The following is a 72,089-nucleotide window of genomic DNA, read 5'->3' as shown; positions in this document are numbered from 1 at the left end:
ATGATTGAAATCTACAAATTCAAAAAAACATTACTTATCATCAAACACTGTTAAACTATGTGAATGAATAATACCTCACATGATCAAACTTATTCTCCTCAATGGTCCCTCTTGTAATCCACGATGCTAAAGCTGATGGATTTCTCTCCAAAACTAATTGTATGCTTCCAAACAACTCCAAATCTATTTCAAACCATTTTTTGTAAAAAATCTCAATAGTAAGAATGTATCTTTTAAAACAAACAAATCTTTCTTCCTCTTCAAATCATGTATTAAAACAAAACAACACATTTACCAAAACAAACTACAAATTAACTGCTTCTTCAAAGTTGCATCATAAAATTTAGTTATTTTCATTGTCTTGCATTGTTCTAAAGGTTTTCTCACTTGAATCTCCATGCAAGTTGCTCTGATAGACCCTGATTTGAGTTGAAAACTAAAAACATTCTAAAACTACATGAATGAAGAGTATTTAATTCTTGGAGAAAGGTTCTTTGAAAGAAAAATGTGATCAAACTTGTCCCTCCCAATGGTCCCAAACGTGTTCCAGGATTGATAAAGTTGATCATTCTTGCTTCAAAACAAATTATATGCTCCTGAACATCTCAAAATCTATTTCAAGCAATATTTTGTAGAAAATTATTGATAGTAAGAGTGGAAAAGACTCATTTCTCATGAATTTCTTACAAACAAACAAGTTTTTCAATTTTTTCAATCCATGTAATAAAACAAAACAACACAACTACACAAAATGAACTACGAACTAACTGTTTCTTCAAAGTTACATCATTAACAAACAAATCTCGTCATAATCACTGTGTTGCATTGTTCCAAAGATTATCTCACTTGAACCTTCATACAAGCTGTCTAGATGGAACCCAAACCTTCATAAATGGTTTGAAATCATGCACCATTAGAGATTGAAGCAAGGAAAGTGACTAGTATTAAGAGATGGGCAAAAGAAAGATTGATTTTCATGCATCAACAACTGCAATGCCTGAAATTCAATCTTCTTTGATCCTATCTCAAAGAATCTCATCCAGTAGCTCCTTCTAAGCTCCAAACACCCTACATCATTCATGGCTCGCTCTGAACATTGATTGCCTTGTCCTTATGAATAAAATGATTTCAGATCGTGGGAGAATCTCAGATGAGCGAGTAAGTGGTGAGATTTGAAGGAGAAGCACCCAAAATAGAGAAAGGAGACGGTAGGTTGAATCTCATTCAAAAATCTTGAAAGTGTTGAAAGAATGAGAGAAATGGGAGGGAAATGTAGGTAGAGAAGAGAAGTGACGAGATTTTGGCATGAGAGTTCATCCCATGAGAGGAAGAATAGAGAAAGAAGATTCTCGCTCTAGAGCCAGCAGGAAATTTGAAAAGAGGCCTGGAACAAAGAAAAATTCCAAATGGTGCTCAAACATGAGGGGGAAGCAAGAGGAATGAGAGAGAATGAAAGGAGTGTGGTAATTGGATGGGAGGATTTGGTTTTAGGTTAAATGGTACAAGTTTGGTTGAGAAACTAGGTTACTCAGCTTGGTTATAGTTAAAAAACATGATGGGAGAGTTGAGGTAGCAAGCGGGCGCTCCAAATCATTGTTTGCAACATTGAATAAAGAAATAGATAAGTTAGGCCACTTCCAATATTCTATTTTCCTCCACTAGTCAATATTCTATTGGGTTTTACCCACCTTATTCTTCCATGTCACCAGCCAAGGGCTCCCTTACAAGGCCCTTTTTTAGTCCAATTTTTTTGTAATGGAAGTGTGAGTTCTATGTTACACCATTAAAACCAGTACAATCAATGAGGGAGACACAATAAGCCACAAATAAGGGGAGATATGTTGACCTACAAGTTCAATCAATGAGATAGAGAGACAGTCTAGCATGCTGCAACATATTTTAAGTGTGGAAATGGTGGAATCCATTTTTTGCATCCCAATATTTCATCAATGAGGACAAGAATGAGCCTCAAGATATATCAACTTTTAGTCAGCCACAATGCATTGAAGGAATTTTGGTAAATGCATGTATGAATGTTTCTTTAAGTACCCATTTTCTTGCAGTGCCAAAGAAGAACTGCGTTGGGGAGGAAAGAGAAATGTAACCTGGAGTAAGAAATTCCAAAAAAGATAGGGAAAGGGTTCAAGACATGTGGAGTGGTAGCATTGAGGACTATGATGGTCTCTATGTTAGCAACAAGTGACCCCCCCGAGAGTGGGATATGAGCATAGCAACAGAAATGGGGTTGACAGTAAGGCAACAGTCATTGGCATAAGCTCAAGGCCACAGGTCAACGCCTGTCAGACCGATAGGATCACTGATTCTGACATGTATTAGTTAAGGCAGTGGGTTAGACGGTAGTCAAAAGTCAGGTCATGGGAGATAAGGACTAAGCCGAAGGGTTAACACAATTTTAATCAACGAGATAGCACTATGGTGATGGGTCGACAGGTTAACGCTATGGCAATGACCCATGGGGATAGGAAATTTTTGGGAGCACAAATTTTACCAACTTCTATTTGGTGATTTATGAGTTTTTGTGCCAGCTTTGAGTGTTTGTGGGTGCTATGCACTACCTAAACCGCCTATACTAGACAAAAAAGAGCAGAAAACATCAACTTTGGGTGCATGAATGAAAGATGTCTACAAGTTGGGTTGTTCACCCTCAAGAACCATTTCAAAGTTGAGCTTCCATCTCCATTTTTCCGTGTTTTTGTTAGAATTTTCTTCACACACAGCTTAGCAATCTTATAAACTACCTTCCTATCAATTCAAAACACTAACAAACATAAAAAACAAGACTCCCATGCTCAAAAATGCTTTCCAACTAAAAATGACAGTTTTCATCAAAACAATGAGCAATGGGTAAATGATGAGAGAAGGCAAGTGCAATGCAAAAGCATACCTTGAACTCCCTGGTAGTGGTGCCAAAGATGTGTAGTCTCAATGGTGACTCACAGGTCATGGGGATCTTGAAGGAATGTCGATGGAGCCTCCACTCTAAGCTACTCCTTGTGAGAGCAATGCAAGGCACAAGCCGTCTGCATGTGTCACTCAAGTAGCTCCCGGACTGTTGCAATGTGTTTCCATAAGAGAAAGAGGGAAGGGGGAGAAGGGAGAAGGAGGAGGGAAGGAGAGAGTGGGGTATGGAGTGGCAAACACAAAGGCACTACAAGAGAAACAAGAAAACACCCTAAGACACTCTTGAAAGAGGAGAGGGAGCTTGTATTCCAAACTTGTGTATACAACAATGAAGACCAAAGTCAACCATTTGGCCTTTTATACAAGTCACTTTTTGAAGGGAGGGCCAACCCTCCCTTTTGAAGGGAGGGCCAACCATTTTTCTTTTTTTACTCTCCCTTTCTTTACATTCACAAGGCTCTTGGCCTAGTAGGTTGCCAAGTTGTCTTCTCTACCATTTTCTTCTCTCCTCTATTGTTACCACTCTTCGTGTGTCGAAAGTAGCACTTGTGTTAACCATATAAGAGCACTTGGGGATAATCTCGAAATTAGGAGGTGCTCTTGCCAAGACGTTTGGGACAAGCCTAGCATTAGGAGGTGCTCCTAACCGGTCCCAAATAGCTCTTGCATTAACCTCACCCATTCGAGTCCTAAGCCATCTGAGGCTCAAAACCCGTCTGTGAGGCTCAAAATGTAGAGTGGCTAGGCCGATCTTGAGCCATTTGTGGCTCAAACCCTGTAAAGCCTATAACTATACTCCCTGCATGGTTGCGACCATTGGAGTAAATCCCCTTCTTGATTATTTTTCTATAAGGAAAATGCTTTATGGATTCTTTTTGGATTATAATTTACCAATGGCTAGTGCATTTAAAAAGGAAGCATCTATTAGTTGGTCTTTCAAAGATAACTTGGGAGCAAAGTTAATGAAACCATGGCTTTTTTTTAAGGATGAAGGGAATGTGTCTTGTCACTACCTTGAGCCCAAACACTCGCCCAACATGGCCAAGTTTGTTAACAAAACCTGGAACCATGTAGTAACATTGGGTATAAACCTAATTCAGAATGAACAACTTCGTATAATGAGGTGCAGAAAGGTTTGAACCATATCCCAAGGGAGGGGATGCAATTAGAGGGTACACTCCATACATTAATGCATGCTTGGCACCAAGTTTTAGACTTGGTTTTGATAAACATAAAGGAGACCACCTCCAAAAGTTAACAAAACCCTTTGAAGCATTTATAAGGGACTTCTTGAAACACTTGATGGATCCTAAGATCCCTGCAAGAGGGGAACCTTTAACCTTCTCTTACTCTTATGAGGTCCAAAAGGAGATAAATTGGATTGTATCCACTGTCCTAGTTACCTTCATGGATAAATCAACATCCATGCCAACATTGATATGCATAGAGCTTGCCTTCTCCCTAGCATATGAGAGACTACACAGCCCAAACTTCGTTCGAGAGGAACATGCGGACTCCGTTAACTGATTAGCCAAGGGCATTCTATCCTTTCAGATATGTCCACTTATTTGAGAAGCATTCACTGCCCTACCTAATGTGCAAATACAAAGCACATAAGAGCTCATGGATAAAAAATGCCCATGTAGGTCTCCAGCATCCCCATGGGCTTTGCATGCTCCCCCCTCTAGTGTAATCTCTACCTTTTTTGGTTTGAATACAACTTCACCATAATACTGTGGAGCCTCAAATAGGGGGAAACCTTGAGAAATTTCAAGCACTCAGCAAGGTACATGGATGATATCCTTCTGATTAATGTACCTAGGTTCCTAGATCCATTTGCACACAAAGACCCTAGCAACCCATATTGGATTTACCCTTTGGATTTCCTAGAGATCAAGGAAACACCCCGGGGGACAAAGGTTTCCTTTCTAAATATGGTCATTACAGTGGTGCACCTTGAAAACAGGATAGCAGTTAAAAGCATATTTGATAAACTCGAAGAAATTGATTACAAAATATGGCAATACATCTAGCAAGACGGGAACAAGCAAAATCCTTTGCAGAAAAGGTCATCCTATCACAAACAATTCCTACACTTTACACAAAGAGTGGGAATTTTAATTCCTTTGTACAGATTGAGAAGCTGATGAAGAAATTTGAAGGGAATAGGTTCGATAGAAGGAGGAGCTGGGGGTTGATACTCAAATTCCTCAAAAATGACTTCCCGAGTAGTTCCTTGAATGTACAAACAATAACTCAATGGATGATAAGCACCTTTTACCTCTAGTACCTCATAAGATAGACACTAGCTCCAACCCTATGCAGGGTGGCGGTCCAACCTAGTCTATGAGGATGGGTGGACAGCTGCCCATGCATGGACTGTGGTGTATGGACCGCTATTGTATTGCGGCTGGCAGGATACACACACACACATGTGTGCACTCGCGCGTGCGTGCACACACACATATGCGCACACACATGCACATGTGTATGCACGCACGCACGTGTGCACACACACACACACACACACCCCTTACTCTCCTTGCTTTTGACACAAGAAAAGCTGGGAACCAAGGGCCCCTAAGGGTAGATCCCATGGTGAACTTCAATGTACCATACCCCAATTTATCATAAGCTCTTGATTTATCACACCAACATACACATGCTTGCTTTGCAGAGGGATGTGACCCACTTCAGGGTTATACACCCACCTTAGTAATGAGTGGGACTGAAAGCACACACCTATGATCGAGAACTAAGCAGGGGACCCCATTGGGTTGGTGCAAATTTGAAAATGGTAGTGCACATTTTGAGAGGGCTCCCCAAGGAGGGATGGACTTAATGATACATACATAGTTATACCCTAGAACCCCACTTGGAAAATATGCACACACCTTGGCAATGAGAGAGACAGGGATGTAGAATATGGATATATGGGTATATTAGAAGGCCAATACTGGACCTTAGTGGGTTAGTGTGGATTTTGAAGTGAAATTAAAGGATGATACCATGTATCAAGCAAAATTTATTAGTGAAGCTTATTAGAAATGATGTATTACCTTGGATTTGAATATATTCACCTACGCAAGACATTAGACACAAGCTCTTGGAAAAAAGGATTGGACCTCTAGAGGAGAAGAGATAATCCATTACCCAACGAAAAATTTTGTTGGATAAAGAAAAATGGAAGGAGAAAGATTCACATAAGATTGGATAATGCAGGAATCCCAGAACATAGTACAAGAGTGGAATCATGATCCCATTACTAGTTAATATAAGAGAATTCAATGACAATCTTCTCACCCTTCCCTAGCTCCATAACGTTGCATTGGGCAACAAAGTATCCAAAGCTGAACTTTAGGTGGAAACCTTCAAAACAATGGAGGACAGAATGAGCGGCCTCACGCAAGGAAAGTGGAGCCCTCTCACGACCCAAGAAAGAACAAAAAAGATAGAGCACCTCCCTTACACGAGAAAGATGAGGAGGCATGGAAGATGATGAAACATTCTAGGTCTTCTTACCCTTCTCCACTTTACTATATGTCACCACTCGCCACCCCTGCACTACATTCGTCCTACAAAGGCTTTCCACCCTTGAGAGCCTTAGCTCCCCACTCTAAGTGTTCATAGAACATAGGGTGGATGCATGTTAATGAGGTGCTCCAATGCAACCCTAGCAGGCCTCCATCCTGTAAAGCATGTATGGAACCGAGACACGTGTAGAGCTTCTACATGATATGGGACCCTTTCGTTCTCACGATGAGAGTGGTAGACTGTAGAGGCCCCAATAGCCCCTACAAGGAAAAGAATACGCGAGGACTCTCAAAACAACAGCAAGAAGAGAGACGAGACAAGAATGGAAGGAACGAATAACTGCATTGATAACCGTGTTGCCTTGTATGGCATACATATATAGAGATGTCTATGCCCCTTCATTGCCCACACATGTGCCTCTTGGTATTCTTGTGGTCGCCATGTGTAGAGGCCCCAACAGCCCCTACAGGGAAAAGAATACACGAGGGACTCTCAAAACAGTAGCAAGAAGAGAGACGAGACAAGAATGGAAGGAATGAATAACTGCATTGATAAGTGTGTTGCCTTGTATGAGTACATATATAGAGATGTCTATGCCCTCTCATCAACTACCGCAGGAGAACCTTCCTGCACCTTATCAAATACAGCAAAAGCATGTCTAGGAAAAGGATTCTCTTCTCCCAAAATTGAACCCCAAGAGAGTCTCTTGCAACACTGCCAGAATGTAAAACCTCTATATTTTTCTCTATTTTTTGTGACCTTATGATCTGTGCGTAATAAAGCTAGGCCCCGTCGATCTGACCGTATGTCTCTATCTACTCTAGGAAATCCCTCCGCATCTAAGAGGTTGCCGAAAATCTCTGGTCCGCCAAGTGCGCAAGACTTGCAACAATCGAGTTCATCTCCGTCTCTATGGCGCTCCGCTTCTCGATCAACACCAACGTCTCTCCACTTCTCGACCAACACCAACGTCTCAATCTTCACGTTCGTCCCTACCATTTTCGCACTTTTGCTTCTCAAAGGTGACTTGCAACTTTCTTGGACTTGCGTTGATCTGCCTTGTCTCCATTGTAGAGCACATTGCATGTGGAGCAGTCCGCCATCACTCTCTCTTGCTGAGTGTAGCCGATTGATTGTCTCCCGCCGTCTTCAAGATGTTGCACTCCTTGAACCGCAATTCAACCGCAATCCAAAATCTCCCACAGAGATAGCAGCCGCACCGCAATTCACAACCGCAATTGGTAAGGACTCCACACCATAGGTCTGGATTCGTCTGTGACAATAGCCGCAGCATATCAGCATCCCGCACCACACCAGAGGCTCCGCAATCAACAGGTCCACACGTCAGCCAGGACCTCCGGAACCAGCATCTTCGCATTCTACATTCTACCGCAGCCACCGCAGAAGGTGATGCTCCGCAATCAGAACTAGACCGCAACGACAACAACACTGCACCCACTCGCAATACTCCGCATTGCATGAATCTCGCCGCAGCCACATCTCCGCAATCCGGATTAGTTGAATGCCTCTGGAAAAACTCGCATCCATTTCTTGATGCACGTTGTTCGCAGCACATTGCAACTCCGCACAGCATACTACTCAACAACAGGATGATGATTCTGCTCCGCACAGAGATGGCCATTGTTGTATTTTCACTTTAATCCTCGTCTACAGCAGTAGCAGTGTCACGTCTTCCTTTCGGGTTTGCTGGAGGGGCCCTTTTGAATTTCTCGGCGAGGACGGTGAGGTTGGTAGTCCGATTCACAGGGGCTAGCTTTGGAAGCTGGTCTGGAACCCAAGAGGAAGCGAACCAGATTTCACATACAATAGACACCCCCCCAAACCCACATCGAATCTCTGTTAGGGTGGCGAATGCGCCAGGTGAGGAAGAGGCAGAGACTTATACCGAGACGAATGAATGCCAGTATCCTGCATGGACTCAGAATCCTTGCTGATACGCGCTTCTTGCGGGACAGAGGAAGCCTTCGCCCTTTGTCAAAATCAGGAGGAGCGCTCCCATTGAAGCCTCCCTCCAGATATGCTCTGTCTTTTGGCCAAACTGCATTGCCATAGCCGTAAGTGCCCTTGGTCTCGTATAGCCAGCGTGTATGATCGAACTCCGATGTGGGCTTGCCCATCAACAGTAGCCGGTTTGCCTTGAAAGACTTGAGAAGCGACAGATGCCTTTTGAGAGCCTGCTCTTTTGATAACTCTGACTGCATGGGAGATGACGCCTTCCACATTGGCCATGGTCTTCCGGAGGTAGGTCACGAAGGACGCTGGGTAAAGCAGAATCACGTGCAGCTTAGCTGTAGTCATCCCAAGGCCAATGAGCAAGAACCTTGTGGTCGCCATGTGATGTAGGGCACCTTGTGGTCGCCATGTGATGAGGCCCTACAGGGAGAAGAATACACGAGGACTCTCAAAACATCATATCGAGGGACTCTCAAAACATCAGCAAGAAGAGATAATCGTGTTGCCTTGTATGCATGCCTATATAGAGACGTCTATGTCCCTTCATTGCCCATACATGTGCCTCTTGCTATTCCCCTCTTGGCATCCCCACTTAGGGCTAAACCCGCGTGGTATTAGCTAGACGCATCACGAGAAAGATCTATGGCAGGGATGGCTAAGTGCTAGAGATAGCACGGGGAAGCTAGCTTAAGAAGGCCTGCGAAAATTGCACTCAAGCATGCCAACAAATGACACTTGAGATTATGGCTCTTAGCCCATCGGGAGCATGATGGGGAGCCAGAGCAATGGGAGGTCTCAAAGATTTTCATCACCATGCATCTTTGCTCGATCTCCGGGTCTGTTAGGATGAACCAGAATAGCTTAGAGATTGCTTCAAGTCCCATGATTCCTCCTGCAAACCATCGATATGTTTGGCATAACTTTTGGGTCACTGCCACCCTCCCTCAAGCGGATTAGACGATATAAAATGATGAAGGACCCATTTTCATTCTATTTCCTTCCCCTCCCTTGAGTCTAATAGCTAAAGCTCAAATGAAATAATGGAACCTGCAGCTTGTATACAACTTAAGTGGAGATGCATGTGACAGTCATCGACCCTCCTCACCCCAAAATGCCCATTACCATGTGAACGGTTTCCCGGTAGATAGTACTCAGCTCATAGTCAGGTACTCTTCTATTCAAGGTTCTACCATAGATGAATGAACATTGATATCCTAGTGCACCCACGACTGGTTCACAACCACGAGGTGCCAGACTTCTCCACCCCCATTGTATAAGCGTGCCAGTCACGTATCAATGGGATACAAGCTAGAGGAACTCAGAAGGTGGCTAGCCAAATAGCACTTATGGACCCTCATGTATAGCTAATGCCCATATTGATGATAGAGCAATATATTGGCTGGGGGTGGACATGCAGCACTCCCATCTCTATATGATTTGTGTGTCAATGGCAAAAGTAAGGGGATGAACGTAACATACTTGTGTTCATGGAGGTGCACTGGTCATTGCCTACGAACTGGCAAGAGCCACCAACTACCTAACAATGTTAAAGCAAGGAGGGTCATCATTACTAGGGTCATTAGCTATGCTTTAGTGTGAGTAATTTAAAGTATCTCATTAGAACTAGTGCTATGGTGAATAAGCGTCTACGCACATGAATGAATGATATGAGTAGCTTATCCATAATCACGGTGACCATGCCAATCACAAAATAATGTATTCTTTCTCCCACTAGGAGGCACAACTTTTAGCATTATAGGCACCTTAGTTTGATCCATATCTCATTATCGATTATATCTAGTATTTGTGATTCACAACACATCACAAGGCTAAGGTGTTGTAATAAGTGCCCCCCATTTACAGTAGCTTGTTGTACTTGCAATCTGATTTATTGCATATTGATCGATTTTGGTAACATTAAATCAATGTGTAATTTATGTGTTTGGGATGTAGTTCTCTTATTAATTTGATAGGTTTTAACTAGCTTACTTTGCCACTATAAAGTACCTTTGGCTATCACAGAATTAATTTTGACATCTTTAATGCCTACAATGCCTTTATAAAGTTCACAAAGTGGTGTTCATGTCTACATTTCCTTTATACAAGTCACAAAGTGGTGTTAATTTATATAATGACTTTATAGACTTCACAAAGTTTTGTTTCTTATATAAGCAAACAACATAAATTGCAATTGTGGTTGTAATTTACCCTTTCAAGAGATCACAATTCATTATCAACTTTTACGTAAGTCTTGGAATGCACCCATGGATGTAGTCAACATTTGAGTCATCTCAACTCAACTGAGTTTCTAATTTAATATCTAGAATTATATGTCTTTTATTATTCCCTCACATTTATTGAGGATATAGAGAGTAAACATGAATCCCCCTATGTTACATGTCCAACTATCCATTTTGAATATCTTACATTATCTTATAAACTTTCTAGATATGTCTAGGCGAATTATAGTACATGTGATTGTCGTCCATTGTGACTTTATAAACAAAAAGTATGGATTGTTAAACCAAAAGTATAAACTATGGATTTTCATGTGTCATCTATGCATCTTCTATGATTTTTTAAATAGTGACTTTTTAAAACACAAAGTATGGTTTATTAAACCAAAAGTATAAAGTACATCTTTGTAAGTATAATCTGTATGCACAATTCAAAGCCAATTTGTGTATATGTATTGGGTATTACAATTCTAATCCTCTACCAAGGATATAAATGTAGACATGAATACCCCTATAATACATGTACTTCCCCTAATCCTCTAGCAAGGATATAAGGTATGCCTGAATACCGCTATATTACATGTACTACTCTTGATTATTAGAAAATATTTTACCATGTTTCAAAATCCTTTTAAAAATGTGCACGTGAACTATAGTACTAAATTTAGCATCATAAGCATGCTCTATCTTCAAGGTGATTATATTTGAATGTCTTTCATGATAACACACAAATTTCTTTCTTTCACAAAAATTGAACTTTTGCTAAAATACACAAACGTGTCACACTCACTACAATATATCCTCGAGAATGATAAAGAAAATAAACATTTCTTATAATTTTAGTTCAATGTTTAATGTGCATGATTATTTGTACATATTTTGTTGCACCAAATGTCCAACTATAAATGATTAGAAGTTAAAAGGGAAAAATGGCCTTTACATATGTGTCCCCGATGAAAACCATTTTGAATATAATCTTGGACATTTCCATCTCATGATTCTTGTGACATATTGACATGACAATTATGTTTCAATGACTAGCAAGTGAGAATTTCATGACTCCCATGAAATATTGATGTGGCAAATATCTTTCCATGAGTTAAAAGTTTTCACTTCATGAGTCCTCTGAGATATTGATGTACATTGCAAGATGTTGGCACTTTTTTGACACATATTTTGATGGAATTGGAAATTTTTACAAGTGTAAAATCATCATTGTAAACGTTGATAAAAGTGTGCAAAAATGATATATTAGTATTATCATAGGTATATAACATTGTTTTAACAAAATGAATGTCAACACATTGATATATATGTCAAGTACCAAAACTATGTATATCAAAAGACTGTACAAATGGGGCTCTTGGAGACCCATTCTACCCCAATATAAGTCATCATGATGATGATATGTAGTGCACCCAAGTAGGATGCTACAATTGATACACTCATATGAAGGCATGTATTACAAAAAATGCCTTCAAAGAGGATTAAAAATGATGATTTGTTCATAAGGCAAATTAAAAAAAACCATTCAAAGTATATACAAGATTATACTCCCATTTCAAAAAAGGAGACTATATAATGTAGATATTACTAAAAGCATCAAGACGGAGTGACAAAAATACCTATAAGGAGACCTTTGGATTGGATCCCAATCCCTTGCCCTCACTAATTGATGAGGTGGCTTGCATGGTTATTAGTATTCTTATGTGACAAGAAAAGCACAGTCCAAGACAATGTGTTTTTGACACTTTTTCTCTACACAACAATATTGAAAGTAATGTTTAAGTATCAACAATTTGTTGAAAAGTAATTACAAGATTATTATAGGGCATCACAAGATTTAGGGACATGGGACTGGAGGAAAAAATTAGGCTTTGCTTGCAAGGCCATTCTTATTTTCTCGACCAACTTAGGCTTTGCTTGCAGCTGCCATTCCTATTTGCTCGACCATGTTTGCTACCATTCCTTGTTTCTACTATTTGCTTGATCATGGCTATTGTTTGTTGGTGGTGCTTGTTGTCTACTATCAAGCTCCATTCCTTATTGTTGCTACTATTTGGTTGACCATGTCTATTGTGCTGGTTGTTGTCTACCCTTAGGCACCATTCCTTGTTTTGCTATTGTTTTCTTGATCACATCTATTGCCACTAATTTAGATGCCATCTCTTGCTTCTATTGTTTTCTCAACCATGTACTTAAGCATGACTTCATGCAAGCATTCATGCCAAAAGTTTCCCTAATAAAGGTATGAAGGGTCCTAGGCAAGCCATGGCTAGGTCTTTGGATCTACAAATTGATGGGGTTCCACGTGAGAGTGCTTATCTTGAAGGATAGGCTAACAATTTAGGTGCTATAGGGCTTGTTGCTTTTGAACCATGTTTAAGTAGAGTTCAAACTAGTGTACACACTAGATGCTATTGACTAAGGTATGGGATCCTAGGCAAGCTATAGACCTGAACTTTCTTCAAGTATTGAATTTGCATACTAAAGGTATGGAAGATCCTAGGCAAGCTATAGACCTGAAATTTCTTCAAGTATTGAATCTACATATTGAGCTATCCAAAATCATGCAAGACAAATACATGGAGGACATTTGCCATGGCAATGCCATCTTTGACCTTCCTAGACATAAGGCCTTGGGAACCATCAAGGAAGAGGGATTTGAGAAGTAGAATAAAATGCAAGTTAGATGAAGAAGATGGCTATGTGATGAAACATTTAAGAGTACAATCATGAAAGTATTGTCCTATTTATATAGAGAAAATTAGCATCCTCTTTCAAGAATATGGGTTTTGAGGCAATGTAGCAAGTGTCTTGTGACCCATGCAACACAAGCTATACAAGCTGGGTGAAAAGTGCAAGTGTAGCACTACTTTTATCTCTAAAGGAAACAGTGCAACAAATCCTAAAGAGTCCAAAATCAATGATGAATTGTTCATCAAAAGATATAATCTCGCTTGCTTGTTGAATGCATTGCCAAGAGATAATGAAATACCCATTGGCCAAGTCTCTAGACTCTTGGATATGCATCCAAGGAATTTTCATCATGCCTAAGATATCTTGTCATATAATGAAGTTGGAGAGAATATTTTTCCAAATTTATGTAAACGTCAGGGTTCAAGGATAATTTTTGATGGGGAAGTCAAGGAACTTAGGTTCTAACATAGAACACTTAAATATCTCCAAAGAAAAAGAATATATGTTGGCAATGTGTTGGTAGAAAGCAATATAGTCATCATCTAACTCATTTTCTTGAGGGTCATCACAAGCAAGTAATGGATCTTTGTATTGTGATTATATCTTATTTGTATTGTGCTTTCAAAATTTTGCACATGCTTATACGTGCTTTCTAGTATGATTTCAAGAAGTCCTCATGCACTTATTCAATTTTCAATGCTTGAATGTGCATTGAAAGCACAATAGAAAGCACTCACAACTAAGGGAGGGCCAAGAGGTAAGGGAAAAGCTACAGGTACCCCTAACCCTCACCGTCACTTCAATAAGAGCTATTAAATGCCAACTCCTACAAACTTTGGGTTTTGTGAATTTAAGTCTAACGGTTGTTTGCCAAGCAATGGATATACGATTTTATGTTCTCCCCACAGAAGCAATCGAAGAACAGATTATACTAGGAAGAACTTGGCGCTACACCGTAAATTTTCAAATCGACTGGCATGCCCGAATTGCTTCGCTCACTAATGGTGGCCAAATGGTAGTAGTTCTGCTATGTAGACTAAGCCCCTCCTCTTCAGTTCTGACCTCACCAATCCATGATAATATGAAGCTACATAGTAGGGCAGACTAGAAGCCCCAGCCCCCACTAGCACCCTACCTAAGGTCCTAGCTCAAAAGGGAAAGAAACCTAGCCACAATGGTGAACCAATGCCATTGCTTACTTGACTGATGCCATCATCCTCCGCCCACGAAATGCATGAGCTACAAGTACAAGATGCTATTCTCTATGCCCAATGTCGCTTCGATCAAACCCGACTCCCAGAGAACGTTAAAGTAGCAACATGAAAGCTCTGATGGCCCCAAGAAAGCCTCTTTTGAACCCATCCATTACGAGAAGAAAGCCACACCATCCGTCTGCACCCCCACCTCATCCATCACCACACACCGTCAATAGCTCGATCAACACCACTCGCTCGGGCAGCTAAGGCAAGAAAGTCGTATGGGTCCAGAAGTTGATGGTGCAAACCCTGAAGGTGTCGAAGGTAGCACCACAAGAACCTGTGTCTCCTCAAGATATAGCACCACAAGAACCTATCGACGAACTGAAAGGAGTAGCCAGCCACAAGGGACCGAATACACACTAGTGCCATGGATGGTCCGACTCAACACGAGTATTGCCACAACCAGTCAAGGGACCCTGCAAGAACCGATCCCCCCCCACGAAGAGTTACACAAGAACCTCCCTTTAGGGACAATGAACACTCGAAGGTAATGGCAAACGTACCCCCTCTGATGGTACCATCCTACTCACAACAGCAAGGGTCGGCCCCATGGGTAGACTCATGAAAACTCGCTTCTCCCAAGAAGACGAACCATGCCACAACAACGAAGTCTAGCACAAATGTGCCCCTAGCATCCAAGGTAAAAAAACAAGCTGGACACTTACTCTACACGGCTCCTTACACGCTATGCCACAAAATGACATCTGCCTACACCGCATTCATCATAATCATCGAGTCCAAATCTAGGTGAGTCAGTATGGTAGGCATCTCACCCGACACACCTGCATCCCACTAGTCCTTGAACACACCACATGCACACACATGGTCAGCACCAGGTGATTAGGTTCCATTTTTGCATTTGTTCATAATCTTGCACACTAACCTCACAATCACGCCCGCACCACACAAATGCACTCTACTCACTCACCCTTCTTCCCCCCCGCACACACTCTCTCTTTCTTTTACTCTTTTACATAGGTAGTATCCCACTGATCGTTGCCATAATGGTATCCTATCACCCGTCCTGATCCCAACATCCCATCAATTGTCACCATAATGGTATCCCACCGCCCGTCACGATCCCAACATCCCACCGATCATCGCCGTAATGGTATCCCACCACTTGTCATGATCCCAACATCCCATCGATCATTGCCATCGCCATCGAAAAATCATGCCGGTCATCGTGCCAATGAAGTATCCTACCGTTCGTCGTGATCCCAACATCCCGTCAGTCAACACCAAGGAAAGACACCATCGACCGTCGCCATTCCAGATCGCACTGCTTGTCGTCATCTTGTATCACATCGGTCATGGTCTTGGCCACATCCCGCCACCACCCGTCGCCATCGATTTACCACATTGACTATCACCATACCCATATCCAGTCGATCGGGGGGATAGGAAATCTATATAAATGGGCTTATCTCGCCAGATCGTTGCCATAGCTTGCCCCCAAACTCTTGCAAAATTTGCCTAGAATTATGACAATTTCTTGACAACCTATTTATGTCCTCCTGCTCTGCCTCATTCATCGACTCCCTCATCACTCAACTGCCATCCCTGTTTTTGATGGATCCCAAACAAGAGTTCTTCGAGTTTGAAATAGACTTGGGACTCTAGTGTCGTGCTCTCCCAGAGGGCACTTGTCCATCAAACTCCCAAAGCACTCCATCTGCCATGATCCGCATGCCTTTCGAAATCCCCTTAGTCGACTTGCAAGGCAAAGAAACATCCACTAAGCAGGCCACTCAAGAGGATTCGATTGCAGCAGGCATGCCTCCCTCGAGGTTAAAAAAGCACACCCTGGCACCAATAGCAGGCAAGTACAAGGTCATGCGCTCTTGAGCACACTCGCCACTTGGAGAAGCATGGCTCCAAGAACTGGACGCTTGCATTATACACTCACGCTTTGCATATGAGGGCCACAACTACACCTCCACTACCATATAGTAGTAGCATATGCAGCTTTCCAAGACCCAACAGTGGAGAATGCACTCAGCTTTGCAAGTTTGAGTAGAGTGTCTGCCCATCTCTCGTGCCACTTGGACATGATGCTGCTGGTAGAATTCCTCAAGACGTACAACAACAACACCAATGTTGGCATCCTAGGAGATGCAGTAGGCAATTCCTACCACTACCAAATCAATTAAGATGTGGTACGGATAGCCTTTAACCTACCGGTGGTCGGCAAAAAATACTCCAAAAAGAAAAAGCTCGACGCCCTCAAAACGGTTTGTCAGTATGATCACCACAAGTGCAAGGACCACCTCCAGCTCATAGCCATACACAAACCAGAGGTGGAGCGAATAGCAAGAGCCTTGCAATGGGTCACTCAAGTCAAGCACATGGACCATCATCAGTCTCTTGTGCCAAATATCCTACTGCGCATGGTGGAGCTTCAAGAGACCAATTAGGCTGACTACTTCTGCCAGCACCCACAGGGACATTATCAAAAATCCCATGCTATACATGCCGATCCTCTACTACTTAAAGAGTCAACAACTGCCAATCACCTTTGGCCTACAAATCGAGCCAGAAGAGATGGAGGTGAAGCCCAAGAGAGCAAGGACAATGCCCAATGTCACCTTGGAAGTTCATGTGCAGCTGGACACAAGTTAGCTACTCGAAAAATATGAGGACCACCAATTGCACAAATTTATGCGCCAACAATTGCACTTCTAGCAGGCTAATCCTCAAAGCAAGGGCAAACGTGTTCAAGAGGAGCCCCTTCTCATCAATGACCTCTAGGGCAATGAAACAATCGAAACCAGCCTCCATACAGGAGCCAGAGCTACGCCGACCACCCCCGCTTTGCCCTATATCTCAGTCTCCACAACCCCTTAGGAGACCACATCCTTCGCCACCAACACCTCTTTCACTCCATGGGTTGGCCTAGCAGAGGCCTTAAAATTTTGCAACGCATCCCAATATAGGGCATCAGGTGGCTATAACCACATGATGGCAGAGCAATTGTCAGATGCAAACCTAATGGAACTAAACCTCTTTAAAGCCATGGCACAACTCCCACAGGTCGCCTGCACAATTTTACAAAGGAGGTAGGAACAAGCCTCACAACACTCCGCTAGTATCATCCAAGCCTAGCTCTCTGCGCGTGAAAGCTAATCGACAATGGTTGCAGCCCAAGCAACACACCATGCCGCAGTACATAGTGCAGAAGAATATTGGGCCAAAGCTGAGGAGCTCAAGCTCGCTCTTACAAGGCTCAAAGATGACCTTGCCACAAGTGAATCCTTGGTCCAGACCTCAAGCCGACAAGGCAGAGTTGAACCTATGCACGAAACTAGAATAACAAGCACAGGTAGAGGAGTGGTATGCCCGATCACAAGAGTACCACACAAACAACAAATCTGATCTTTATAGGATCTCCTGGCACAAGAGACGAACCTAACGGTCTCCCTCGAAGAAGAAAATGAACGCTAGCATGTCACCAGCCAATCAAAGGAGACGGGATTGGAAGACCAAGAGCAACAGGAGTTCTGGATGTATAGGGAGGCCTCCACACAATTAGACACATACACACTTGCACCACACACCATCCCCCAAACCCTCCAAATGCACTTTGATGCACTCCGCACACAAAATCTCATCTTCCACCTAGACCTCAGTACTCCACTTCCTCCTAACACCCTCCAAACTATCCTTCGTTTATAACCCCGACCACTGCTGCCCCATCTTAGCCATGTCTCTTCACCACCCCTCTGATTTCCAGACATTATCTGCCCATCCCATCCTCCTCAATTTTCAAGCCTGGTGCCGCATCATCATGAAGTCCGTTAATTATCCTATGTATGATGACGTGATGCAACTTGCAAAGCCCAAGGAACTCATGCCGTGGGTCTTCACACCTGCAAGTCTGCATGCATACATTAATTAGATGCACACCTATGGCCGAGCCTCAGTCGTCCAATCTCAAGGGCACCTTGCAACCTACCAGTCCACAACCTACCACCCCCTCGACATAATAATCATCTCCAATGGGGTGCTATAGGCTCTCCAAGACTCACTTAAGTCCTTGGTGAGCAATTTTGAAACAATTCACGTAGCCTACCCAGAGGAAGTCACTGAGGAAGAGGGAAACGAAGAAACTGTCTTTAATACTACCGCCCCCTGCAAAAATTCCACTATCGCCTCCCCTAGATCGTGCCCACCCAACAAGCTGCCCACCTCCCCTCCCTCGAACAACACTGCTCGAGTACTCATCTAATGCTTCTAACACCACCACCGCATAGCATGGGCCCTCCCCATCCATCTCCTCCAATGCTCCAATTGACCTTCTCGACGAAGCCTTCAACATGTTGCTCAAAGCAACCAATTTTGTACAAGAAGTTGATGCATCAATGCCTCTCGACATAGCAGAGCCGGAGCCCATGCCACTTGCAAATGATGACGCTCTGCCATCCCCGCTAGTTTCCCCCCCTAAAGATGTCCATTGGCACTTGGACTTACAATCCCAGATAGCACAGTAATGCACCATTGGAAGCGCCAGCTCAAGGGCTCTTACCTCCTCTCTATGAAATTCTTGAGGTGCACCCCCTCACATAGTTCATCATGCAATCCTTCGACGATTGGCACCACGCGCATCCAAAGGCCATGAGAGGAGGATATAGCCTCACCCTCGACACTCCAATCCCCATGTTTGATGCTGATGCCAGTTTGCAGCCACAATGGCAACTCCCCTTCTTGAAGCTGGAGAAATTTTGGTGCTACTACCACAGTGCACCCATCGATTGTCGAGTCCACCCACTCTATATGCCCATGGAATGACGATGGAGTTGGGCCGCATTTGGAGACCTCTAGCAGATGGAACCAAATGTGTTGTACAACTTTCCCAAGTACAACTTCCCCAAAGAGATGACTCAGGAGGGATTTTGCTTCCACCTCCAGTCATTCAACGACACATACGGCTTAGTGCTAGCTCCTTCCATCATGTTGCAGTGATACATTTCAACCACCTCCTCCTCTTACTCCTCCGTGATCTTCCCAGTCGCCCCATGGATGACCGCCTCCACAATCTAAACAATTAGATTATCTTCAATCCCGACATCATTTGGTGCAATTCTAGGACCTCCACCTCTTCCTCCACGTTCGCAATCTCCACGGACATCACATCTACACATATGAGGATATGCATGCCACCCATTTTTGGAATTATCGCTCGTACCTCGCTCACCTCACTTCACGACAACTAGACCACTACACGGTCCTATAGATAGTCCTCACCATTAACCTCCTCCAGTGTGGTTGACCCGAGGATGGATCAGCAACAAGAAAGGGGGCATGTTAACATCCATAGAGTACAGTCGCCAAATGTAGGGTAATCAGTGATTAAAGGTGACCAGGCTGCATGATCTACTTCAACGGACAAGCTCAAGGAGTTTGACCCCAAATACCCCAAGGCTAGTGATTACAAGCAATGTGCACATGGAAGGAGTATAGCTCAAACTCAAGGAGTTTGATCCCCAAATACCCAAAGTCCACTGCAAAGTCTAAGGATTCAAGGATTCCAGGCACAGGGTGTATGTTCCAGCTAACACCAAGACCAAACAGCGCAAGCAACGTGCACATTTCAAGTCTACGTCCATAAAAATAGCCACACCAATGAAAATAGCCATGAAAGGAGTACAACTCAAACTCAGGGAGTTTGATCCTCAAATATTCCAAACAAAAGGATTCCAGACAACATGTAGGATTGCCGTGGAGTGTGTCCAAAAGTTAAGCCTCACCACTCCAAGTTTTGAGCCTCAGGCATGGGATTTGAACCACAAATGGTTTAAGGCATGAGGGCACTCAGGGAGTTTGAGCCCCAAATCACCTAATACTAGGAGGCATGAGGCTAACACAAGTGCTATTTGGGAACTGGTTAGGACCACCTCCTAATTACAAGTTTGTCCCAAGCGCTTTAATATGGCTAACACAAGTGCTATTTCTTCCAGTAGTAGGGAGAGATGGAAAGAATAGTAATATGCCTTGGCACCCTAGGGGCCCAAGAGCCTTTGGTTGTCAAGATAAGGAGAGTGCTAAAAAGAAAAAGGGTTGGCCCTCCCTTCAAAAGGTGACTTGTATAAAAGGCCAAAGTGTCGACTTTGGTCTTCATTGTTGTTTGCACAAGTTTGAATACAAGCTCTCTCTTCTCTTCCAAGAGAGTGTTTTGGGTGTTCTCTTGTTTCTATTGTAGTGCCCTTATGTCTGCCACTCCATCCCCCTTCACTCTCCTCTTCCCTTCTTCTTCCTTTTCCCCTCTCCCTCTCCTTCCCTTCTTCCCTCTCCTCTACCCTCTTCCCCTTCCCTCTTTCTCGTGTGGAAACACATTGCAACAATTTGGAGGCTGTTCAAGTGACACTTTTAGACGACTTGTGCTATGGATTGCTCCCGCAAGGAGTAGCTAGAAGTGGAGGCTCCATCGCATATCTTTAACATCCCCATGACACATGAGTCACCGACCGAGACCCACAACATGCAAGTATATCTAAATATCTTCTAGAGATGACTTTGGCTATCCCCATCATATTATATCCATCAAACCTACTTTCAAGCTCAAGACATAAAAAAACAACTTTTCCACTACTCCACACACACAAGGATCTCATATTGGTTGAGCTGGACATGCTTTTGACACTTGTTGCCGTATAACTTACAAGAAAATTGTTTTTTCTACTCTACACACAAAATGATCTCATATTGGTTGCTTTGGACTATGCTTTTGACCCTTATTGCCATACGGTTAACAACTCCCTTGACCAATTTGATTGCCCATCCTCAGATTATGCTTGATTTTGCAATCGGCATTGTGATGCACTAGCTGTTACCAAGTAGTTGTGATAAAGTTGGCATTGGTGGTGTTAGGTTAGATGATCTTGTTGGTGACCTTTTTATTGTAGTTCTTGGACTCCATATTGTGTTTCCTTGGGTTTTCTCAATATCTAAAATCCTAGTATCATCCATTTATTCAAATAAACAAATTTCCCACTATCTAAAAGCTAGTATCAACCATTTATTCAAATAGACAAGCATACTAGCCATCAAGTGATATGGCTCATTGCGAAAAGGAAGCTAGTACTTTGAGGATCTATCTATTCATCTAGATTAAAGATAAGGTGGGAAGATGTTGATCAATTATGAGGGATAATTCTAGGATTACCACCAGTGCTTCATTGTATTTGGCACTATGCTTGGCCTGTTTCATGATAACTACATTGCATTCGTGAGCATGTTTGTCCAAGGCTTTAATGAGTGTTCCTTTCATTGTCCATTTTATCTTGGACTCTTTATGAATTAGGGGGGCCCTGTATGAGGTGTATCTTCCTTTTCTAGATCGTGTTTACCACATAAAACATGGGATGCATCCAAAAGGACAATGGTACTTGAGATACTTGAGGAGGTATGCTTTCTTTGAGTAACTTTGATCTCCTCCATACAAGTTGTGGCTCCAATTTTTTGCTCATAGCTTTAGTGATTTTCTCTTCATGAATGTGCATGAAAACCCCTATGGTGTCCCATTCTCCTCTTGACCAAAAGTCATCAATTCGATCACTATCATTGGAATTTTTTTTATTTGCTCTATGTCAGTATTCAAATCCCTTGTGGGTATTTAGTTTGGATTATCTAGATTGTGAAGCTGATAGTTGGAATCATCTTCTATACCCTCTATTGGAAATTCAATGGGTGTCTAAGGAATATATGATCTTAAAGGAGAGGATGAAGCTATGGGGGATAGATAGGAAAAGGAAGCAAGTACTGAATCAAAGAAGAGGGGGGGATGGATTATGGGGAGATTGGAGGAGGAGCAAGAAATTTGGCTTGAGCTACTTGGCAATTGTTAGGGGATAACCTAGCACCAAGTGGAACACACTTTTGTAATCATCATAAGTAATAGTAGTAGTGGGTAAAACAACCATATAGGTAGCTATAATTATTTGGACTATTACAAGACATAGTCATGGTAATATGATAAGTGCAACAACTCTCTTTCTCTTCACTAGTTGAATATTATGAGGAGAAGAGCAAGTTATACTGTTGGTTGTTGGAAAAAGAAATCCTTTTGCTCCTATCTTTCTCTACTGTCTACTTTTACCTTGAATGACACATTTTTGAGTTGATACACAGTCTGCCAACTACCTTCTCTCTTTGCATTTTCATGTGCCTTGCATATTTGATACATCTTTCTGTTTTGGGTAAGCTTTTCCCTTAACAAATTTGGCGATCCTGCCTCCGAATGACCTCAAATTACTTTGGTTGTGATAGACCAACTGCCCAACAACTCAGAACGTGTTCCCAACTCCAATTCGACAAGCAACTATGCTGCAAAACTTATGAGTGGAAACAACACGTGAAGTCCTTCCAACATACAATAGTACCATCAACCGTGCTCAAATGGAGAGGTGTAGAAATATGACATCTTCATCCAATTAATTTCGTCCCAATGCCTCTTTCCTGGATTAGCCATATACCGGCTAACAACTCCCACTGCAAATGCAACGTCTGGTCTAGTAGCTATCATAGCATACATAAGACTCCCAACTGCTGATGCATAAGGAACCTTGGCCATCATGGCCCTCTCCTCATCTGATTTGGGACTATCTGTATGACTTAGTTTCACATATGGAGGCAATGGAGTACTCACTACCTTCCCCACCTCCATATTGAAACGTTGCAATACTTTTGTAACATACTCCTTCTATGAAAGCCAAAGGAGTTTCCTACTCCGATCACATGTGATGCGCATTCCAAGAATATGACCTGCAAGTCCCAAATCCTTCATATCAAAGGCCTCATGCAACTTGGCCTTTAATGCATCTAGCTCATAAGTATTCTTGCTAGCCAATAGCATATCGTCCACATATAGTGCCACGATTATCATGCTATTATCCTTAGCCCTTTTAGTGTAGAGGTAGTGATCAATTTCACTCCTTCTAAAACCCTGGGACTGAATAAAAGCATCAAACTTTTGATCCCATTCTCTAGGCGCTTGCTTAAGACCATAGAGACTCTTCTTCAGCTTGCAAACTCAATGCTCTTTGCCCTTTTCTTCAAAGCCTTCCGGCTGTAGCGACATTGAGACAGTTTCCTATAGTGACATTTTACAAAGAGTTTTTTTTTCCCATACACCTCTAGTCCAAGCATGCATCTAAGTGTGGTCATCTTCACAACCGGAGAGAATATCTCATAAAAGTCCACACCCTTCTCTTGTTGAACCCTTTAGCAGCCAAACGGGCCTTGTACTTAGGCACATCATCACCTGTGACCTTCATTTTGTAGACCCATTTACATGGCAATGCTTTCTTTCCATGTGGCAAAGAAAAAAAGTCCCAAGTCTTATTCTTCATAAGTGAACTTATATCTAATTGCATAGCATACTCCCACTTGCGTTGGTCCTTGTGCATCATAGCCTCTCTATAGCAAGAAGGCTCCCCACAATCAGTAAGCATCACATAGTCTACCCCTGGAACAAACCTATCAGGTGGTCTAGACACTCTAGATGATCTTCTCAAGGGCATTTCAACTTGCTGTCCCACCTACATATCAGCCACATTTGGCTCATCATTTCCACCAATAGATGATCCATCATCTACCCTTAATTGTATACTTGTGTGAGTACTTGGTGGTACCATTTCTTGCACATTTGGTGCATGGATAGCTTGCTATCTATCAACATATGTAGGTGGATTCACGTCCTGGAAAGTGATTCTCCTCATTTCCACATCCCTCATGGGTGCCTTATCCATCTTCTTCTCATTGAAGACTACATCATGGCTGCGTATGATCTTCTTTGCTTCTAGATCCCAGAGACAATAGCCCATCTCTCCACTTTCACCATAACCCAGAAAGATGCATTTCCTAGACTTAGGATCTAGCTTCTTTCGAAGTTCTTTTGGCACATGTGCATATGCCTCACACCCAAATATATGCAAATGAGAGTAAGAGGGCTTCTTGCCACTCCATGCCTCTTCAGGAATACCACCATCCAAACTCTTACTAGGTGATCTATTGATCACATGCACTACAGTCTTCATTGCCTCAGCCCAAAAACCACCAAAAAGACTTGCATTGGAAAGCATGCATTGCAACCTTTCTTAAATGGTACAGTTCATCTTTTCTGCAACTGGATTTTGCACTGGAGTACGAGGGAATGTGAGCTCCCTCTTAATCCCATGTGTATCATAGAAATGCTGAAAGTCATGAGAGAGATACTCTCCACCATTGTCAGTCCGTATGCATTTAAGCGTTCTACTTGAATGATTCTCAACCAAGGCCAGCCATTTCTGAAATACCTGGAACACAACACTCTTTCGAGCTATAGCATACTCCCACACTTTCCTAGTTGCATCATCAATGAATGTCACATAGTATTCGGCCCCGGCTAATGACCATGTAGGCATGGGACCACATATGTCTAAATGCTCCAAATCAAGCTTTTCAAACTCTTTCTTTCCCCTTCTTTTATGGGCTGATTTAGTCTGCTTCCCATAGAGACAATGCTCACAAAATTCAAAATCAGAGAAACTCAAATGCGGTACATAACCCAAACGGCATAAGAGTTTCGTCCCATTTTGGCTCATATGGCCCAACCGGCAATGCCATAAAGAAGTGCTTGGCTGCTTGGTTATTGCAACAACATGATCAAACACCTCTGATACATGTAAGGGATACAAAGTCCCACACTTGGCACCCCTGGCCAAAAGCATAGAGCCCTTCTGAATTTTCCAACTCTGAAAGCCAAAAGTGGTGTGAAAACTAGCATCATCTAGCTGACCCAGTGAAATAAGACTCTTGGTCAACTTAGGCACATGTCTCACATGTCTCGAAACAGATGGAGACCCATTTGCAAAAGAAAACTTTATGTCACCTACTCCCACTGTCACATGCATAGTCATTTCCAAGATGCACACAACCTGTCTTTCCACTGTCATAAGTGGAGAACCATTCCCTATGGGGAGTAACATGGAATGAAGCACCAGAATCCAAAATCCAATCCTAGGAATATGCATCATCTGGAGTGGTAAGCAACTCTGCAGATAAGCTAGACATGAAGAGAATGTCATTGTCACTATCATATGTGACTGCATTGATCTCCTCGATCTTCACTTTTCCTTTGTCCTCCCTTGGACTCTCTTCCTTCCGATTTGCACCCCAATTTGCATTATTTTTCTTATCCTTTTGCTCTCTTTTCAGCTTGTAGCAATCATTTTTCATATGGCCCTTCTTGCCACAGTGGTAACACTCAATATTCCGTGCCTTGGATTTGCTACGAGACTTCCCTCTTTCTTGGGACATCCCCTTGAACTGTGATATGCCCCTTTGCGCATTCAAGGCTGCTTCCTGCTTGTTGCCATCCATAGACTTTCGTCTAATCTCCTCTGCCAACAAGCTACCCACAACATCATCAAACTTCAGTACTCCACCAGGTGCAGAGTTACTGACAGCTGGACGAAAGGTATCCCATGAGGATGGCAATGAACATAAGAGAAATATTGCCTTAGTCTCTGCATCAAAATTCATCTTCTAAGCCTGAAGCTGGCTGAAAATAATATTGAATTCATACAAGTGAGAAGCAATGGAGACCCCTTCCTTCATCTGCAGCTCAAACAACCTCTTCATGAGGTAAACTTTATTAGATGCAGTTTCCTTCTCATAAGTGGCACACAATTTCTTTCATAAATCTTCCGTAGTCTGCTCATTTACTACTGTGAAATAAATTGACTCTGTAAGATGAAGTCTAATGGTAGACTTTACTAATGCATCCAACTCATTCCAATCATCCTCAGACATATCTACAGGCTTAGCTTCAATCCCTACCAAGGGTTTAATCTGCTTCTCTTGAATAAGCACATCCCTTATCTGTTCTTTCCACAAAGAAAATTTTGTCCCATCAAACTTTTTAATGCTGAAAAACTCCTTTTCAGACATGGAAGAGGATGCCATGATGCAAATGAAGCAAAATCCCAAATGCTAGTGCCTGCAAGAGAGAATCACACTAATTACCAAGTGCACCCAAATGTGTATGCCACAATAGAGTGAAATATCACCAAAACTCAAAGCTCAAAGCATCAAAAGATGCAGCTAACTCATGTGCATATACTATGCATCCATATGAGCAAATCTGGCCCAAAAGAAAATGCCAACTGCAATGGCAATCCAAAATGCCAATAAGTGCCAAATGGCTCAAGCATAAACATCGTCCATGGGCATATGTATTACCAATATCTAATCCAAGAGAGCATAACACTATCAATGCATCACCTGCAATGTGTCAAAGCTATCTCTTAGCATAAAATCGCATCCATAAAAATAGCATCCCACAAGGCAATTTGGGCCTATCAGCACATCCAATAAGGATCTCAATGCATCCAAATGGTCTATAAATCATCCATTGCAATCCAATGCACACCACAAACGAGCACACACGGCTCAAACTACAACCAGAGTGCATACGGTATGCTCAAGAAATCACGGTCCTACGGCAATGACCGCTACTAAAAATAGAACCTGACCTACGGCAATGACCGCCACTAAAAATAGAACCTGAGATGCCTCAAAACATGGGCGCCATTGCATAATCAAACTCAGCAAGAAAATCTGCAAATATCTCTTTTCTATTGAAACTCCAAAATCCCAACCGATGAGTGAAAAATGGGAGTCAACACTTATCCACTACCATGTGGCATAAATCTAAGGTTTCAAAACTTAGAATGAAAAATGCATAACAGAGAGATGAAATCCAATACACAGAGATCTATAACTCTGAAAATACTCCACCAAATCATGCAAGAACTGATAGGTAGGGGTTTTTAGGCACTCGAAATGCAATGGGATAAACGGTTTTGGAAACCATGGTCTCAATCACTGGATCTAACACACGGACTGAAAAAGGTTATTGGAACAGAACTGTTTGTAAACTCCACCTGAGTGCGAATGATGGGAAACTTAGAAGTTTTAGGATCTCTTCAGTCCACCGGAATTGACAGATCGGCCATATTGCATAAACCAAGACATAGCTTTACCTTCAAATGTAGCAGCAAATTGCTCCTTTTTAACTACATTTGGCAGTTGTGCTAAGCCACTGGCTACCCATCGTGTTTCAAATTTCCCCACGTGGCTATTGGGGTCATATACTTTCTTGCCTATGAATTTTGTGGCCTTGATCATTGGGGTTTGCATCTTGGGTGGTATTAACTAGAAAAGAATTCAATGCATGAGGCTAGACGCTAGGCATGGCGATGCTCGAGGGCCATGGAAGAAAAGGGAATGTGAGGGAAGAAGCGTTAACATAGGTGGGAAAAAAGATTAAGAGGGGTGGGAATGAAGAGGGGGACTATGGCACAAGGGGGATGGAAGAGGGGGAAGAGGAGCATGTACATGATGGGAGGTGGAATCATAGAGATGGAGACATCAAGGGAAGAGAGTCATGCTTTATTGGAAAGATGGGGGGGTAAATCAAAGTACTAGATAGGTGGCTTTACAAGAATGAGAATGTTCCATCAAGGAATAGCACCCTCCTTTTATAGCCAGAGGGGTCTCTCCCAATAAATGCATCCTCCCACATGCATGGTGTGTGTGGAAGAGTGTCCCATGTGGGCTAGGCGGTTAAGCACTCTCAATTGTGTGCGACAACCCTTTGCCTCATTTTTCCACATACATCGACCCCCATATCCCAAGTCTAAGATAATCCCTTGGTCTCTTCCAAATTTTATAATACATTCAAACATCTAGGAGGACAAGCAGAGGGTTAGCACAAGGAATTTTGCCACCTCATCCTACTTTCCCATTATTTAACTTGCATTCTTGGACTTTCTACACCCACCCCACATGGGCCTATCCTACATGGAAAGAATAATCTAATATAATATCCATATCCACCTATTTTATATTACTTCTCCCATGATCCTTGGACCATATCTCCCTAAATGCAGGCGTGGGACCACCTAGGTGGAGGGATGGTGCATGGAGGACCCATGCCACCTTATCATTTTATATTATTACTACCGTGGATTATGTACAACACACCTTATGGGTCCTCTTACATGGAAGGGTGGCACATGGTCATGCCCTGCCACCTCAACCCTGGGCCTTATGCACACCATATTTTATTATACTATTGGCACACATACAAGCACACTTACATATATATGTCTTTTACTTTGGTCAAATTTATCCATAACAGTTCCCCCCCCCCTAGGCAGGGAATGCACAACATTTCCATGCCTAGGACCATCACGCACAAAGAAGGGCTTGAGATAACGGTTGTTGATTACCTTCCTGCCATATCGCTCATGCAGCTCTTGAACTTGTACGGACCCATTGCTATGTTCCTTGATGACTTTGTATGGACCAGTCCACAATGGCAGAAACTTCTTATCCATTTGGTGGTCCAATCTGTTATCAAAGCATAGCACAACATCCCCCTCAGCAAAGTGTCTTCCCATCCCTTGCGAATTTTAGCATCCAAATAGTCCTTTTGTCGATTCCTTTGGATCTCTATTTGATGTAGTGCAAGGCATCGGGTTTCTTCTAACTTCTCAAGTTGTAGCAACTTGGCCTCTACATGTTCATCTTTTGTCATTCTCATGCCAATCTCAAGGCCGAAATCTCTATCTCTAGTCGTAAAACTACCTCAGTACCGCACACCAACTCAAAAGGAGCGTGACCTGTAGACATTTTTTGAGTGATGTTGTAAGCCCACACAGCTTCAATGACCTTCTGATCCCACTGGCTCCTGTTCCCTGTGGCCATTTTTCCCATGGATTTACAAAGGAGGCCATTGGTCCGCTCCGTTTATCCCATGGACGCTGGATGATAGATGCTAGAAGTGCGGTGATCAATACCCATGCGATCCATGAGCAACTCCATTGCTTCATTTAAGAATGGACTCCCATGGTCAGAGACTATTTCCATGGGTGTCCCAAACCTTGTGCAGATACGTTCAAATATGGAATTTTAAACAGCCTTACCATTTGCAGTGGGGAGGGCGATAGCTTCAGCCCACTTAGTGACATACTGAGTGGCTACCAAAAGATACTTCTTCAACTCCACTACTTCATTTAAGAATGGACTCCCATGGTCAGATACTATTTCCATGGGTGTCCCAAACCTTGTGCAAATACGTTCAAATATGAAATTTGAAACTACCTTACCATTTGCAGCGAGGAGGGCGATAGCTTCAGCCCACTTAGTGACATACTGAGTGGCTACCAAAAGATACTTCTTTTTGCAGGCAATCATGGGTAGGGGCCCAACAAAATCTACTCCCCACTTTTGAAACGGATGGATGGACATCACTAGGTGATGTTGCCTAGGACACAAATCCTTCCTACCAAAGAATTGGCATGGTTCACAAGTTTTGCAATATATAGTGACATCCTTGAACAAGGTCAGCCAATAGTACCTAGCATGCAAAATCTTCTTAGCTGTATAGTCATCGGCATAGTGACCTCCACAAAATCCATCATGATAATGCTTCAATACCTTAGGTACTTCATTTGCATCAATGGCTCGTCTTAGTACCCCATCCAGGCCTTGACGGTATAACACCCCATCAAAGAGAGTGTAGCGCCTACTATCTCTACGGATTTTCTCTCTCATAGCTAGTACTTTTTGGAGGAAAGGAGAAAGCTGTTAGAAACTTGTAGATACCACCATACTAGGGATCCCCAACTTCTATGGCCGCTACAAGGGTTACATCGAGGCACTCCTCTAAATCAATCAAAGCATTCTTCAAGTTGGAACAACCCCCTTTTATAAACTTGAAAGAAAATTCATATTCTTGTAAAACTACCAACCATTTGGCCAATCGGCCCATGGGATTTGGTGATTGAGAACTTGCTTTGCAAGACCATTGCTACAGATTATAATGAAGGACTTTCCAGCAACATAATGCTTAAATTTCTCAATGTAGAACACCAAAGACAAAGCATGCTTGTCGGCCTCAGAGTAGCATCGTTCAGTTTCGAGCAATTGTCGAGAAGCAAATCGAACGGGATACATGAAGCGATCCTCCCCTTGTTGGAGAAGAACACCTGCTAGAGTGTGCTCACCAAACCCAAGATTGATATAGGAAGTCTTTGACCAATCAGGAATACGTAGAATGGGTTCTAAAGCTAGAGCACTCTTGATTTGTACAAACCCATGATCACAATCCTCATCCCAAGAGAAATCAACTCTTTCTTTTAATAGCATAGTCATGGGTCGCATCAAAGCAGCACATTGATCAATGAAGTGGCGATAGTATCCTGCTAGATTGATAAATGAGCATACCTGACGTTTGGTTGTTGGTGGGGAGAGCTTGAGGATAGCTTCTACCTTCTCGGGGTCAGAGGCTTAACACCTTCAGATGAGACAATATGTCCCAGTAACCTTCCTTGAGTGGCTCCAATGGTGCATTTATCAGGGTTGAGGCTGCCATTCACATCATTGACCCTTTCGAAGGCCAACCTAACCTTCATGATGTGCTCCTTACGTGCTGAGAATATACAAAAATCATCTAAAAACACCTCCAAGAAAACCCCCAAATAAGGAGCAAACACCATCTGCATAAATCTTTGAAAGGTAGTAGGAGCATTGGTGAGGCCAAATGGCATTACTTTGAATGCAAATGTCCCCCAAGGTGTGTTTTTTCTTGCTCCTCCTTGTTGAGAGCCCTTGCTACAGCTCATGTCTCACCTTAGGGCTTAATACTATTAGTTGAGGGAGCGTGATGCTCAAAGACCGATGAGCAAGGTCCTGAACGACCGAATAGTCCTCTTGCCCCGAGTCGATGGGAAAATCTGAGGACGACCACTTACTCATGTGAGATCTTTTAGTCTTCTCTGTTGGTGGGTTTACCATCTCAGCATCTGAGGGCTCTGAGAAGGACACCTTCTTCCTACGGCAGCTCGATCCATGGTTTGGAGAGGGGTCCGAGGTGGTATGACTTGTTTTCCCAAGGTCAAGGATCTCTACATCTGAATCCTTAGTGCCTGATTCACTTAGAAGATTCACCCTTAGAATATTGGGACATTCCGTGTGATAATGACCCTTATGGTGGCATTGACTCTGGGTTCTTTAGCAGGAGGGGCCGGGGGAGTAGGAAGGAGGGGCGCTCGTGGGCGAGGCTTGGGAAATCTTCCAGGTAGAGGTTGAGGATATACTCCTTGTTGATGGTAAGCATCTAAGAGAGAACCATACATTTGAGGTGGAGGCGGTAGATACATCCCTGATGAGGGATGGGGGTATGCCCCTGAGTTAGACCCCCTAGGTTGTTGTTGCAAGAATTGAGGGGGTTGCAGAGGGACAATCGTCTTCTTTGAAGTCGGGTCAGACTAAACTAGCACCATAACTTTTGGATTCTCCCATTTAAGCTTGAGGCGGTGGAATTCGTCACTTGCTCCTACTACAAGGTAGCCCAAAACATGCTGAGTCATTCTAGCTTGAAATCCAGCATTGTTCTCCTGTGTGGAAACACCTTCATTCTTGAATTTGGGATCATTTCATTGGTTTTTTGACTCACTGTGTCAGTTTCTACGTTTTTTTGCCCGACTTTTGGAACTCAAGTTTGGAGTAACCATTTGCCACTTTTTGCTACATATCATGAGTTAAAGCAGGTTTTTCTGGAAGATCTTGCAAAGAAAAGACACACCAGAAGCCATTTTGAAAAGGTTGAGAACATTAAATAAGAAGACCTTTTGGTAGAGGACTATGCCCAAAAATTCAAAAGTCTGAATAGGAGACTAGCAACACCACAAAGGCCATCTAAGGAGCAGTTAGGAGATTATTTTTATAAGGGCCTCAACAAGCAATTAAGAACTATAGTGATAGGAAGAGATCAATTAGCAGGAGCCAACAATTTCAATAATCTTGTGGAAGCAGCTCAGCGAGTTGAAAGAAGGTTTGGCATCATCAAGCCAAAGGACAAAACAAGAAAAAAGAAGAAGTATCAGGACTCCGACACAGAGTCAGTTGAAGAAGAAGCTTCTAGCTCAGAGGAGGATGACAGCAAAGAATCATCCTCAAATAACTCAGAGTCAGAGTCCGTTTAGATAAGGATTCAAAGAAAAAGAAAAAGCAACACACCATCAACAAGGACAAGTCTAAAACAAGGCAGAAAGAAACATATCTTAAAAGGAGACTCAAAATTAGAAAGGATCACTAAGGATCAACTTAAGAACCTTGGGGTATCACCAAAATAGGATAGAAATCCTTGTAGATCTGCTCCAAAGACAACCACAGTGAAGACAAGTATTGGTACAATCCCAACTTTTAGGGATCACTGCCTACGCCTATACCAGCTAATGCTCCAACACCTCCTACCATCAATCAAGTACAAATGGGAGCACCACCACAACAATGATACAATAACACAAGAAGACCACAAAATCAGAACTAGGGACCATCAGCAAGACCCAATGCCAATGAGCCTTGGATTATTGTGGAGTAGTAGGACACAGGGAGGGACCTCCGTGTGAATTGTGGTGTGAACACAAAGGAGAACGGGGTATACTGATAGTGCAATACAACCAAAGAATAGGGCAGGAGCAACAAGCTTCACCAGTAACAACCAAAATCAATGCAATCCTCCTCGAAACAAGACGTGACAACTCTGCTCCAACTCCGCCAATGACAAGTCATATCAACCCACCTACTACAGTCGAAGCTATGGTGACCCAATCAAAGGGCAAAGTTCCAGAGGATTTTGAACAGAAATGTAACCCCCCAAAAATTCAAAGCACCCCACTAATTGGGTTTAGCAGGAGAAAGTCCAACAACAAGCACTTAAACACATCCAAGAGATTAATGCAACCAAAGAAGCTATGCATGGAAAAGAAAGGATGGCAGATACCTTATCCCTTAACTCCCAACAGCAAGGGAATCCCAAGATGAAGAACCCAACACGCCAGAATGATGATCGGAACAAATCAAATCCCCATCCGATTAGGACACTTGAAGCGATAAAAAGGGCAGCAGACATACCCTCTCAAACCAAGGTACACCATGAAGGTACCATGGACAAACATAAATCCCACAATAGTGAAGGTTTATTGGATGCATTGTTTCAAGTTTGGATAGAATCCCAACTTAGCATGATGCTAGATCAACTTCTCAACTTGGTACAATCTTTAAGAGATGATTTAATATCTAAGCTGTAGGAAAAACCAATACCTCTCACAATTGATGAGCAGCCTTTTAGCTCACTTGAGTAAAAAGATCCGAAGACTTATATTTCCATGGTAGGAGAGGTCGATTACAAAGTACCCACTATCCAAGTGGAGTACAATCCCCAACATCCTTTTGGATGGGGGATCAGGTGTCAATATCTTATCTGAATCTTTATACAAAACATTTTGATGTCATGAACTTGCCCTAGCACCTTTTCAAGTTAAAATGGCAGATTGATGAAGGATCCAACTGTCCTAACTAAGGCTCATGAGGGGACAATAGGGGGTCAATTCTCTAGAGAGATTATAGGAAGAAAAATTATGCAAGCTGGCCTATGGTGGCCAACATTATTCAAAGATGCACATCAATACACCAAGGAATGATTACCATGCCAAAGGTATGGAAGGCCCATTGATGTTGATAGGATGCCACACCAACCACTCCTTTCACTCGAACCCTTTTAACCTCTCCCGATCACCCCTTTCAAAAGTTCGACCAGTTGATGACGAGTCGACGATCCACTGTGAACACATCCCAGGTATTAACATTCTTGCATAACCAATTCTATAGTCAATGCAGATGGAGTATTACAGAACCAGTAGCATCAAGTGCAACAAGACTAAATGAGGGAGATCCTACAACAAATAGAATGAAAGGTCTGCCACAATTTCGATTGCAGAACAGTACAAAGAAGACCCCTAGATGTGAGAGGCCACCTCAACAGACTCACCAAACACAGGAAGAGGAGTCTGAAGAGGAGGTTGCAAGGGAGGAGAGGCAAAAGAAGTTCAAAGCAGACAAGCGACCATGGAGCCATGTCGAGAGCCTAGCAGTGCAGGGTCTCCAAAGATTAAGAGGTGCAAGAAGTCAGGCATGAAGGCACATCAAGAGATCCGGAAGGTCTAGACCAGTATGGACAATCTCATTCCCCGTGCACCCTTCTAGCGTGTTGTACATGAAATAGCACATCATTACAAGGATGATATGCATTTCACTTCAAGCATTATGGGAGCAATTCAGGAGATGATGGAGTAGATGGCAATAGGTCTTTTTAAAGATGAAAATTTATGTGATATCCACGCCAAAAGAGTAGCAGTGATGGACAAGGACCTTGCACTCACCAAGTGCATGCTTTGATCCCTCCCTTAGGCCATACATGTTGTTTAGGTTCACTTGGTGTAATTTGAATAATTTTGTAAATCTCTTCCCTTTAAGGCCAATGAATAAAAGATATTTTTATGTTCTAATACTATTCCCATGTTATTAAAGTGTTATTATACATGCTATGTGATGCTTTCCATCACTTTATGCAAGTTTAGTGTGAATTTGAGTAGTCAAATGAAGTTCTTTCGACGTGGTGTAGAAGGGAAAAGTGTTCAACATCATGCAGGGAGCCCAAAAAAGTCAAAACCCAACATGGCATGTATGGAGCCTGCTTGACTTGGGAAGGGAAAAGTGTTTAGCATCACGCAAGGAGCCCAAAAAGTCAAAACCTGCCATGGCATGTATGGAGCCTGTTTGACCTTCTGCACCAGGGTTGGATTCTTGCTAGATTGCTTAAAAATGACCATTATAATGCAAAAAGTTATTAGATAGCATCATTTTGAACATAATAATGAATGAAAATATTAATGCCAACAACAATTAAAGTTACATAATAAAATGACAACATAAAATAAATTTTGAAAAAAAAAAATGGGACGCTATAGAAAAAGTATATCTGTATTCATATAAAATAAAAGTTATGTACAATAAGGCTTCATAGCCTTTCTCTCTTCTTTAAAACATTGAGAATATCTTCACAGCCTTTCTCTCTTCTCTAAGGCTTTGAATTCCCAAATAGACTCCTAGCTCTAAATCTAGTCGATAGGGTGTCAAGGCTATCATCATTTGCTAGCCAGGGACATGAATGTGCCGTCAATGCCATACCTTGAAAATTGGTTCCAAAAGCATTGAGGGAAACCATGTGGTTTGATAGGGTGTTAAGGCTATTTTTGTTGTAGCCAGAGACATGGCTATTGCCGTCAATCCCATAACTTGAAAATTGGCTCCAAAAGCATTGAGGGCAACCATGCAGTTTACCAAAATGACCTTGTCAACATTTCGATTGATGTTAGCATAGCTAATCACTCGTGACAAGGCATTGCACTTTAGGAGGTCCTTAGTGCCTTGTGGCAAAAAAGTTTTGTGGATACCCACAAAAAGTCCTGCTTGGCCAAGGTAATGTGCCAATATGTGATCTCGACCAAAGCTACTGCGAACAAGGCGTTGCCGAGATGAGAAGAGGTCGACCTCAAATACCTCCTGCAACAATCCAATATTACATCAGAATGCCGATAAAGCAAAATTATACCAAGAGGGAAGAAATTCAAAGCTCATAGTTTTTACCATTATGGAGTTGTCATGCTCAATCCCTTCCTCTTTGTCAATGAGGATGGATCCAAGGATCTGCTACTGTCTGGATTGAGATGTGGAGGCTTCTTCTAGCACATCAGGTGGGTCAGAGTAGATCGATTTGTCTGCATCTTTGATTCTGGCTAGTGTGAAAGCAAGAACCTCTTCTATTGAATCATCTACTCCCAAAAACCTAGGTTCTTACATAGTCATGTCCACCTCATATCCACACAAGACACCAAGAGCTTCATCCTCTCAAAGACCAAACATAACCTCGATGTCATGGAAAAAGAGCAAATTTCACATAGCAGCATCATGCATCCATCATGCATACCAAATCTAAAAGTGGAGCCAAAATTTTAAATGAATAAACACGTATAAAAACAATCTCTCCAAATCATTATATAAAGGAAATTTAAAAAAAAATAATATGTTGGCAATCCTCACATTCATTGGCTTGTAGTTGTGGCTTATCCTTACTCCAATATGCTACATATTAGAGCAATCAACCACTTTCACAACCAAATGCGAATCATCATGAAAATCTTGTTTTTTTTTAAAAATCTAGACTCCAAATGCATAAACACACATCAATACAACCTCTCTAAATAAAATAAGTACCTCACATAAAGATAAAGGCAAATTGCACTATCTCATTCACATGAGGAATATCACACCATATAGTAATGGTAGGAGCTTGTCCTAGTTTTTCCTCTAGTTGCCATACAATGAAGGATCCTTCAGGTAGTACATTAATTTGTACTTTGAAGGGAGGAGTAGAGACAAGGGTATAAGCTAAAGGAAGCCTTGAGGATGTTATTAGTGAAATTAAGAGATGTGAAGCAAAGAATAAATTATTTTGGTATGACTATCGACCATGTCAACTATGAAGTTAATCAAGAAATGCACTAGTTCAAGCATGATGGCAAACAACCCATCAAAGAGGCTTGCACCTGAGCATGTTGTGGAAAAACTAAAGTGTTTAGTTGTCATGGGAATATGGCTAATATAGATGTGCAGCCTATTGAAGAAATGAATCTTGCTCTAAGGTTCACAAATTAGCCAATTGTAAATAATACAACTTCTTTGAAAGGGTGCACCACTAACCAATCCTAGATATCACATGCATTCAAGGGGTATTAAAAAAATCCCTCAACGAAAATTTTGTCCCCAATAAAACCACCCCTCTTTACTTATGAACTAACATATTTTTAACTAAATTTGAATTAAAAACCCCCTCCTGTTATTATAAATCTGTTAAATTTTTTCAAAAAGTGGAATTAAAATACCCCTCCTTTTGAATGCACGTGGTACACTAAACTTTTGGGAGGTGAAGCCCCCGAGAATTTCATAAGATTTGAAGATAAAGACAAATTGCACAATCAAAGGATTTAGAATTGTATGTATGCGTGTGTGTGTGTGTGTGTGCATGCATGCATGCATGCATTCATGTGTGTGTGTGTGTGTGTGTGTGTGTGTATGCACCCATACATATTGGTAACCAAAAAATGCATGCATAGAGAGACAAGCTCGTATACGGCAATTTTAGCATTATATATGATGGTGATATCTTGGTCCCCAATTTGGAGTACTATGGGTGCATTGGGTTTTCCACATAAATTATTCTATGAGATGAAAAGGGAGCATGGCTATCTTGTAGGGTGATTTCTTGGGAAACCCAATGCACCTATAATACTTCAGAGTGGGGATAATGCCTTCATTGGAATTGGAATTTGGAATGCTAAGATTTTTGTACATGAGCTTGTCTCATTCTGCATGAATAACTGAACAAAAATAATCTCTTGGAAATATTGACACCTCACATAATACCGTTCACATTCATTGTCTTGTTGTTGTGGCTGAGTCTTACCCTAGTACATTAGATATCAAAGCAGTCAACCACTTCAACAATCACAATGAGCTCTCTCTCTCTCTCTCTCTCTCTCTCTCTCTCTCTCTCTCTCTTTCTCTGCTCATGATTTGATTGTGGTGCACCTTACCCCAACATGCTAACTCTAGGCACTATGGACCACAATCTTGCCAAGTGAAGAGTGCTCACAATCTTTCTATACACAAAAAATGAATAGGAAAGTTAGTAGAAACAAACAATAGTATAATATCCTTTTTCACCGATGTAATTACAAGTATCACCAATTTAAAAACATTTACCACTAGCTTTAAAAGTAATACCATTGGCAATTGAATTTATACTATTGGTTTCAAAGCATATATCACCTACTTTGAGGCTACCTCCACCATAAGATTTATCAGGTTCACCGGTGAATTTTTAAGGTTACCAACCTGATCATGTTACTTTCATGCATTTTGAAAACATAATTGACATTTTTGAATAATGGTTTTATGCAAATATGGATACATTAACAAAATCCCTACTCAAGTACCATACTCCTTACATTTTTTGAAATCCAAGCTAACCAATATTCTTTATCATGCCTCTTGGCATTTCCAACTAATCCAAGAGTTGAGCAAGAGCCTCAAACCTACCACATCCAATAATGCCTAACTCTTTTTTACCACTTGAGAACCCATCCTTACAAGACTATTGTTAAGAGTAGAACTTACCTAGAACAGAATTATGTATCAGCTATGCAAGGCAACATAAAAATGCAAAAATAGAAGGTAGTTGAACACAAGTCAAATTGTGTATTAGCTCAGAAATGTATCATTCAAGGTAAAAGTAGACATAATAGAGAAAGATAGGCGCAAAAATCTTTCTTATTCCAAAAACCAACAATACAACTTGCTCTTCTCCTCATAATATTCAACTAGTGAAGAGAAAGAGAGTTGTTACACTTATCATATTACCATGACTATGTTTTTTAACAGCACAAATAGTTATAACTGCCTATATGGTTGTTTTACCCACCACTACTACTTATGTTAATTACAAAAGTGTGTTCTACTTGGTGTTGGGTTATCCCCTAACATCTAGAACTCCCAATGGACCATTTTTCTTGGAACAAAAAAGTGCTGACTTGAACCTCGGAGAAAATGTTCTTTACATGAAATATTCCTTGACATATTTCAGGTCAATTGTCTGAGTACACTTGATTTTAAGGGCTTCCTTCATGTTCAGCAGACCCGCGGGTTCTGCTGTGGGCATCTCTGCCTATGGAACTGCTACAACAGAGGGTCCCTTTTGTTCTGTCTCCATGCTTTGGTCCACTGAGTATATTCTCCTCTATGTTGTCCTCTTGGGCCTCGGCATAAGAAGCTAACACTTCTAGCTTGTCTGAATCAGTTGGATCAGTCTATTGCAGTGCCTCTAAGTCTCTAAGCTGATCAGTAAGATGATGGATTATTGCATTCAGTTTAGTAATCTATGAGGCCATGATGCCATGTGTGTAGGCAGCTGTGGAGAACTCCTCATAGGGACTCTTAGCAATAATCATCATTCTGCTCATGATGGTAGCCCACAATTCCTGAAAGGTCTCCAATAGTTAGATCCTCATATCATTCAGATCCATTGGTGACATAAAGGGACCATCAATATCTGCATCTTCCTCAGTCATTTCTTTAAGCTGTTCTTTTAGTGGAATTTCTCTTGGCATTTTGGGATTTGCTGATAATGCCTTTGCTGCAAATGATTAATACTACTTGGCAAAATCAATGCATGTCGGCTGCTTAGAAGAAAGGGTTGGTTAAACTTCTTCTCAAGAAGCCCATCTCCGAGTCCTTAGTAGCTGATTGGAGTCCCATTACTTTGATGCTGGTGTGACATGAAGTTGGGGGTAATAAACTTCACGCACCTCTTCACTTCCTACTGCTTTCGAACTGACTACCAAAAATATTTATCATTGAGAATGGGACATTAGAAAGAAGCTTTTATGCCAATATACCACACCATACTTTCCTCTCTCAGATGAGAATGAAGATGGTAACATCCCAAGTGATGTTGTAATCAAGCATAGGGAGAAGGAAAGGATTAGCAGAGGCCATAATCTTAGCGAGCCAGTCTGCACCAAAGAGAAGAGCGATACGTTGTTGAAAGAAGATCTTGCGGCTCAACATGACATGAACTGATATATATCGAGGAGTTTGAAGGGGCTGATTGGGTCGGATGGGTAGATTCCAAGGAAACATTGCACCTCCTTCATAGACACCTTTATACTTAGCTCAAAACACTCTACAAACTGTCATTAGACACAAAGGCCTATAGCTTTCAGTAGAGACATGATATCAGAGATTTAATCAAACAAAGAGATGCTCCTTGAGATGGGCTTCATGCTGATATAAGTTTCATTGAAAACAGACAGACGGTTGAAGAGATATGGACAGTTTACTGGAAGGGGGTAAAAACTATCATGAAAACAGACTATCAAACACAAAGACTCATAACATTTTGCAGTAGTATCTGATTTAAGATCTAAGCACATAAGCCATGCACCTTAAAGAGAGCTTCGTGCTGATATAGGTTTCATAAGAAACAGAGAAGCGACCAAAAACTTATGGATAGTTTACTAGTCGGGGGTAAAAACTGTCATGAAAACTGACTATCAGACACAGAGAATCATAACTTTTTGCAGCCATATCTGATTCAAGATCTGATCACATATAAATATGCATCTTGAAGAGAGATTCACGCTGATATAAATTTCATTACAATCGGACTAATGAGCACAAAGTTATGAGCAAAACACTAATAGCGGGTCAAACTATCATGAAACCTGTCCTCCACCCAGGCTAATTTCGCCTGAGTAGGATGCTCCCTCAAGACTCCACCTTCATCAACGATCCACCCCTCATGGATTCTGCCTAGAAGAGTAAAAACAAGCTTGCATGGTGGCTCGGGAAATAGATGGACCATGTGTGCATAGTGAGCGGCCGAATAGAAAGAACTTTCAAGGCTTTAAAAGAGAAAAGGGACGAGACACTCAAGAGAGAGAGAACCTGAAGTGACCTTCATTACAAATAGAGTGAGAATCCACTTCAACACTACAAACACAAGAGAGAAGAAGAGGTTTCATACATACAAGAGGAAGCGAAAGCTCCAAGACTACTCATAGAGAGAGAATAAACTAGAGAGAGATGGACTCAAGAGTCTACATAAGAGAATATCTACAAGAGGGAGAGAAGGCTCATGAAAGAGGCTTGGGGAGACTAGAGCTACAGCAACATGAGGCCTAATGGTGGAAGAGATTCTGATGAACAAGGGAGAGGAGGGCTCCTTTTATAGAGATTTTGTTAGCCTCCTTCACCCATTTACAATTGCTGCCTGTAGATTCCTTTCCCCATCAATCACATAAGCATGTATGTCACCATCCATGTCCTTTTTGGCTACTCTTGCCATGTGTCCTATCAAAAGATGCTCAAGACTCTTAAAATATTGAGAAAGTCAAGAGTCTCCTCACATGGAGCCCATAGGGACCCTCTCTTTTCCACATGTCCACATCCTCCTTATTCCACATAGGAGTTCTAGAAGGATTTTTCTTGACTTCACACTCCTTCACATTCCTTCCACACGCTTGGCATGTGGCCTCTCTTATATTATTGGAACACATGGACATGAACCCACCTCTTTATATGACTCACTCTTCCTATTTTCTAAAAAACTCATAATATCCCATACACAAATAACTCTCACCCCATACCAAGGTATTTATAATTCATACCTATGGTATTTACAATGAGCCATTCCACTCATCCTCTCTATCCCATACAATATCATAGAAAATAGAAATAAGTGAGAGCCGCTAGGCTATCACTTAATACTCAAACTCTTATCAAACATAGAGAAAAACAATACCAATGCCAAATTAAAAATATCAATTTTTGGCGTCACATCTTTCCCCCCCTAGTAGATCCTCTCTAGTACAGAGGGGGTCTGCTGGCCCTCAAGGTGGTCGAGCATAGAAGAATTTAAGGTGATACTCATTGGTGCGTCCGGGTATCACCATGCCATCAACATCCTTAAGCTGATAGGTTCCATTCGTGACATTCATATACATCCTTATGGAGGCGTGGCCAAAAGTAACCAATGTCTGCTTCTGTTGTGGAGTTAACCCTCGAGGAAACATGCCTTCTTCCACATATTTCTGAACATCTTGTAGTTTTGGCCATCCAGTGTCTACCGAAGAAGCCACTCCCCGGTCTGGCACTACAATGGCTTTAGCTAACTCATCTGCCCTTTGATTTTCTTTTCTGTTTATATGAACAAACTTGCAAAAATCAAAGCGACTACATTGTGCCATAGCCTTTTAATCAAGCTTTTTCAAATGAGGACTTCTTGTCTTGTAATGCCCTTGCATTTGCTTTATACTAAGCTGAGAATCTCCTCTTACTTCCAATTCTTTAACTTGACTTTGAAGACAACCCTCCAAACTAAGAATCAAAGCATTATACTCAGCTGCATTGTTAGTTGTGCTACCTAGAAGTTCTTGTCCTCTTGCCCATACCTCTTGACCTTCAAGATTCATCAAGACTATTGCCCCGGCTCCTTGTTGGCATGAAGGACTAAAAGCCCCATCAAAATACAAAACAAAAGCTATTGGTGGTGTATCCCTTTCATCTTTAATGTTCTCCTTACATTTCTTTTCTTCTCCTAGATCCTCCTGTCCTGTGAGCAAATCTGCCATAGTGGACCTAGTGGTATTTTTAGTGACAAAAGAGAAAGAGAACTCTTGAAGCTCTGACAACCATTTTGCAAATCTCCCCCCAGTATTAGGCTTGCGAACTAGATATGCTAATACAGACTGAGAGGTAAGGAAGAAAAATGTCGAGGTAATAAATAGGAGCGAAACTTTCTGACGGAAAACACCAAAGAGAGAGCTTGCTGCTCCATTTCTTCATACCTTGTTTCCACATCTGTAAGCTATCGGTTGGCATAATAAATGGGTTGCATTCTACCTACCTCTCCTTTTTGTAGCAATACAGTACCAACTGAATGCAAAGATACACTTGGATTTACATAAAAGTCTTGAGACCAATCAGGAGGCTTCAATATTGGGCCCTTACTCATGGCCTCCTTAAGTTGCTAGAAAGGCTCTTGTTGCTCCACACCCCATTGGAAAGAAACTCCTTTTCTTGTCAACAAGTTCATGGGATGCACTATCTCTGTGAAATCATCACAAAAGTGTTGATAGTACTTGCTCTTTCCTAGAATTCTGCGAACACCAGTGACATTCTCAGGACTTGGCAATGCCATGATTGCTTGAACCTTGTCAGGATCCATTTGTAGGCCTTCTTAAGACACAATATGCCCCAACAAGACTACTTTTATTTGTGCCAAATGACACTTGCTAGGATTTAGACACCCTTTTACTTCATCAATCCTAGCTAAGGCCATCTTTAACTTCTCCATGTGATCTTTGCGCCAAGAATAAATGCAAAAATCATCCAAAAACACCCAATGTATGAGCTTTTCCAAGTAAGGCTCCAGGACTTGGCTCATGAACCTTTGAAATGTAGATGGTGCATTGGTCAACCCAAAAGGCATCACGCTATAAGCAAAAACTCCCCAAGGTGTGACAAATGATGTTTTCTTTTGATCTTCCTCCCGAATACGAATTTGAAAGTACCCAGAATACCCATCACATACAGAATACATCTCATGCCCTGCTACTTGGTCTAGTATTTCATCTTGAAATGGCAAAGGAAAATGATCCCTCTTAGTGCATGCATTCAAAGGACGAAAGTCCACACAAACTCGCCACTTATTTCCTTTCTTTGGTGTGACAACTACAGGAGATATCCATTCTGAATCATTAACAGGAAAGATGAATCCTGCCTCAAGTAGTTGTGTTACCTCTCTCTTTAGTGCCTCAGCTTGGATCACCCCCAATTGCCTTAAGCGTTGCACAAATGGCTTGCTTTCTGGCTTCAACTCGATCTTGTGCTCCACAAGAGAGACTGGTCGAACCTGTGAATAGCTTGTTGCAAAGAGACATGGAAAATCATCTAGCATATCCAGGTACTAGAGCTTCTCACTACCTGATAGAGAATCACCAAGAAGCTCTTCATTGCATTGGCATCATTTAGTGTGCTCCACATCCTCCACATGAAGTGTCTCTACAGGATCTTCTTGCACCACCACCTTGTTCCTTCCTGACTCATCCCGATCAACACCAAGACAAAGACCAAAGGCCACTCCTTCCACCTCACCCTCTGAGTTGGACTCCTCGGAGCTACACCCTGTCTCTTCTTCTTCATCGGTTAAGTCAGAGCTTGAACTCTCTGATGTTGAAGACTCCTCCTTGACAACTTCCTTTTTGCGGCTTCTGATGTTGTAGCGCACCTTCTTATCATTTCCTTGCAAAATCAATTCTCCAGTATCCCACTTTTGAACAGCCTTCACCTTGCGTAGCCAAGGCCTTCCCAAAATCAATGGATAGGCACGTGCATCTAGCTTGGTAGGGATCACCTAAAAAGTAGTCGGCACAGAAATTCCACATACATCCACTTCTAGATTCTTCACAACTCCCAAGGTCTTAACCCTAGTGTTGTCAGCCAATTTGATGCGATAAGGAGAGGTAGTACTAGAGTATTTTAAATCAGCATCTATCATGGTCTTCTCACTCATGACATTAATCGATGCACCTCCATCAATGTACACATTAGAAATCACTTGACCATCAATGATCACATCAACCATAGGTACATCATCACCAACATCTATATCTACCTTTTGAACAATAGGAATGGCACTTTTCTTCTTTTTCTTCTTTGACACTCTTGTGCTTGCTATTTTTCCCCATTCCTTCCGTAGTTTTGGAGACAAAGCAAGTAATTGACCAAAGGTGATATGAGCTTCCTTTTCTTTAAGGTCGGACAACAAGTCATAGCTTCCAATTCCTTGTCCTAAAGGAAAGTCTGACTGGCTAATTCTCCTTCTAGATGCCTTCTTTTTCTTACTACGGTGTTCCTCTTCCTGATGTTCCTTATCTACTTCTTCCTTGCTTTCTTCTTCTTCTTTTGCTTTACCACGCCCCTGTTTAGCCATCATTACCTCTCTTTCCTCATCCCCTGAAGAAGCTTCTAACAAGGATACTTGTTTTTCTTCTTTCTTTCTCAATCTAGGACACTCGGGGCAATAGTGACCTTTTTCATTACATTCATAGCAAGTGACCCCACTCCTATCTCGAGGCCTATCTTCACTCTTTGGTGCTCTAGGTTGTCGTGCATTAACCAAATGCAATTTCAAATCAGCAAACTCTGCCATCAATTGGGAGATATTATGATCTAACTCAGAGGACTTTCGTACCTGAGTAGTGCCCATTACCTCCACCTTAGAAGTTGAAGCTGTTGAAGACACAAAAGAGGATTCGATCTTTAGAGAAGCTTCTTTCTTGGTTGCAATGCGAAGTGCCTCCACGTATGTTGTTGGATCTTTACTCATTACTTTTGAGCAAAGATGAGGCTCCAAAGCCATAACAAATTTGCTCATCTTTAAGTACATCCTTGAGAGACTTTGAGGGGCTGATAATGCCGATGCCACAGCTTGCAAAGATGCCCTTTCATACTTTGTCCATAAAGTTTCATATCGGATTGGCAACGCAGAGACCAACTCACCCTCTCCTTGATAGAACCGGTCCAACTGCAACATCAAAGCATTTGGCGACTCCACTGCCCCAAATCTTTGCTTCATTGCTGCCACCACTTGGTCCCAGTCCTCCTTGGTAGAGTCCAGCAAGGTCTCATGCCAACTCAAGGCTACACCTTCAAGAAAATAAGGCAAAATCTCCACCCGATCCTTCATGGACCATCTAGAAAGCCGGCATCCTCGAACAAAATCCCGAAGATAAGACTCCGGGTCTTCCCCTTGGGTCCCTCGAAACATTGGAATCTTCACCATGATGAAACAGAAAAAGGAAACACCAAGATCCAAATAATATCCCAAACAAGATCCGAACAAGATCCGACAGAGCCTTAGTATACCAAGACCAACTTATTATGCATAACCACTTGTTGAAAACCCTCCACAATGTGATCCTCAACAAAATCTTCAAAAATAAGTGACCAACCAGCACCATGAAAACATTGTATATACATGCATTCTAGAATCACCCTTCTCACAATAGGAAGTGCACATAAAAGCTTCAAGATATTGTACTCTTCATCATTTGCATAGCAAAAGAAGTTGAAAGCATTGAGAATCACCACTCCATTGTTATAGTCAAAAACTACCCAAAGACTCAACTCTTCTTCACACCAAGCTGCCAGTGCATGGAACAATCCCCAACCTATCATTGTGCCTGCTTCCGACATTGTTGATTCACCAACATATTCAACAGTGCAAATATAAAGGCTATGATAATGGTGACTGTGTGAATAGCTTGAGCATCACCTTCACAATCTTCAAGTTCTCTTAAACGGGTTGCAATCTCTTCTAACGGAGTTCTTCCAAGCATCTTCTTTATCTCATCAAAACACATGCCTCTTCTAGGCATAACATGCAATCAAGTACACCCAAGACCGTTTAGTAAGGTGGGATGAATCCAATACCAAACGTACCCGGTGTCTCCACCAAAAGAGTGACATGAAGTTGGGGGTAATATAACTTCACGCACCTCTTCACTTCCTGCTGCTTTCGAATTGACTGCCAAAAATATTTATCATTGAGAATGGGACATTAGAAAGAAGCTTTTATGCCAAGATACCACACCATACTTTCCTCCCTCATATGAGAATGAAGATGGTAACATCCCAAGTGATGTTGTAATCAAGCATAGGGAGAAGGAAAGGATTAGCAGAGGCCATAATCTCAGCGAGCCGGTCTGCACCAAAGAGAAGAGCGATATGTTGTTGAAAGAAGATCTTGCGACTCAACATGACATGAACTGATATATATCGAGGAGTTTGAAGGGGCTGATTAGGTCGGATGGGTAGATTCCGAGGAAACATTGCACCTCCTTCATAGAAACCTTTATACTTAGCTCAAAACACTCTACAAACTGTCATTAGACACAGAGGCCTATAACTTTCAGTAGAGTCATGATATCAGAGATTCAATCACACAAAGAGATGCGCCTTGAGATGGCTTCATGCTGATATAAGTTTCATTGAAAACAGACAGACAGTTGAAGAGATATGGATAGTTTACTGGAAGGGGGTAAAAACTATCATGAAAATAGCTGTCAAACACAGAGACTCATAACATTTTGCAGCAGTATCTGATTCAAGATCTAAGCACATAGAGACATGCACCTGAAAGAGAGCTTGGCGCTGATATATGTTCATAAGAAACAAAGAAGCGGCCAAAAAGTTATGGATAGTTTACTAGTCAGGGGTAAAAACTATCATCAAAACTGACTGTCAGACACAGAGAATCATATCCTTTTGCAGTAGTATCTAATTTAAGATCTGATCAATATAAATATGCGCCTTGAAGAGAGATTCGCGCTGATATAAATTTCATTACAATCAGACTACCGAACACAAAGTTATGAGCAAAACACTAACAGGGGGTCAAACTATCATGAAAACTGGCTCCACCCAGGCTAATTTCGCCTGAGCAGGATGCTCCCTCAAGACTCCACCTTCATCAACGATCCACCCCTCATGGATTTTGCCTAGAAGAGGGTAACAAGCTTGCATGGTGGCTCGGGAAACAGATGGACCATATGTGCACAGTGAGCGGCCGAATAGAAAGAACTTTCAAGGCTTTAAAAGAGAAAAGGGACGAGACACTCAAGAGAGAGAGAACCTGAAGTGACCTTCATTACAAATAGAGTGAGAACCAATTCAACACTACAAACACAAGGGAGAAGAAGAGGTTTCATACATAGAAGAGGGAGCGAAAGCTCCAAGACTACTCACAGAGAGAGAATAAACTAGAGAGAGATGGACTCAAGAGTCTACATAAGAGAATATCTACAAGAGGGAGAGAAGGCTCATGAAAGAGGCTTGGGGAGACTAGAGCTACAGCAACATGAGGCCTAATGGTGGAAGAGATTCTGATGAACAAGGGAGAGGAGGGCTCCTTTTATAGAGATTTTGTTACCCTCCTTAACCCATTTACAATTGTTGCCTGTAGATTCCTTTCTCCATCAATCACATAAGCATGTATGTCACCATCCATGTCCTTTTTGGCTACTCTTGCCATGTGTCCTATCAAAAGATGCTCAAGACTCTTAAAATATTGAGAAAGTCAAGAGTCTCCTCACATGGAGCCCATAGGGACCCTCTGTTTTCCACATGTCCACATCCTCCTTATTCCACATAGGAGTTCTAGAAGGATTCCTCTTGACTTCACACTCCTTCACATGCCTTCCACACGCTTGGCATGTGGCCTCTCTTATATTATTGGAACACATGGACATGAACCCACCTCTTTATATGCCTCACTCTTCCTATTTTCTAAAAAACTCATAATATCCCATACACAAATAACTCTCACCCCATACCAAGGTATTTATAATTCATACCTATGGTATTTACAATGAGCCATTCCACTCATCCTCTCTATCCCATACAATATCATAGAAAATAGAAATAAGTGAGAGCCGCTAGGCTATCACTTGATACTCAAACTCTTATCAAACATAGAGAAAAACAATACCAATGCCAAATTAAAAATATCAATTTTTGGCATCACAGCTGGTAATATACAAGATCATCACCAAAATGGTGGTTGATCGGATAAAGGAATATTTACATGATGGCCTATACCCAGCACAGTATGGCTTTATTCCACAACACCATATTACTGATAACATTGCAAATGCTTATGTTGGAATGGAATATGCCAAGTATACAGAGCAAGATGTGCTTATACTGCAAGTAGATATTGCAAAGGCATTTGACACCATTCAATAGGACTTCATAGCTCAGACTACCCAGGATTGGCAAAGGTTGCTATGGCTCGGGAAAATTGTTCATCCAACTCAATTGATACATCATCTTGGATATTCTTTAGGTTGGAGCATCACTGGTCGCCAACAGATTGATTTGGTTCTTGCTAAATTGAAGAAAAAACAAGAATATTGGAAATTGGCTACTTGGCTGAGACTTCGCGTTGTTCAATCTATTTTGGTAGTTTATATTCAGTTCTATCTGCCATTATTTTTTTTCACTAAGAAGGATTTGTCTTCATGTCCACCATTATGGAAATTTTCTGGCGGTCAAAGCACAGCAAGAAAAGCTTGCGGATTCTTCCAGTACAGAGATTGTGCTCACCCAAATTGCATGGAGGGCTGAATATTCTTATGCATTCCTTATCGGTTCACATCACTACTCCTGCATTTGGTTTTTGGCAACCCACACAGTGGGATTTTCTTCTAGGCTATATTGAAGGCACAATCAAAGTTGTAGAGGTTGGAGGCCTACCAAAGCTCCTCATTGGGAGAACTTTCAGATTTCTGCTGACTTGCAGAAAATTTTTTGGCAGAGGCTCTAGAAATCCCACCAGAATAGAAAATTCACTCTCTTCTTTTGGCTTTCTATTCATGGTGGGATAGCAGTGAACCAATGGAGATCTAGGTTTGGAGCTGACCCTTCTTGCCCTCATTGCCTTTCTGCTTTGGAGACAATACAGCATTGCCTTTGGGATTGCAAATAGGCGAGAATCATATGGAAGAGGATGGCAAGACTTCTCAGCACTTTTATTCGCCTACCTTTCTACATGACCTGGGGATCAGTGGCTTGGCTCACTCTTTCAGGGCCCCAGGTCTTCTTTGAGAGACTCTTGGGCTCTTCACATCCGACGACACCTTGTGGAGTCATGCTCTCTAGAGGATGTTCCGGCCACTCTCTTCAGGGCTGTTCATTCCTCGGTTGACTCTCCTTGGGAGGTCTTAGCTAGCATTGCAGCATGGCACATTTGGAGAGCTAGATGCACTGAGGCTTTGGAGGGTTCTCAGGATAACCCTTCTCAGATCTTGCCCAATACTTAGACAGATATGGTACATACTCTGATGGCCATTTGGGCGACCATGCAGGGATCATCTCGAGTAGCCTCCTCTAGGAGAGTTACTTTTCTCAGAGATTGGAGAGACTCTCCCTTCTTTGATGAGACTTCTACAGGGTTGAGTTGGCATTTTCAGCCTCAGCCTTGGTTTCTTTCTACCTCATTCCTCTGAGGTGTTTTTATTACATGCTTAGCATGTTGTATTTCTACACAAAGCTTGCTCTAGCGAGTTTCTTTCTTACTTAATAGAAATCTCTTTTTTGCAAAAAAAAAAGGCACAATCAAATGTTGCCCTATGGTCTCTTAGATGTTTTTTGATCGGAATCATATTCTTTCACACTTGGCATGGAATGGAAGAGACTCTTTTCAGGATAACTCTTTGCGAGCGGAGAGCATCCATTGGTCGCGAGCTTTCTCTACTCCCTTGGCTTTGCAGGAGCCTCGACACTCTTATTTTCTTAATTCAAAAGGGATTGTAGTTGTTTCACATGTTATTAATGATGATGGCTTTATTTTATCTTTCCCTATGGCTGCTGTACAAAATGTGGTTTGGGCATGCACTATCGTCCAGTGTGGCAGGTCATTTCTCAAATGATTTAGCCATTTTAGCCAGTACTGCCATTATAGTTTTGAGACAGGCTTCTGGATTGGACTCTTCTTCCTTTATATTCTTCTATTTTTCCTTTGAAGCAATCTCATATGGCAATCTCTTCTCTATATAAAGTTTTGTTGTCACCACCTTGGGTGTCAGACAGAGCTTATCAGATTTGGGCATTGCATCATCCACTCAAATGATGGAAAAAGAGATTAAAGCAAATTTGGCACTCTAAGCTTCCTTTACCCCAACAGGTCTTTTTATGGTGTGTTCTACTGGGGGTTGTACCATCAAGACAACTTTTATCTTGCAGACGTATTGCTCCCCCGCTATCTGTCATCGGTGTTTAGCTCCCTAGGAATTTGTATCTCATATCTTTTGGAATTGTTCGGAGACACATAATTTCTTGAGTATTATTCACGACAAATTGAGATTGAGATTCTCTTAGGCTGTTTTTGGAAAGCAAATTTGGTTGTTTGGGATATATCCCAAAACGGCCAGATTTTGCTTTTTTCTTTACTTGGGCTCGCTACTACTGAGCACTCTGGACTCTCTAGAAAGCTAGAAATCAGAGTCTTTGGTGATCCAGTATTTTCTACTTTTGTCTTTTTCCATCGTTCCTTGCAACAATCCCTCTTTGATTGTTTGCAAACTCAATGCATAGATGAGGATGTATATTTGTCCTACATGGACATCTTTGCTTGCTGTACTATTTTCGCTTACCAGTGTTTTTCTGGCTAGCTATATTGTAATATAAAGCAATCAAATATTTCACCCCAAAAGAAAAAAAGTGTGTGTGTGTGTTTGTGTGTGTGTGTGTACTTGAGCACATCCTCCTTTGGGATTATGACTCTGCAATATAAAAATAACCCTTTTCACCCAAAAAAAAAGTATGTGTGTGTGTGTGTGTGTGTGTGGAGGAGCGATGGAGAGCCATGTGTCTCCCCCTCGCCTGTACAGCCCCAACCTACCTCGCTTTCTTGCTCGCAGCCTCCATTCTTGCTCTGTTATCCTCTGTCCCTGCTCCGTACATCCTCGTTCCTTTGCAACTTGCAGCAATACCTTTCCAACCCGCATCCGCCGTATCCTGCCCATCTTCATCCACACCTTTCCTGCACTTGATCGTACCCCCTCTGCATTCTGTACAGATTGTACGATCGTCCGTACAGACCCAGTCTCCTGTTGCCTCTGATTTCTGTATAGCCCCTCTGCATAGTATGTTAGTACAGCCCGATTCTGCTCCTTTTGTGCAGTCTGTACCTCTTCTAGAGTAGCCCTCTCCGTCTTGCTCTTTCCTTGATGCCTCTTCTTCCCCTTTTTCTATTGCTTCGACAGATGCCTCATTCATGTTCTCTACTTCAACTCCTCTTTCTGTCTCTGATCCCACACGTGTTTTCATTCGGCGAAAGAGAGGTCTTTTGCTTCCTTCATGCTCTTTCAAATCGGCAAAGCTAGATGTTGCAGATGGACCTTCCTCTCCTCTCCAGTTGGATCTTCTTTGCCAGATGTGTGCTGCCTCCATTACAGAAGTTCCTTGTTCGCGTTCTCCTTTGGGTTGTTCTTTGAATTCTACCCTTGTGATCTCTGATCTTCGATAGGCTCAGCAGCTTGGGATCTGTCTCTACTTTATGGGCAAGGTTCTTTCTGCAGCTCACCTTCGTCATTGGGCTGAAGTTGCCATGGGTCCGAATCTCATTTCCTCCTTTGTCTTTATGAGCAAATGGTTTTATTATGCCCACTGTTCTTCGACGAAGGTGATGGAGCGCCTTGTCACTTGTGTTGGGGTTCCTGGGGTAGGTTTCTTTGCTTATGTCATGCCTTGAGATCCTCTTTTTGATTTGGCAGCTTCTCTTTTGACTCATTGCCTGGTATGGATCACCCTCAAAGCGCTTCCTGTTCCTCTTCTTCAACATATTTCTACCCTTGCAACGCTCTTGGGGAGGCCTCTTCATGTTGCGAGATAGGAGTTTTTGCAGGCCACTTGGGATACTCGTATTTGTGTTCTATGGGATATGATGCAGCCAGTGCCTTCTACTTTGGATCTTGATCTGGGTTTCGCCTATCCAATGCGCATTCGGTTGCATTTTGCCTCTTTTCCTATAGCCTATTATCGATGCCGCTAGGTTGATCATTTTGCATGTGCTTGCTCTTCTGCTTCTAAGACCACTCCTCCTACTCCCTCCTCATCAGTCAAGATTACTCCCCCCTTCTCCTCCGGTCTCTACTATGGCTTCGTTGGATAATCTTGCATTCACTGCTATGAAGCATTACTGGAGGAAGGTAGATAAATCACAGGCCAATCTTTCTGCTACTAAAGAAGCTCAGGCTCAGTCTCTTGTTGAGCACCCCACCAACCTCCTTCTCCTCAGGATATGGATGTTCCTCTTAAAGAGGGGATTATACAGGATCCTGTACATGTTGTTATGTTGCTCATGGAATTTGTGGACAATTCCCATTGCATTATCCAGCTCTGCTCTAGACACTATTTCTGGTAAGCCAGCATCGATTGTCGGTGTTGAGGATGCAGTAGGCCAGGATGGGGCTGTTGGGATTTCACTGGGCATTTGGGTGTTGGAAAATCCGGTTTGAAGTCTAGTTGCTGTAGACTTCTTCAGATTAACTCTGATCTATTTGTCTTTCTTGGTGCTTGGCATTTCTGTCAAGATCTCTTGTCCTCCAAGCGGTAGTTCCCATAGGGACTCTGCCAAAGGAGCGCACCTCTGTGTTGGGAATTTACTTGATTCACATCAAGGACTGTTGATGAAATTCGAAGAGAGCTGAAATAAATGGCCCGATCTTAGAGTGTTGGTTGGAGGCAAATAACTCCTTCCTGGTCACCTTGGCCATCAACCGTTTGTAGAGGACATTAGCCCATGAAATGTGAGCACCCTTCTCTATGACTAGGATAATGGCATAGCTCTCCTGAGACATCGTATTCGTCTTCATGAGTAGTTGCATCCTCTCGAGATACCATTCCAGCTATTGTTGATGAACAGGGTCCTCCACTTTGTATAGTAAGAAGTATTTCTTTGTAGATTTGGGCTCCCCAAATTCCCATAGCATATCTGCCTCGACTTCCTTTTCTACCATATCTTCCTCATTGACCACAGGTAACTTGAAAACCTCAGAGATGATACCTCGATTCACCATGACACCGGGTGCAAGCATCCCACCTGCTCATTGAAAATTTTCATACTGTTCTAGGGTACCGAGATAGCGCTTCCATACCTGCCAATGGAGTGTGGCATAGTTCATCGACCTGATTGTTGTTGTGAGCCATTCGTCGTGTCTTTTGATATCGAGGCTAATGCAAAACGTTTTCAACGATGACGACAATGGCACGAAAGTTTTCCCTAGGCTTTGCACAAACTGCTTCTTGGTGATGACTGGTGGTGTATCGTCCTTTGTTTTGTTGTTCGTTAACTCTCAACAGTCAGAATAGTCGTGGCCTCTACCTTCTTGCATGCACTGGTTTGGGTTGGGATGGTTTTGTACCTCTTCTTACCTAGGCGCTTGTGTCCCATCTTGCTATCTTCATTGCCGATGGTGAGGAGAGGAGTTGTGCGAGTATGCTTGTGAGAGCTCAAGCTGTGGGGACGAAGGCATTGCCCATGCGTAGAAGCAGATAATATATGCTTGTTGTGTGTTGGCTTTGCTATCTGATGCTAAATTTACCGCAAGAGAACTGGCTGTTCTCTGGCAGTGTGATCGGTGTACCCTTGTAGATTATTTTGTTCACTAGTAGGAGGCTTTGCATGTGTATGCAAATGATGATACAGTGATGTTGACGAGATCTCGCGAGTTGTGAAGTACGATCGGTGGATTGGGCACCTGTAGTGGTAATGATGACCTTTGATGTGGTAGAAGGCGGTCGGTTTTGGAGGCAAGGAATTCGGATGACGAGGTTAGCCCATCAAGTGGTCGGAAGCTGTTCGGACCATGTTCGGGTATCTTGGAATAGGTCAAACTGGAGTTTGAGTGTGTGAAGATGGTCAGGCTCGAGTTGGGGTCAGTGAAGATGGTCGGACTCGAGTTGGGGTCGACAAAGATGGTCGGACTCAAGTTGAGGTCGGCAAAGATGGTCGGATTTGAGTTGGGGTCAATGAAGATGGTCAAGTTGGGATCCACAAAGATGGTCGGACTACTGGTCGTTTGTTATGTAGTTGGTCAGATCGCGGAGCAATTGGGTCCATGTTGGACAGCTATCTTTCTACAAGAACCTTGTTGTGGGTTGTGAGCCAGGCTAAGGCTCCTGCTTAACTTGTACTAGATCCTCCTCATATGTGACAATCTTGAGGCACAGAGGGTTGATGGTGCTCTTCTGTGCGGTCTACTTGGTTGGAGGATTGGGGCCAAGGTTCATGATATCCGCGAATCGAACCCGCCAAATAATTCCTCTTGTTCTGGCCCCTTTAGTCTCTCTATCTCCTCATTTTGCCTTTGTTGGTCTTTAAAGGTTCATGATGAGGCCCATTGTTTTTTGAAAGACCTTCACAAAGCAAGTGTCATCATTGTGGTGAAATAGGTCATCTTGCCAAAGATTGCAAGAAGCCACGTGAAGTGGACAACTTTGTAAGCTCATCAAATGACACCTTTGATGGAATACTCTAAGTAAAAGAGAAATATGCATCTTGTACATTGGCATTTTTCTACCCTATGTTATATAAGCTTGTATGTAATTCTCTCAGGGGGTGCACCACACTAAGAATTCCTAAGTATCACGTGCGTTCAAGGGGTATTAAAAAAAACCCTCAACTAAAATTTTTCTCCAAATAAAACCACCCCTCTTTACTTATGAACTAACACACTTTTTTCTAAAGTTGAATTAAAACCCCCCTCTTGTTATTGTAAACTTGTTAAAATTTCTCCAAAAGTGGAATTAGAATACCCCTCCTTTTGAATGCATGTGGTACACTAAAATGTTAGGAGGTGAACCCCCCAAGATAATTCTCAACATGTAAATTTCACATGTTGGAATTGAGAGGGGATGTTGGAAATCCCTTCCTAGTGGAAGCAAGAGAGTGCATGGGTGAGTGGGTGATTAGCAAGCCAATAAGATGCAAGCTTGTGGATTGGGGATGAGGACCCTAATTCTAGTCTTTATATAAGAACACACATGGATGAAGTGAGTGGGTGTGGAATGAAATCCCAATGTAGAAGATGGATAAGCTCTCTCTCCCTCTCTCTCTCTCTCTCTCTCTCTCTCTTTGTCTCTCCATATTTCCATGAGATTCCTCTTGCATAATGAGCTTCCCATATTTCTTTCTCTCCTCGAGTTCAATCCCAATCCATATTTTGTAACAAATATTGCACCTCGAGGGATGCACTACTAAGAAACCCTACGTATCACGTGCATTCAAGGGGTATTTAAAGAACCCCTCAACTAAAAATTTTCACCCAATAAACCCCCCCTCTTTACTTATAAACTAAATGGATTTTTAAAAAAATTGAATTAAAAAACCTCTCCTGTTATTGTAATCCTGTTAGATTTTTTCAAAAAGTTGAAGTAAAATACCCCTCCTTTTGAATGCACTTGGTACACTAAACTTTTGTGAGGTGAAAGATGCTGGTGTCGATTATGCCCGCTGGTTCGTCCGGAACAGGCAAGCAAAGGGAGGTGTTGTAGTCGTAAAGAAAGCCTGTGCAAGAGCAATTGGAATCGCAACGATTTCGGCATTCGTGGAGAGGAAATCTGGTGGTGAACTGACTCAGGAAAAACGGCAGAGAGATGAGGCTGACATTTTTAATTTCTACGAGGACAGTATTTGATGTTCCTGGTGACGAAGCGTCGCTTGGGCATGGTAGCCGGACAGAGCAGGTGCATCCCTTAGAGCGATCCGAAGCATCTACAAGGACAAAGGCATTGACGAAAGTGTCATTCTCGGTAGCAGAAGGGCATCTGCAGTGCGGTACCGCGCTGCCTCCCGTGGAGCAGATGCCGTAAGCATGGCAAGCCGTGGGGACATGGCAAGGACTCAGAGAACTAGATGCAGCACTTTCGAAGGAAGCAGATTGAGCAGCTTCGAATGCGTCGTCACCGGCTTGTACGTCGTTGGCATCTGCAGAAGGGCATCTGCAGTCCGGTAACGCGCTGCCTTCCGTCGAGCAGATGCCGTCCGTTTCCTCTCCGCCGTCCGATCTTCACGTACACCTGCATGGCTACTACCGGCCCCCCCAGTCAACGGCTCCGAACTTGATATTTCGAAATGAGCCTTCTTTTTCAACGTGAGACTTCTTTTTCAAACTCGTCCTTTTCTTTCATTGAAGCTTCTTTTTCAAATGCACCTTTATCACCCCCCCCCCCCCCCCTCCCGCCTTGGAAGAAAAAACCTTTTTCACTCCCCTGCCCAAGATGAAAAAAGCAAACAAAAAGGAAATGGTTTGGAGGAAGACTATATAGTCTAGGATTAGTGGCACTCTCTCATAGGTTGACATTTTGTTTTTATGATTTTTTGATGGCAAAATGCATGTTCATGCATGGGCTTGTGATGATGTAGGCAAACATTCTCCATCGTGCATGCAAAATTTGCCCTCCTTTGACTTGCATGAAGCTTCGTAATGTGGAACCTATGGTGCAAATGGGACTCATTCTCTATGCCATGCTCGATTTTCACGACTTGCTTCTAGACTTTTGTGTCATGCTTTGTTTTCATGACTTGTTTCTCGACTCTGCTAAGCCATCCTTGATCATTGCCTGTATGGGCTTTAGCCCACTACATTTAGTATATATAATTGATTGTTTTATTTACCTTTGCAAACATGGTGATGCCTAGATATCATGTTGCTAGAAGTGATGAAGGGTCTATGGGAGATGCTAATGGAGGAAGGTGTGTTGAGGAATTCAAAATCTTTTGCATCCACAAATAGAGGTTAAAAACCATTAACATTGGATTATAGAGTTAAGAAAACCTCAATGGTCAAAGTTAGAGATTCCAAATAAAGCACCACTTTATATTCTAAGATTACCAACAAAGGTAAAACTCACATAATAAAAAATGCTTGAAGGTAATTCTTATATTTCAAGAAAGGAGTTCACAAGTGAAATATTAATATTAATAATGAGGAAAGCTTGGCAAACTTTTATACTCCATTGATAGTCAAGGCTACTTATTCCCAAATATACCCATAACCTTCCTCTCTTACAGATTTGACAAAATACTCATGAAGTATGGGTACTCATTATATTTGTAGGGCTAGACTATTATGTATAGAGGTACCAAATTATTATATTTGTTCTCGAAGGGAGATAAATACATTCTTGCTATTATTTACCCATAATAACTCGGAATCATATGAAGCCTATAGTCAACACTAGCCACTAGGATGGATTTTGTGTATCCAGAATGGATCGTCATGGATGATGAACCCAAAAAAGGCATGGAATATACCCATAACCCCACTCTCTTACATATTTTACAAAAAATAATTAATTATGGGTACTAATTATACTTTGAGGGCCACACTTTAGGCCCAAGATTATTATGTTTGAGAGCATCCCCACGGTACTGAATCCAACGTTCAGCAATTGTACATCGGATTCTGAACTTTGCACCATCGTTTCAGGAGCTCGCCTTAACATTGGAGAAATTGAAGAGGATAAGCGTGAAAATCGCTTCTCCTCCATTTTCAAGACATTGCAGCCAAAGAAAAACATAAATTTTCACCTCAAATTAGCTGCTATTGTTAGGAAAATTTGTACAGCAGGAAATGTTTTTTGTTCTTACGCTGGAAACTTCTGGGTTCCTATCGATCGTCATGCACGATGAGATCTGTGTCGTCATGAATGACGAATCACAAAAAGACATGTTCTATATATAGCCTGCCTAGCTCTGACCGCCCCAACATCGGGCGATACGATCTTAACAGTACAGACACGGAGCCGTGTCCTGGCAAGAAAGCAGCGAACAAAGAATTATAGTCCCAGCACTCCTGACTGGGGAAAAAAGGTTCTGCCAAGATGCGTCTAGATAGAGGACACATTTGTGCATGTGGGCGATAGAGGGGGAGAGAGAGAGAGAGAGAGAGAGAGAGAGAGAGAGAGAGAATACGAAAAGGAAATTCTGTTATCGAGAGAGAGAGAGGGAGAGGGAGAGGATATTCTGATATCACGAGAGAGAGAGAGAGAGAGAGAGAGAGAGAGATGGGCGGAGGCGCGTAAGAACTTGGGTTTCTGTGGTGTGCCCTCTTTTGGAAGGAGGAGGACTTGTCATCAACTTATCAAGTAGGTTGCATCGGCTTTCGGCTCCTTTTCAAATTACGTGATGCCGCATTGACAATCGGTGAACAATAAATTCCGATTGCACAGTCCAAAAGGCAATGCGGGAACTGTTTGGACTGATAATCTCTTGATTTGTCTGTCCTGGCCACTATATAATGCTGGAATTCAAACAACTTACGCACTTTTACCGTTATCAATCGTGTCTAGACGGCAAAGAGGCGCAGAATGTTAGTAATATCGTGTATCAACAGTAGCTACCATACACCTTGCGTACAAGGCACGTGTTTTGAATGTCGTACTGTTACGTTCACGCATTTCAGACGATAGATGAGAAGCGCTGAAAATGCTTGATTAGGGAGTAACCTCAGAGAGTAAGAGAGAGATAGGGAGAGAACACGAGTTGAGAGCGGAAGCGAGAAGGCTAGAGTAGATTAGGTCAGAGTCTTACGTCAAACTACAAAAGAGGGGAAATATGACTTAATAGTTCTTGCTTGCAGGAATTTGTTATGGAATGATGCCGAGTGTTGTTGGAGGATCAGGGGGAGAGAGGGGACATGAAGATGAATATTGACATGAATATAGACATGAACTGACTATGTTGTATTGAACATGAAGATGAATGTAGACATGGATCTCTTTGCAGTCATGGCCCTTATCCAGAGGAGAGTAGGTTCCCGTTCACTCATGAACCTCATTCGGGGTATATCATCTGAATCATCTGACTATGTATAGCTCCATGTTGGAGAGTCTATTGTGCTCCTTGCTAGAGGCTTACCTATGTATTGGGGAGAGTTTCTACCCATGAGAACAGTGTGAGCTCCCACATAGGGCCTATGCTCTGAGCTGCCGCTGTGGGCTTTATAATGAACCTGTCAAGCTGCAATCTCCCTCTCAAATCAAGGTGTTTTGTAAAGCATGAACCAACCTGTGTGGATGTGAGAGTACTTACAAAATGTGTAAACCAAGCAATGGTGGAAGAACAACTATGTGCCAAAGATCAAGCATGTAGTCAAATGATGACAACAATGTGTCGGGAATAGGCAAGAGATTGTACAAGGCTGATGTATGTGCGCAAGAACTAATGACCCAAAAACAGTCAACAAATGTGACTTTATGCGGGTGGCAAGCGTGCAAATGTGCCACTTTGCCAACTGTCACATATCTCTAATGTGATGAAGTACTAAATGCCAAACGTACGAAGGTGGTATGTAAGAGTTGAACACCGATGATAGAACTGAATGGATGGAAGCTGTGGGGTTTGCTTGCATTTGTGGATTTCAATCTCCAGGTCCGAAGGACTTTGATGGAGCTCATGGAGGAGTGGTGTACGGCTGCAAAGAGATGGAGAAAAAAAGAATGCATCGAAGCTGGTCAATTGCTCTTTTATTCTTTACTTCTGCTGGGTCTTTTGTCTAGTCATTCACTATAGGATGCCGTTGAAGCTGAGTTTGTAGGCGTCGAGCTTTGAGTGGTCTGCATGCTGCTCGCGGTATGGCTCGTGGAGTTGTAGCTGTTGCAGTGTATGCTTGCCTGTATGAGTCGTAACGTGTGGTCATTTGGAAGTTTGTAGACTGCATTGGTAGAAGCGTTATAGCTGCCTTCACTTGCTGGCCTTTGTTGCTGTGCAGCGCTCTCTTTTTACTGCATGTGCAATGTTGAGTCACTTGGTGCATCTAGTCTGCTGCTCGTGGGTGCCTGTTAGTCTGTCTTGGCCATCGAGGGACTTTATTGTCCTTGTAGTTACTTAAGTCTATGTCGTAACTTTTGTAGACATGGTTGCATGAAAGATTTATTTTACTTGCTTGACTGTTTGCTAGTGTTGCTTTGGCTTGAGTCGACCTCGGTGCTGAGTTGAGTCTTTGTCTTGCTGCTACTGCATGTTACCTTTCTGCTTTTGAAAGTGTCGTTGAAGTCTTTAGTCTGTTGTAGGTTGACTGAGTGTTTACTTGCTGGGAGTTGATACAGCTATTAAGGCTGGCTTTAAGGACTTGCTGAGACAAAGCCAGAAGATCTCCTCATCTCAGCATTTGCTGAGAGTACTCTCACAGGGCTGGATCACAGACGATCTCTCTCTCTTTCTCACAAATAACCCACTCTAAGACTTGAGTTTTTCTCTCACAAAGAACTCTCATAAATCTTAGAACTCTGAGAAACCTTATCACTCAGAACCTTACAAAGGAGGAGAACCTCCAAAACCTTACACAAGGAAAAATCCATCTCTCTCTCTCTCATCTTTAAAACACTCAATGAACCCATAAACACTCCAAATGAGATAGAGCTCCGAATGACAGAATCGGAAGCTTTTTGAAGCAACCTAGAGAGGGGAATGAGCTTACAAGGTGAGCTAGACTAGAGATGAAGATGCCTTAAGAATGAGGGCTTGTGCCTTGACGAACACAAGCGCTTACACCTTGACAAGAGCAAGGGCTTGCACTCTCTCGCAATGGATAGAGCATGAGTGGCTTTGATACCATGTTGGAGGATCGGGGGAAGAGAGTGGAGTGCACAAGACAGCTAACTGTACACGATGTTGTATTGAACATAAAGATGGATATATATATGAACCCCTTAAGGTTATGGTTAGGGTTTGACCCTATGCCCTATACCTAAAGTGCAATATACCCATCCCTAACAAGTGGTAGTTGACTTTTCAAGACTTGAAAAATGTTCAAGGGGAGATTTGAAAACTTAAATAAAGCATTTTGGCTAGGAAGACTAAAGATGGAATAAGAAAATGGTTTAACTTCATTATTATTGGGAAGAAAGGCAAGCGTACGAGAATTGACTGATTGTGTTAAGAGTGACCGATGTCAATGATCCTTTCGTACTTTGTGTGTCCTGTCATCAGAAGAAGCAAGTTGAGGCGTCAATGCTTATTTGTAAGCAGTGGAAGACAACCAGTTTAGGATGCAATATGAGGAAAGGCAAGCTTATGAAGCCAGAACTAGGTTCTTGGAACGAAATAGCCAGTATCGGATTTTATTTTGCCATAAGTACTGAAGCATGTGGCGAATTGCATCTGATGCAAGGGTCAAACCATGCACAAAAGTGGGTTGCTATGCTAAGAGTTTTGGATTGACATTCCTGATGTTCACATAAGACGATTAAGATCGCAGGCCCAACAAAACCAGTTGAGAACATTTCAGCTTTAAAATGTGGTATTTCAGCCATTGTGTCCTTAGAGATTGCGAGGTAGTGGTAAATTTACACTTATGTGCAGCTTGGCCCAATATAAACATAGTGTCCAACATAGAACAAACTTACTGCAGTGTGAAATTTGGAAGCAAAAGATAAATCTGTATTTATCTTGTGGTTTGACTCTTTGGAGCTGAGAATTTACTAGGGTGCCTTGAAATTTGAATCTTTGTTGAGAAGACCGAAATTATTGCAACTAAGCTCCAACCGTATGAGCTATACATGAAGGAGACTTAACTAGAATTTGGTCTGTTGTGGCAGTGATAAATCACATGCTTGTATTTGTAATTCATTTCTTCTGCTGGTGGCCATCTTTTTCTGCATGCAGGTCATTGCTGAAAATGGAGACTAAACTGTGGCTATTTGCAGCACTGGCATGGGTGGCAGTGAGTCATGGTTCTCTCATCTCAAAATTAGAAATTGTAGTTGGTAACAGAACCTTGAAGTCTGCCACTTTTAGATCTCCAGCTTTTACATTGCGACCTGGAGAAGCTCAAGATAAGTATTATTATGGAGTTCCTTTCCCCAAAGGCCACATTGGCCTAAAGCGTTTCGACGCTGAAGTGGTCGATGAGGATGGGAACTCCATACCTTTGAATGAAGTATACCTTCATCACTGGGTGGTTGTGAATTATTACAGTCAGTCTGGTCAGCAGACTAGGTATGATGCATCCAGGATTCTGGGAAATGATGGTGTTTGTCCCAATAAAATCCTCAGTCAGCTTTTTGGTCTTGGATCTGAGACTCGCCATACAAGTACTTCTGTTCCTGATCCCTATGGCATTGAAGTTGGCAATCCTGAACTTGCTCCCAATGGAACCGAGGAGGCTTGGCTCCTTAACGTTCATGCTATAGATACACGGGGCACCATGGACCCATCTGGATGCTTAGAGTGCAGGTGTGATCTTTACAATGTAACAACTGATCCCTATGGGCGTCCCTTAAGAGATGGCTATATTGGAGGCCTTGATTGTTGCTATGATGAGACCCAATGTCAACTGAAGGAAGGATATGTTGGAGAAAGCAGGACTTATTATCTGCAATACACCGTTCAATACATGGATTGGGATGAAAACATTTTGCCAGTGAAAGTCTACATCCTTGATGTTACTTACGCAGGAGAATACTGCAAGGTGCGTCTAGATGATGATGCTGATGAATGATTTGAAGATTATCATTGTTTTACAGGACGTAAGAATTCTTTTGAGTGTGCTGAATGCATTCTGATTTTTGTGCATGTTTCAATAGAACCTTTAATTCGTAGTTAATATGGTCTCCTTACAATGGGTAGAAGTTTTTCATATTATTTGAAAGATTTGGAGTATACCACAGCAAGATGTAGAGGCAGCATGCAAATTGAAATTGATTGTTGGGTCATACAGCTTTCTCTTTTTTGCATGCCCTTCTTTCAAGTAATTCAAAGTTTACATGCAACTTTTGTAAATAGGTGGAGTATGATATTCCTTCTTGTGCTGCTGGGGATGATTGCGTACATACACAAGAAGCCATTATGGATATTCCTGTGGGAGGAGATGTTGTCTACACTGTTGCACATCAACATGCTGGAGGAATTGGTGCTGCCATTTATGGTGAAGTATGTCATGATAATAACTTCATGGTTGATCTATCTTCTTCTGCATTGTCTGTTTAATGGGGGAAAATGTATAGCATGGTTGATTGTGGGAAGCAAGGAAAATGTTTGTATGATTACTAGAACGACAAAAATCTGAATTTGTAGGATTGGATACATTCTAGTCTTACAAAGGGATGTGTGTGTGTATATATATATAAAGGGCGGTCAGTGGCACTGAGTAATGAATCCTGACCTGATTCTTTTCCTGGAAGGATGGACGAGAGATATGTACATCCATGCCACTTTATGGCACAGGCACAGAAGCTGGCAATGAAGCTGGTTATATTGTTGGCATGACTACATGTTACCCAGAACCTGGCTCTTTGAAGGTTTCAAGCGGGGAAAGACTGCGAGTACATTCCAATTACAGCAGAATGACTGGTCACACAGGGGTCATGGGGTTGGTTTACATGCTTGTAGATCCTACTTCTGCAACTAGTATTATCTAGAAGAAATGGGTATACTCAAGCTCATGAATTTTCACATAATTTGAAAGCGATGGAAGGCAGTGAAGCATGTTTACATGCTTGTCGATCCTAGTCCTGCAACTAGTATCATCTATAAGAAATGGGTATACTCAAGCTTATGAATTTTCACATAATTAGAAAGCCATGGAAGGCAATGAATAATGAGCAGGTAGTTTCACCCCTTGGGCCAAGTTTGATGTGTTTTTTCTTTCATTGCATCTTACCTAAGGTTGGGGTTCTTAAAAGTTGAATATTTAACCCCTGAAATCTTAAATTAAAGGTCTCTTTTTGGAAAAGAGAATGTGAAGAAAGTTTGTGTTTAAAGACCAGTGTTGGCTAAAGTTTCTTCTACACACCCTTTCATTAGTACAAGGACCTCATTATCCCATCAAAGAATTGAGTCTATACAATGATTGATTTGTTTTGATCCGTCCATAAATTTAGTCAAGTTTAGCGGGCTCACAAATGTTTCATGCATTCTAGATTTTGTGTGCAAAGATCCAAATTGCAATTCATTATTGTGACTTGGGGGCTTTGTGCTTTGAATTGCTCGAGTGAGTTTTCTGTTTCGGTTTTTAATATTACTCGATTTATTTAGATTTTGAGGTGATTGTTTATGATAAATGGTTACCACATCATTACATTACCTTGATCTAGAATATCTACTCGAAACATTTTTTATATCGCTAAACAAATATGGAGTGATGGCTCTTCAGATTTATAGGTTCTTTTGGTGATACGTTGTGAGCTGGACCTTGTGTAAGAGGTGGTTTAGAGGCTGGGAGAGCTTTAGAGCCCACTTTCTGTCTAGTGTTTTGTTTGTTTTGTATTTAAATATTTTTGTAGGTCTTGGCTTTTATATTGCAATGTTTTCCAATCTTTCTCATGTATTTTTGTCTTTACTCTCTTTCTCTCTCAACCTGCCTCCACCCTGTTGCCCACCCCGCCTCCATCCTGCTGCTCACCTGGCCGCCTTCATCTCTGCTGCTCATCCCGCCTCCACCTGCTGCTTAACCCATCCCCCACCTTGCTGCCCCATTGCACCAATCTGCTGCTCTTCCAGCCTCCCATCTTGCTGCTCATCCACCTGCTGTATATCCACCCCAAACCCCACCATAGTTGCTGCTATGTATCTGCTATAGTTGCTGCTCACCCCGCCTGCTTCCAGCCCACCACATCTGCAGCAAACACGCATCTTAACTGCGTCCTGTACCTCAGGGCTGCTCCTCATAAGTGCCATTAGGCTGCCCTGAATGAAGCCCCAAGGCCACAAGAAGGGCTCAAGATTTTGGCGACCTGTTCTACATCAGTCACGGAAAAGACTCTAGTAATGGGAGGTAACGAAGGGTTGTTTGCTCTTCCTCCCTCCATAAAGTTACACAAAGAGAAACCTCAGCAAAACAATAGGGAAAGAAACATGAGAAAGGTGCTAGAAATCAAATCCCTACAAAGGGTATACGGCAGCGCAAGACTGAGAGAGCGTCCCAAGAACTACACGCAGAAGTGTTCTATGGGATCAAACTTCTTTATTTGTGTGTACTTCACAACCATAAGTGTGTGGGCAAGCCAGTAAATAGATAGTGCTCCAAGAAAGATATAGAATCCACAATGGTATATTTCCGGCCAAAAAACTAGAAAAGAGATGTGGAGTGCCACCAAACCGCGGTCCTTCGATCTTACCAAAAGTTCTCCTACTATCTGGTTGGCACCTCTAGATCCCTAAGCTTTGGACTCTCTGTCCAGTGATCCCTCCACCTTATTGTGCAGGTAGTTAGCCTAGGTGGGCAGCCCTTAAAGCTTAGTCTACAGCACCTCTGTACGTTCTAAAGTCCCAAGAGAGGGTCTTCTGCTGCTATTATCTGCTTCTCTAAAGGCTGCTCCAGGTGATGATTATGGAGGCCCACAGGGCCTCCTTTTATAGGGCTCTGGGCCCCCTTGAATTGGCCGACCTAGTAGGGCAATCTGGCTGACCAGCAGCCCCCTACTGGCCGACCTAATGCTGGTCTTTTAGGGGCACATAAACTGAGGGTTAGCTGGCCCAGCCTGGCCACATGGCAGCAGGCTGCCACTGGCCCAGGCCTGTCCAGCCCTAAACCCACCTCCATTCAGGCCTAAATGGCCGCAGAACCTGCTGCAACTGAGGCACCATCTTCCTGCTGCTGATCCGCCTTTGTCTCAACCTCTTCTGTGCCCCGGAATGCCTCTTAACTGTCTGTACAGGTGGTGGTACCATCATGTACCCTTGCTGATGTCATTTGCCACCTCAACACAGTCCTCTGTTGGAATCCCTGCGCAATTCTGCCTTCTCCTTCTATGGACAGCATCTGGACATTTCTGTCTCAGATCTCTGCCTACTACCTATTACCTTTGATCATGAAAGTTTAAAAAGTCCAGCCTCAGCCCTCCAGAGACCATAAGGCATTTGGAATCTGGATTCTGATACATAGTGTCAATGATAGATCAATACTACACCAAACATCAAAGCCAAAACATCATAGAAGAAAAGGCTGCCACAGCTTGGAATAAAGCTGAAAATTGAAATGCATCACGATTCACAACTGATGAGACTCAAGCCTCAAGCTGCAGCGTGCATCCTCATCCTCATTCTCTTGCTCATCCCCATCCTCATCCTCATCATCATTTGCATCAGTGCCATCCTCCTCCTTGAGACCATCCTTGAGGCCAACCACAGCCAAAGTCGGCCAACAGTGTACGGAGTGCAGATTTGCAGCGGATTAATAGTGCTAAAAAATGTGTTTTCCAAGGTTTTGGCCAGGCACAAAATCGATCCCTCCCCCCCCAAAACAAAAAGCAAAACCCCTCCCCCACACAAAAAAAAAAAGAAAAAAAAAGGGGAAAAAAAAACTCGTACGGAAAGCCGTACGTGCGGACGTACGTATGGCGTACAGAAAAACCATCCGTACGCGTACGGATGCAACTATGTTGCTAGGTACTCCTTTGTCCTTTTTCTTTGAGAGATTTCCCATGTGGCAATCTCTCAAACCCTAGGACACCCCCATGATGCACTCCTCATTGGGGACTCACAGGTGGGATTCCAACACCCCTCTCACCAACCTATCTTGGCATGATTCCAATCCATTGATGAAGATGCTCCATTAGCTCCCGTGTCATGGCCCTCTGGAACACTTTTGTGGTGTTGTAGCTCCTTGGCTTCTCATCTCGTGGCTCTTGCTTTGCCAAGTCCGGCGGTCCTGTATAAGCACAACAGTCTGGTACGCATGTCCATCTTTTTCAGTATGCTTTGGCACTGCTTTGTGACTGCTTGCTTTTGCATTGCTTGTGACTGGTTTGGTAGTGCTTTGGCATTTCTTTCTGACTGCTTGGTCACTGCTTTGCATTTTTAGACTGCTTTACATGGAATATGCAAAGTACTCTACATGTGCTTTGGCACTACTTTGTGACTACTTCCTTTTGTGAGTGCTTTTACAGTGCTTTAGCACTGCTTGTGAGTGGTTTGGTAGTGCTTTGGCACTGCTTTATGTCTACTTGGTCACTGCTAAGCATTGACAAGCACACATACAAAGCAGTGCTAAAGCAGCGAGACCCACAAAGTACTCTTCATGTGCTTTGTGGGTCTCACTGCTTTGGCACTGCTTTGTATGTGTGCTTGTCAATGCTTAGTAGTGCTTTGTGATTGCTTTACCACTGCTTTCTCTTTTAAAATTGCTTTCTGTATAGATTTCTTTGCCCCGACTTTCTCTTTTAAAATTGCTTTGTGTGTTCTGTGTTAGGTACCATGTGTTCTCTAGTAGTAGTTAGATAATATATTTTCTACATATTAGCATTTTTGTGTGTCAGGTAGCATTTGGTCTATGCTAGCTAGCATGTATTCTATGCTAATTCTATCAAGGCTCCAATATCTAGAGGTAAGTTGCTCCTTTCTAGAGATAAACGATGGTCAGTATAGCCCTTGCCCCTTTAGGGGGACCCCTCAAGGGCCATATTGACAAATGTTTATCTCTAGAAAAGACTCTAGAGATAAATTTGTTTGTCAATATGGCCCTTGAGGGGTCCCCTTTAGGGCCAAGGGCCATATTGACAAGGGTACTGACAATGCCCCTCAAGACATTGCTTTTGCACTGCTTGTGAGTGGTTTGGTAGTGCTTTGGCACTGCTTTCTGACTAATTGATTTTGTCAGTGCTTTTGTGACTGGTTTGGCAATGCTTAAGCACTGGGTTTAGATTTTTGTTTGCTTTCCTTCTACTTTTGGGCTTCTTTGCATATTCTTTGCATGGGTTGTGCAAGTGCATAATATGCTTTGTGACAATTTTCAAGGAGTGCTTTGTATATTTATTGTAGTAGTGCTTTGTTCCTGCATTGTCTATGCATGACTACATGATTACTAAATGTGTTCTTGCATTAGTTTGCATGTGCTTTTCCACTAGGATAAAATCTCTGTTTAAAATTTGGCATGTTCTGTGGATGCAGTCTTTGTTGATAATTCACAAGTAGGATCATCAGATAATCCTGGAGTACTTGGAAGTGCACAGTCATTTATTGCTAAGCCTACACCTTTCTTGGGCAGCATAGCCCCTTTTGGCCTCAGCCCAGGGCTTGAGCCCATTGTCCTTTTTGGAAAGTTATTTTTGATAATGAAAAGGCAAGCTCATCAGAAAAGGTTGGAAGAGAACTTGATTGTACGTTTATTGATGATGAGATAACACCTTTGTCGGGCAGTACAGAATCTTGAAAAAGTGGTTGACTTGGAAGATGGAACAGACACATAGATGGGTGATGTACCTGCACAGGCAAGTTTGGATGATCTCATAGAAGCAAACACAAGTATAGGAGGTGTTGCTCCCAACCAAGAGACTAGTCCAGATAGGTTGACTATCGAACAATGGATAAAGGTACTGACAAAGCACACGACCACACAGAACAATGCAACTGAAGCCAATCCATCAATTGCGTAGATGCCTACTAGTAGGGCAAAAAGGACTAAAACACCAAGTAATGTTAAAAAGGTTCTTGAGAAGGATGCAAGTCTTGTAGGTCACCTGAAAGCAAGTATGCACCGCCCAAGGGCTCGCAAGAGATTGTAATTTTTATATTTGGAATCTGGGTTCACCCCATGTAATGAAATGCCATCTTAATCAAGTCATTGGTATTGTGATGTCTCTTATTGTAGTCTAAATGTCTTCTAGTTATTACACATTCTCTCCATCTGAACAGAGATCATAAACCTTAAAATAATTTGATTATCATACATTAATCTTATACTGTCCTGCATTTGAGGTTTATGACTTCTTACCTCATCACTCCCCTCGAAGAACTTAAAAGATGGGCAAGGAATTCTATCTTATTAAAATTACAGTTCAAAAATTGGGAGTTGTAGATATTTGCACCCGTGCGTACACATGTGTTAACTTAATGAGAGAGCGAGAGATGGAGAGAGGTTCCTTGATGAAGCTCGATCATGTTGTGGTTTGTATAGGTGATAAAAAATTAGCATTGGTCATGTACACAAAAGGTCCTTTCAAACTTCGGCCTAAGATGTTGTCTCCCTACATGATCCCAGAGAGCAAGAATGCAGAACGATGTGCTCTTATGATAGACATGAATGGTGTGTTGATTTATTATCACAACCATGAAAAGCAGCTATTCAGGCCCCGATGGCATCGTTACGCACGGTAAGTACGAGACTTCCACGGGGGCTCGATTGTGACTTGACATTTCTAGTGCCAGAGGACGCAGAGAATTTTCTGTGTTGGGTTGCTCGATGGCTTGATGTACATATATGGAGCTCCCAACGGAGAGGCAACCTATTAGGGCACTTTAAGTTGTGTTTTTCTAGCCCGAAGAATGTTATCTCAGGATTTTTGGATCAAGATTATTGTGACAGGGCACATTTCACCATTTCTGATGGGAAACCAAAATTTTTCAAGCACCTATGGTATTTATGGGAGAAATACCTTTCTATGATGTGTCAAGCACCATGCTTCTAGATGACACCTTCTACAAGTGTACTGGGAATCCAGAAGGGACATTTTGTGTGCTTCTAAAGTTAGATTCAGTCCTTGTACATTGGCAACACAATTTTCTAGTTAAGCATGTAGGACCCTGATTATGTGGCGATGGTTGAACTCATGGGATCGCCAACAGTTTGCATCTGAAGACTACTTTGGTGCTTGGGAAGATATAGATAGCCTGCTAGTTGTAAAAAGGTATGATGTGCAGCTTGGATGGGTGACAGGCCCAATTATGGAGCTGATTGCTTCTGGGGCACTTGACACGTTTATCAGACCGAGGCAGAGGACGTAGTTTACAAGATGTTATCTGTGAAATTGTTTAAGGATTGCAAATACTATGTGTAACCTTGGTCATGTACCTTGTTGTTTCAATGAGGTGTAATTTTTAGCTACTGGATCATGTGCAGTTGTTCAGTTGGATCATGAATATAATACCAAACCATGTAATTACTCTTTGTGACTTGCATCATGTCTTGCCTAGTTGTAGAGCTTTCTGAATGCTTGCAAATATTATCAGTAACTTGGATCATGTGCCCTATGGTTGGATCATGAAGTATTACTTTTGCTAATGGATCATGACCATTACTTGACTGATGTATATACAATGGTTTCTCACATATTTGGTATAGCCAATCATACTTGGCTTCTTTTTTGGGGGGAGACAAATAAACAATCATAGAAAATGAAAGCAAGCATGGGAAATAAATTAATTAGAATGTGGTCTAGAGATCATAAGGCATGCTATATGTAGACAACCTTGTACTCTTCAAGTGATAGCAAGTACAAGTTTCTCTCTCCCTCAATGGCTTCTAGTGGAAACTTGATTGACCTTACAAGATGGGAATATAATATGACCTCAGGTTTGTGATGTGAAGAAGCTTGTAGCGGAAGTCACCTTGATGACCATAAAAGAGACCCTTCACAACAAAGGAGCTTGCAGCAATTATGTTGCCCCAAGCATCCTTCATAGCCTTTTGGCTCTTCTCCTTAGCTTTGGTACACTTCAAGATGTAGAAGTCAGCTCCCTCTTCATTGTCTACCTCTGCATTCACTATGAAGTTGTCCCCCACGCAAAGAGCTTCGCTAAGCATTTCATGATGCCCTTCAAAGAGAGGCTCCTCAATGAGGTCCTCATCAGTAAAAAAACACATGCATTGTCAGGAATAATGATGTGATATTCCTAACTGGGCACATGCTTCTTATTGGTGCAGTGTCCCCAAGGCTCTTGAATACAAGCATTGAAGTAGCACGACAACCTTTTCATAGCTATTTGACTAACAACCCCTTGCGTAGCTCCTCGTATACAATGCATGGATTGTGTCTGTGGCACAAGTTGACAATCCCACTATTTAGATCTATTAATATCTCCTTCCTTATCCTCCCAAAACACTTATGCTATATTCCTCTCCTTGCATGCATAGCTGGCTTGAGCCCCATGAGACAAGTTGGTCCTTAAAAAATCCATGACATCTCTTGCATTTTTAAAGGTGGCTCCATTTGTCTTTAGTTGTTCAAAACACATTTGCACATGATAAATGCAACAACATGTGTACCTGTCCTTTATCTTTCAAACAAAATAGGGCTTCAAGCACTCAAATGAGCGTTGTTGAATCCGAATCTCTAGAAAATTTTCCTTGAATCATTGGAAGAATTCAACCTATGCCAGTGCACAAAACAAAGGGAGCACAGTTGGATAGAAATCACTCTATGGATAGAAATCATAGCACATATGTAAAGCACTCCATGGGCATACTGAGAACTTGTAAAGCAGTCACAAAGCATATATAAAGAGCTTGTAAATTTCATGGAAAGCACATTACAAGTAGAAAGCAATGGAAAACCACTCATAAAGCAGTCAAGAAAAGCTCAAGCAGTCATAAAGCACGGCCAAAGTAGTAACAAGCACATGCAAAGCACTACCAAAGCATATGCAAAGGACTTGGGCAAAAAGCTTTTG

At 42.2% G+C, this 72,089-nt stretch overlaps 1 protein-coding gene across 1 annotated transcript; it reads left to right on the top strand.

Annotated features, from left to right (window-relative positions):
• Window positions 1–58,498: 58,498 nt before the first annotated feature.
• Window positions 58,499–64,319, top strand: LOC147887095 (uncharacterized). Its single transcript, XM_087394705.1, has 5 exons — window positions 58,499–58,690; window positions 58,743–58,849; window positions 62,370–63,174; window positions 63,489–63,635; window positions 63,887–64,319. The coding sequence occupies exons 3-5, from the start codon at window positions 62,383–62,385 to the stop codon at window positions 64,121–64,123; spliced, it is 1,176 nt and encodes a 391-aa protein (XP_087250831.1). The 5' UTR covers window positions 58,499–58,690; window positions 58,743–58,849; window positions 62,370–62,382; the 3' UTR covers window positions 64,124–64,319.
• The last annotated feature ends 7,770 nt before the right edge of the window (window positions 64,320–72,089 follow it).

The sequence above is a fragment of the Dipteris shenzhenensis genome, chromosome 23 (assembly GCF_047967505.1).
Source record: "Dipteris shenzhenensis isolate YYH24624 ecotype China chromosome 23, Dip_SZ_1.0, whole genome shotgun sequence".
NCBI lineage: Eukaryota > Viridiplantae > Streptophyta > Polypodiopsida > Gleicheniales > Dipteridaceae > Dipteris > Dipteris shenzhenensis.
This window is presented reverse-complemented; position numbering and strand designations above follow the sequence as displayed.

What these genes read in the sequence shown, in the direction of transcription:
- LOC147887095 (XM_087394705.1), top strand. Translation starts at nt 62,383, where the DNA reads ATGGAGACTAAACTGTGGCTATTTGCAGCACTGGCATGGGTGGCAGTG. An exon ending in ACGCAGGAGAATACTGCAAG is followed by an intron (nt 63,175 to 63,488) that starts GTGCGTCTAGAT and finishes TTTTGTAAATAG; the next exon opens with GTGGAGTATGATATTCCTTC. An exon ending in GTGCTGCCATTTATGGTGAA is followed by an intron (nt 63,636 to 63,886) that starts GTATGTCATGAT and finishes TTTTCCTGGAAG; the next exon opens with GATGGACGAGAGATATGTAC.